This window comes from Heloderma suspectum, chromosome 15, assembly GCF_057233095.1.
Source record: "Heloderma suspectum isolate Gila_16-S chromosome 15, 16-S_ref, whole genome shotgun sequence".
NCBI classification, from domain to species: Eukaryota; Metazoa; Chordata; class Lepidosauria; order Squamata; family Helodermatidae; genus Heloderma; species Heloderma suspectum.
The window spans coordinates 16,205,165-16,257,745 of record NC_139472.1 but is presented as its reverse complement, the minus strand read 5'-3'; the positions used below and the strand labels follow the sequence as shown (position 1 = coordinate 16,257,745).

Genomic DNA, 52,581 nt, shown 5'->3' with positions numbered 1-52,581 from the left:
GGTAGCCGGGTAGAAGAACAGGTAGAAGCACAGATAGCCAGGTAGAAGCTAGGTAGAAGCACAGGTAGCCAGGTAGAAGCACAGGTAGCCAAGTAGAAGCCAGGTAGAGGCACAGGTAGAAGCACAGGTAGCCAGGTAGAAGCTAGGTAGAAGCAGAGGTAGCCACGTAGAAGCCAGGTAGAGGCACAGGTAGAAGCACAGGTAGCCAGGTAGAAGCACAGATAGAAGCACAGGTAGCCGGGTAGAAGCACAGGTAGAGGCACAGGTAGAAGCACAGGTAGCCAGGTAGAAGCCAGGTAGAGGCACAGGTAGAAGCACAGGTAGCCAGGTAGAAGCACAGATAGAGGCACAGGTAGCCAAGTAGAAGCACAGGTAGAGGCACAGGTAGAAGCACAGATAGAAGCACAGGTAGCCAGGTAGAAGCCAGGTAGAGGCACAGGTAGAAGCACAGATAGAAGCACAGGTAGCCAGGTAGAAGCCAGGTAGAGGCACAGGTAGCCAAGTAGAACCCAGGTAGAGGCACAGGTAGCCAGGTAGAAACACAGGTAGAAGCACAGATAGCCAGGTAGAAGCACAGGTAGAGGCACAGGTAGCCAGGTAGAAGCACAGGTAGAGGCACAGGTAGCCAGGTAGAAGCCAGGTAGAGGCACAGGTAGCCAGGTAGAAGCCAGGTAGAGGCACAGGTAGAAGCACAGGTAGCCAGGTAGAAGCCAGGTAGAGGCACAGGTAGCCAAGTAGAAGCACAGGTAGAGGCACAGGTAGAAGCATAGATAGAAGCACAGGTAGCCAGATAGAAGCCAGGTAGAGGCACAGGTAGAATCACAGATAGAAGCACAGGTAGCCAGGTAGAAGCCAGGTAGAGGCACAGGTAGCCAAGTAGAACCCAGGTAGAGGCACAGGTAGCCAGGTAGAAGCACAGGTAGAAGCACATTTAGCCAGGTAGAAGCACAGGTAGCCAGGTAGAAGCTAGGTAGAATCACAGGTAGCCAGGTAAAAGCATAGGTAGAAGCACAGGTAGCCAGGTAAAAGCACAGGTAGCCAGGTAGAAGCTAGGTAGAAGCACAGGTAGCCAGGTAGAAGCACAGGTAGCCAAGTAGAAGCACAGGTAGAAGCACAGGTAGCCAGGTAGAAGCCAGGTAGCCAGGTAGAAGCCAGGTAGAGGCAGAGGTAGAAGCACAGGTAGCCAGGTAGAGGCACAGGTAGAAGCACAGGTAGCCAGGTAGAAGCACAGGTAGAAGCACAGGTAGCCAGGTAGAAGCCAGGTAGAGGCACAGGTAGCCAGGTAGAAGCCAGGTAGAGGCACAGGTAGAAGCACAGGTAGCCAGGTAGAAGCCAGGTAGAGGCACAGGTAGAAGCACAGGTAGCCAGGTAGAAGCACAGCAGGTAGGGGGATGTTTACTGCAGCCTCCCCCAACCTGGCACCCTCCAGATGTGCTGGGGGATGCTGGGAATTGCCATCCAAAACATCTGGAGGGCACAGGGTTGGGAGAAGGCCGGTTTGCTGAATGGGCCACGTCTCCCTGAGAGGGTCAACCTGCTGATTTTGCTATGGAGGTGTCCTGCAGCCCGCTTTTCACGGAGAAGTTGCCTCCAAAGGAACGGAGCCGGGGGGCAGCCTTGGGCACTGGGCCAGTCGCAGCGGGCAGCGGAGGGGCCGGGAACGCCCAGCGGGACTTCGGGACCACCGCTGCTCTCCCCCAGCCCATCTCTGCCCTCAGCTCGCGAAGCGGGTCTGGGAGTAGCGGGCCTGCCGCTCATCGGCCGCACGCTGCCGCTCCAACGGGAGAGGGGCTCCCCCGGGTTGCAAAGTTACAAAGTGCTTGAATTACAGCTGTGCAGGCCCGGCGGTGGCATGCGGCGAGTCCGGGCTTGCAAGCTGGAGGAGCGAGTGAGCCTCTCTCTCTCTCTCTCTCTGGGAGTTGTGTGTTTTGTGGATGGGAAGCCGGGGGCGGGCGGGGGCAGCCCAGGCAGCCACTGACGGACCCAGAAGGGCGATCTTATTCCTCCCCCCGACACTTTAGCTGTCCATCAGGCTCAATGGGGGTATAAAACCTGCCCGGAGTGCGAAAGAGCCGCGGAAGGCAGATAAGGGAGCGTCCCGGAAGGGCCGGCCGGCCAGAGGCCGCTCGAAACGCCGGGCAGGACCCGTTCCCTTGGAGGGGGGAATCCGGAGCGAGAGAGCAGAGGCGAAGGGGGCTCCCCCCTCCCTCTCTGCGCAAGCCCGGGGGGGAGAGAGCGAGAGCGAAGTCTGCAGATCTTTATGTATAGAAGGGGGAGGGACCTGCGTCGCTTTTGCTTTTTTCCCCCTTCTCCTTCTCCCCCCCCCCCCCAAAGCTCCTTCCCAAAGTCTCCCTTTCCGCGAGCGATTTCCCGAACTCCCCAGAAGAGAGCCGCGAGCTGTCTGGAACGAGCGGCCGGCTTCCCCTGCAGACCTGCCTCCGGGGCTCCCGGCGTGACTCCGGTTTTGGCGTAGGAGGACGAGGAGAAGCAGAAGCAAAGAAAGGCGGCGGGGGAAGCCCTCTGCAGACCGGGTCGGGGAACGCTCCGGATTTGAATCTTCGGGCTGGTCTGCAAACTTCTTTGCTGCCTGCAGCTGGTCGGGGCGCCTTTTTGCTTCTTCTCCAAATGGTGACTTCTCTTTTTCTCTTGGCACCTTCCAGATTCGGAGCTCTCTCTTTCAAGCCAGTTCCCAACCACCTTTAACTGTATATTATTATTATTATTATTATTATTATTATTATTATTATTATTATTATTATTATTATTATTATTGACACACAAACAGGCGAGGAGAAACCGGAGGAGCGTCTTTCGCCTCCCGCGGCACTTTGCGCAGGCTTGCTCCACTCGACTCTTTTTTGCGCGGGGTGCGCGTGCAGAGGCGGTGTCCGCAGAGGATTCGAACCCCCTTTCGGGGGGAAGACACCCCTTCCTTCTGTCTTCTCAAGGGGCGAACCGCGATCCATTGTGCTTCTTCTCCCGGGCGGAAGAGGATGGTCTGGAAATGGCTGGGCGCTTTGCTGCTTTTCCTGGTCCAAATGTTCTGCTCGGTGGTGAAGGCGCTCGTGTGCACGGTGCTGCCCGCCAGACTCCGGGACTTGGCCGGAGACAGCGTGCTGATCACCGGAGGGGGCAGAGGCATCGGACGCCACCTGGCCATGGAGTTTGCTAAACGGGGGTCTCGAAAGGTGAGCTCTCCGGGATGGATTGGAACTGGGGGGGCGGGAGTCTGTAGAGAAAAGACTGGGAAGTCCGGTGGGGGGGTCACACCTGAAATTGTCATCTAGCTGCCTTCCCCTCTCTTTCTTTCTCTCTCTCTCTCTCTCTCACACACACTCTCTCTCTCTCTCTCTCTCTCACACACACACATACACTCACTCACTCACACTCTCCTACCCCTACCCTTGCAGCAGGGCAAACCAACTCCGTTGAGCTGGTGACTGGAGCATCATCGGGGCTGAAAGCCGACGTACCGTCCGGGAAGTCCCCGGTTCGAATGTCGCCCCTGCCTGGTCATGAGCTCGCTCTCTCGGTGGCCTTTAAGCAACTCTCTGCCTCCCATCTGCAATAAGGGAGAGGGGGAGGCAATACTGTCCGACCTTTCAGGGTTGTCGTAAGGAGATCTGCTAGATCGTGCGCGTGAAGCGATGGAACTCCATGGCCCGATTGTCAGCGGAGGCTGGTGGCTTCGATTTCGGTGGGGCTGTGATTCCGTTCTGGGTTTCGGGCAGAACTCTAAAGGAGCGATCCAAAGTGCTGGACCCGTTTGGGGGGTAGGGTTCAGCACCTCGGAGAGCTCCTTCAGAGTCCTGGCTGGTTGTGATAGACATCCAGGATGGAAGCACAGCCCCACCGAAATCGGAGCACCAGCCTTCACTGCTCCGAGCTCCATCGGCTTGATTCCTTCCCCCCCCCCCCTTCCCTAGAGGGGACTTAAGCCTGCCCATACTTGTGCAAAAGAACTGGAGGCAACTGCATCTTTCTGAACGAGGCGTTCATCTTGCGTGTATCATACATACATATATATATATATATATATATATACACACACACACACCCCGTATGCAAATGAAAAGGGAGCAATTATCACACCCAGGGAGGGGTTGATCTCCAACGCCCTGATTGAACGGAGTGACACCTGACCGGTTATTGGAAGGCATTCAGCCCTTGATGGGCGAGTGAATTGGCTTTAAACTGAGAGGCGCTCCAGCCTGCAAAGCTACCTGGTGATATATCTTCCTTCCTGTGGACCTAAAAACCTCATCCCAGCCCCTTCCCAATCCAGACAGCTCCTGTCTATTCTGGGGAGCTGTTCTTTCTGGGGAACGATGAAAAGATAGCCTGCAGGCACAGAGATGGGGTAGTATCCAATCTTTGTCCCACCTAGAGTAGACCCATTGAAATGAATGGGACTTAAGTTAGTCATGACTCCCTTCTGGTTCTGTTGGATGCTGTGGGATTCAATTCGGGCCTGTCCCCTGTCAGAATGGACGGTGCAGAGACCCAGAAGAGAGGAAGGAGTCCCCTGTTGGGTCATACCAAAGGTCATTTAAGGTGCGATCCTATGCATGTTTAGACAGAAGAAAGGCCTGTGACTCCCAGCATTCCCCAGCCAGCATGGCTAGCTGGGGCATGCTGGGAGTTGCAGGCCTTTCTTCTGTCTAAACATGCATAGGATTGCACCCTTAGTCTGGTTCTCCCACAGTGGCCAGCTACCATAGGAAAGCACACAAGCAGGGGTGAAGTCAACCGTCTCCCCCACCCACACTGTTGTTCCCAAGTAACTGGTATTTGGAGATAGACTGGCTTTGAGCATGGAGGTTCTACTTACTCATCATGACTTGCAGCCATCAATAACCATATCCTCCATCAATCCATCTAATTCCCCCTTTAAAGGCATCTATGCCTGTGTGCATTGCCACATCTTGCATTAAATTATGCATTATTACATGAAGGACTGCAGAAGGGCTAGCTGAGTCCATTTCTACCTCCCGGGGTCTGCAGGGCTGGTTCATTTCTGCCCAAGCTGAGACCCTCTCAAAAGATTTGCTTTCTGCTAAGGGTGCTTCCACGCCAAGGGGTCCTAGCGCTAACCGTCAGAAGGTACTGTGCAGCCCTTCTGCCTTTTCTTCCTTAATGGGTTTTCCACTGTATGAGAAAAGACCGAAGAAGGGGTGAGAAAACACAGAGTTACAAGCAGATGACCGCTCAGTCTGGAACCCCCATAAAATCCCATGAATGAGGCAGAGGGATTGCACCTTAAAAGCTTTGTCTGGAAGCACCCTAACTCTGCCCACTAGTCCATGCAGCTATTCTAGCTGGCAGCTGGTCTTTCCCAGCCAAGTTACCCAAGACCCTTTAAGGAGCAAAGGCAGGGATTTACTTGTGCTGCAAAAGAGAAGCGAAGGCAGGGGTTTACTTCTGTTGCAAAAGACCCTTTAAGGAGCGAAGGCAGGGGTTTACTTGTGCTGCAGGGATTTACTTGTGCTGCAGAATGAGCTGCATTTGGGAAGTGTATTTCAAAAAAACTGAATGGGAGGCCATTCGGCAGGGGAACAGGGCAGAGTCCTTAGATTTTGATTGGTGGCAAAGGTTCCAAAGAGGAGGAGCCTGCAGGGGTGTGTGTAAGTGTAGCTGTGAGGAAATCTTTCCACGCCTTCAGATGACAGAGAGATGCCGCCCGGTGCCATGATGTACAGAGCACGATTCTTGTCTCAACTTGTACAAAAATAAGGTGTGCGTGCTTGAACGGTGATCTGCGTGCAATTTCCTGACAACCTGGAGCAGCTTTACCTGCTAGATACTATTTTATTCTTTGTTATCAGTATTCATGCACAGTGTCCAGGGGGACTTGCAGGATAGAATCAAATTCAGTTACTGTCAAACAGAGAAACAATAATATAAAAATATAATGCAGCATAAAAACCCAAGTGTGGTGGGTTTATTAGGGAGCAAAGCACACATAATACCTGCACCACTTTTTGTGGGTGTCTTTCACTTCCAGTCTTGCCTGTTACATTTATATCCTACCTTTCTTCCAAGGAGTTCAGGGGGGCATACAGGGTGTCCCCCCTCTTTTATCTTCACAACCCTGCGAGAGGTTGTTGTTGTTGTTCAGTCGTTCAGTCGTGTCCGACTCTTCGTGACCCCATGGACCATAGCACGCCACGCCTTCCTGTCCTGCGCTCTCTCCCGGAGCGTGCTGAAGTCCATACTCATTGCATCGGTGATGCTATCCAGCCATCTCATCCTCTGCCGTCCCCTTCTCCTTTTGCCTTCAATCTTTCCCAGCATCAGGGTCTTTTCCAGTGAGTTTTAGATTAGGCTAAAAGATATAGCTGTGGGCTCCAAGTCACCTGGTGAGTTTCATGGCTGAGTGGAGATTTGAACCCAGGTCTTCCCAGTCCTAGCATGACACTAACCACTTCACCTTTGGACAGATAGGTCTTTGTTAGTTTCATACGTATTCATTCATAAGTCTAGTCCATCCTATTTCTACATCAATCGGCAATTTAAACACACACACACACACACGAAAGTTCACATTATTTTTAAACTTACCTTTTCACAAAATACTTGTTTTTGCATGCATTTTATGCTAAAATGCTCATTTCTGAACACTTTTTAGTGTGTGTATGGGCGCGTGCATTTTGGTATGTTTTTTGAGCCAAATCTATATAGCAACATTCAGAGAACGAAAAAAAAAAAAATGGCAACTTCATATTAGTCCATTAAAAGTGTGAATCAGGTCAGCTTGCTAAAAAATAAGGAATGAAAAAAATCCTGGAACATCCCTACTTATAGTTGGGAAGGTGTTGGGTGTTCCAATTGATGAGTCTTTATGCTTACCCTATGTGCCAACCATGTGCTTTCATTATGTGTTTTAATACTTCATTTCTTCTTGACCTATTCTGTTCAAGGGCGCAGAGTCAAGACCAAGGGTAACATTCCAGGTTTTCTCATGGGAAAGTCTGTGCCTTAATAACTAGTATCTTGTAGTGCTTAGAGGTGAGAGCTCTGGGATGGGAAGTTGCAGTTCAAATTCCATCTCGTTTGTGATTTTTTTAAAAAAAAAATTATGTTACACATATATAAGCTACCTTTAAAAATACAAATTTTCTTAAGGCCGCATACAAAAATGATGATAAAAATCAACTTAAACCCATATCAACATTAAAAATTACAAAACAGACAGCAAGAACATTTTAAAAAACAAAGCAGTAAAAAGGCAATAAAGTAGTTTCAGTATAATCAGCCAATTTAGCATGAAGTCTAGAAACAGAACAATGAGGGGAACATAATAAAACCCTAACGTACCCCCTAAATTAAAAGCAGTCTGAAACAGAATGCAGCAAAATGAGGAAGCAGAATGGGCCATCTCTGTTGATATTATATGTGGGCTTTTGAATGCTCCTCTTACTTGAAAAAATAAATACATCCTTGCACCTAGAAAGCTAGCACCTCAGGAAGGAAGCTTCTAGTGCTGTGGTGACAGATGGCATCGCTTTACGCTGTAGCTGCACAATCACATTTTTGAATGATATCTATGTTTAAAAACTCCCTGAAAATAGAGGGATTGTTCTAGAAACTCTCTCATGCACCATTGATCTGTTTGCACAGGGAGACATTTTTCTGGGAGCATGGAGAAGCATGCAAACCCTGAAGAAAAAGGCTCCTTCGATTTGAAGGGGTGCAGTCATTTCTCCCAGCTCGCTCTCACTCATTTCCCTGCATGTGTAAATCAGGCCCGAGTGACTCACTGATCTGTGTTAGTTATTTCAGCATAGAAACAGGTTGGCAGTCAATTCTGGGTCGATGCATCTGGCATTAAAAGCCCGAATTGCTAGAACTCTGTGGGCTAGTGAGAAGCTGAGAGCCAATATCCCCCTCCCCTTTCAGTTTTAAAATATGTCTTCATTGTAGCACCAACATGATTGCCACCCAGAAGGGGGTCTCTGAAGGTGACCTGAGGATATCTATGGGAGGAGATGGTCCTTCCGGTAACCTGGCCCCAAGCCATTTGGGGCTTTAAAAGTTAATACCACCACTTTCTTTAAACTGGGCCCAGAAACGGACTGGAAGTCCATGCAACGCCATGCTGATTTTTGGTTTAGATCCTTTCTGCTCCACACAACTACTTCACGTTCAAACACCTTGCAACTTATAGAATAATGGAATATTAGAGTTTAGAGGTACCCTAGAGGTCGCGGTGGCTTAGTGGTTAAGACGCTGAACTGCAGACCGGAAGGTCGGCAGGTCAGCAGTTCGAGACCCGAGTGCCGCGTGACGGAGTGAGCTCCCGTCTTCAGTCCCAGCTCCTGCCAACCTAGCAGCTCGAAAGCAAGAAATTGCAAGTAGATAAATAGGTACCGCCTCAGCGGGAAAGGTGACAGCGTTCCGTGCACCTCGGTGTTCAGTCATGCCAGCCACATGACCACGGAAGCGTCCTCGGACAGTGCTGGCTCTTCGGCTTAGAAAAAGGGATGAGCACCGCACCCTAGAGTCGGACACAACTGGTTGGGGACACCTTTACCTTTTTACCTTTTTAGAGGTCATCTACTCAGCCGCCTGTTCAGTGTAGAACCTTGCAACAACAGCATCCTTGACAGTTGGCAGTCTAGCCTCTATTTCAATACTTCCAATGAAGGACACCGACAGTCTCCCAAGCCAATCTATTCCAGTGTCAAATAGCTCTTACTGTTAAGGATATTCCTTTTTAATGTTCAGCCGAAATCTGTTTCCCTGCTATTTCTTCTCATTGGTTTTGGTCCCGCCTTCTGGACAGGACTAGAACCAATGCACAAGCACGCAAGTCTCCTTCTGTATGACACTCCTTCAGATATTTGAAGACCACTATCACGTCTCCTCTTAATCTTCTCTTCTCTGGGCTAAATATGCCCAGCTCTTTCAACTGCTCCTCATAGGACTTGGCTTGCAGACTCTTCACCATCCAGGTTGCCCGCTCTGGGCATTCTCCACTTTGTCGATGTCCTTCTTAAAATATAGCACCCAGAACTGGACCTGGTCCTCCAGATGCACTCTGACATCTGTGGGATAGAACGATTACTTCCTGTGATCTGGACAGCAGATGTGTCTGTTTGTGTGTTTGTGTGCAAGATGATGCAGTCACACTCTGTTTTTGCATTCAACAGTGAGATGATGGTGACAATTGTGTCTATGAATCACAAAGTCCCCGGTTTAAGTCTTGCTTCTCCGCTATGTGGCCTGGGGCAGGTCACAGGGCTCATCCACCCCCTCCCATTTGGGATAGGCGAATCCCCCCCCAATGTCCAGGCCAGGGGGGGGGCATCCACCATGGGGCAATTCGGGCCATTTGGGGCCCCGTGGATTTCTCTGGAGCCCTGCCGTGCCTGCGGAGTTGGTAGAGCGACCCTCCAGTTTTCTAAAAGATGCGATATTCTAATGGCGGCTGCCGTTAGCCTATCACGGGACAATTACAGGTGTAAATGGTGATTTTGCACCATTTGCAGCCGTAAAGCACTGACTTTTACATAAACTGCAGCTGTTTACAGCTGTATTTGTGTAAAAGTCGGCGCTTTACGGCTGTAAATGGCACACAATACGCCATTTATGGCTGTCAATTTCCTGCAATACGATAGCGACAGGCGGCATTAGCGTGCCGTGCTTTTTAGAAGGCTGGAGAGCAGCCCCGTGGGAACTGTTGCGGACATGAACGTGAGTGTGGCCGGTCTGCTGAAGACTCCAGAGGTCATACTCCTTGGAATCCGGCCTCATTTGAGTCTGTGGTGGATTTCTCCAGGGTATCTATTCCCATTTGCAGCACAGGAATAATTATACTCTTTATAAAGAGCTATATGGGAAGATGGGATGGGACTTTAGATAAATAGCTTTTAAATATTGGGTTTTTTTTAATTGGTCAGGCAAAGATCAGGTTTTCTACACAGAAAAGTTCTGCAGCTTGAGTCTTCCTTCTCTGTCTTCCTTCACAACCCCAGAATTGTGAGGGCTGGCTGTCAGAAAGTCCCTCTGCATATCCTCAGAGAATTTTCTAGCATTTCATTCAATGAAGCTGATGGGCTGTAGAATTGGGGCAGACAAAAGAAGTCCTGCTTCATGCAAGGCATAATTAAATGTATGGCATTCGCCACCACAAGATGTGGTGATGGGCCTGGTGGGATGAGACAGGTTAATGGGGACAGCATCTCATAGAATCATAGGGTTGGAAGGGGCCTACAAGGCCATCGGGTCCAACCCCCTGCTTAAAGCAGGAATCTGAGTCAAAGCATCCCTGACAGATGGCTGCCCAGCCCCATAGAACTGTAGAATCCTAGAAGAGTAGGGTTGGAAGGGGCCTATAAGACCATCGAGTCCAACCCCCTGCTCAATGCATGTTATGTAGAGGGTTCATTAAAGGTTTTAGACATGACATTCAGACATGCAGCTGGATATTTGAATCATAGAATTGTAGGGTTGGATGGGGCCTACAAGACCATCGAGTCCAACCCCCTGCTCAGTGCAGGAGTCCAAGACAAAGCATCCCTGACAGGTGGCTGTCCAGCTTCATCTTGAATGCCTCCTGTGTGGGAGAGCCCACTACATCCCTAGGTAATGGGTTCCATTGTCATTTTGCTCCAACAGTCAGGAAGTTTTTCCTGATGTTCAGCTGGAATCTGGCTTTCTGTCACTTGAGCCCATGATTCTGTGTCCTGCCCTCTGGGCTAATTGAGAAGAGATTCTGGCCTTCCTCCCTGTGACAACCTTTCAAGGACTTGAAGAGCGCTATCTTATCTCCCCTCCATCTTCTCTTCTCAAGGCTAAAGATGCCCAGTTCTTCCAGTCTCTCCTCAAAGGGCTGTATCTCTATGAAAGGCTGTTGGCCACGATAGCTCAGGGGTGGGCAATTGCTGCCGGTCCAAGGGCCTCCATGGAACCAACCAGGGGCCAGACCAGTCCTTTCCACTGGCAGAATTGTTGCTGTTGTGCTGCCGACTTTGCCGCTGAAATCAGGCAGCAGCAAAAAAGCAGTGATTTTCCCCTAACAAAGACACGTGAGGGAGTGTAGTCCTTGTTGGAAAGCAGAATCATGCTTCCAGGAGCACCTTGATGCCCAGCATGGTGCATGCACCCTGCGCACCTTGTTTTAAAAGGATCTCACTGCTTGTTCTGCCACTATCATGGCAAATTCAGCAGGGATAGCTGTTTTCAACAGGAAAACAGCTGGGGGGTGCAGGCAGCCATGGGTGACATGTTGCCTACTCCTGTGACAGCCGTCTACTTCTGAACGCCAGTTGCTGACGGGCTATTGCCTTCGAGTCCTGTTTGTTGGGCTTCCCAGTGGCAACTGGCTGGCCACTGTGAGACGCAAGCTGCTGGGCTGGTTGAACCCTCGGTCCTGATCCAACAGGGCTCTTCTTTATATTCTTGGAGCTGAGCCCCGTTATGTGAAACAGGATTGAGGTCTGATCTTGGTTCGTCTTAAGCCCCATATCAGTGGCAAGGTGGGCTTTGTTCATCCCTTCTCTTTACTAGCAGGATCATGGCATCAGATAATCTGGCTAGCAGCAGGATTGATGGGTCATGTTGTATATAGTGTCAGGCAAGGATGATGCTACCTTTGAGACATGGACTTCCAATCCATGGATGATCTGGCCAAACGAATTATTCTTCATGGGTATGGTCCAAGGCCAGTTGCTCACCTTCTTTCTTGACCTCCCCTCTGGAAACCATGGTGTATTAGTCTATTGCAGCACAAACAATGAATAGTGCATTCTGGCATAAGCTTTCATGCACTGTAATCCACTTCATCAGATGCTTGATGAATTTATCAAGCATTTATCAAGTGTTATCAGGAATTTCGTGTCTGTCTGTCTGTCTATCTATACATACACACACACACACAGAGAGAGAGAGAGAGAGAGAGAGAGAGAGAGAGTACATGGAGGTCAGGACTTAGGAGGAAATTAAATGCAGAAAGTACTGACAGTGACAACTGTATTATTAAATGCAGGAACTACTGACAGTGACAACAGCATTATTATCAGTAGTCATTCACCAAACAGTGGCTGTTGATAACACAAACATCCTGGTAAGCCAATTAACACAGTGTGATTACATTTAACTTGTCATAGTTAGCTGCCTTATGTATATTTCTGTATATTTATTCATTGAATTCACCAAGGAGTCATCTGGGCAACGCAGAGACATAATTTTAAAAATTCCAAAGATAACAAAATCACCGTTGCAATAGGACAATTAAAAGAAAGAAAGAAAGTTATAAGACAGCTATAAAATCAAAATCTAAATCTGTCTTCCCTAACCTACTCCTCTCTAGAAATGCTAGACTACAACTCCTGTCATGCCCAGGACATGCAGGCTGGGGTGGTGGGTGCTGTAGTCCAAGACATCTGGAAGGTCTGGGGTTTTACACAGACTGGCAACAGCTCTCTGGGGTCTCAGGCAAGAATCTTTCCCAGCCCACCCTAGAGATGTCAGAGGTTGGTCTTTATACACTACCACTGAGCTACAGCCAGTCATGTCAACATCCCTGCTTTCATAGCCGTTGCTCTACTTTCTAAGCTTAGCCAGTCCCAGTACATACAGCCTGCCTCACAGGTTCTTCATCCTCCTCCTTCTCTGCATAGACATGTCCAGACCTCATGGGAAGCAACTGAAGGTGTTGTGAAACTTTCTCAGCACCCAGCTGGCTCTGATCCTTCCTTTCACTGTTCACGTTGTGGACATTTCGGTGCTTCCTTGTCAACATTTGCTCCCTTGTCAGCCTCATCGCTTCTCAAACTGAATTTCACTTCCCTTGTGGCTCTCGTTGGTTGGTTGCCACCTGTTTCATGTGGGTTTCACAAAGAGCTTTCTCTTCCACAATGATTATGTAACTCCAGTAATTTTGCTTAACTGCTTTGAGTTGGCAGCTGCTCCTTTTGCTGATTCATGACCTTAAGGACAAGCAGAAACGTTGATCTTGTAGGCAAGACCTGGAAGAGAGCCAGGCAGATTGAACCAAATAAATACAGGGTGTGAGAGACGTACGGAGGCCAAGGTGGAAAATAGATGTATGCATGGGCCATAGCAGGCTTTCAATTGGAGTAGTGGCCCTTCAAGACAAAATCTTCTTGGGAGACTGTGCTGCACCTCTAAAGCCATACAGACTCCCAACATTTCAGAATGCTTTCTGACTTCATTATATAGGCACGCAAAATGCAAATGAATTGCCCATTTGCATCCACTTACTTTCTCTGCATAATGTATTCTGCATTCAAACAGGCTACATTTCCCAATAATTTTCCGCAAGGGCTGTACGGCAATTGGGGATTAGGAGTTATGGTGCTGGTAGTCATGGGGGGTGGGGCAGAGGAGGTTAGGTTCAGGATTAACCTAAGGAGCCTCATCAGTAGGGATGTATGGATTGTGTAAAAATCCATTTGTGTTTCGTAGATTGTCAGGCGCCTTTCACTCTGTCATCCGCCCATTGCCGGAATCGGATCTTTCCATTTCCAAATCTGCACAAATTTGCATTCGTGCAAATTCACATTCGCACAGTTTTGCAGATGCAAAAATGCACAAATTCCCCCCAAATGTGCGTTTTCACGCTTTAGCCTAAGAGAGAAATGTACATTTTTGGCCAAGTTTTTTTATTATTATTTTTGCGTATTTTTCCACAACGTAATTTTGGGAAAGTTAGAAAACCAGTCCACAAGTCCATGGAATCCACCCAACAGGGGAAATGCTGGTCTTCAGCAGAATCCATGGGTTGGATTCATGAAAAGCCGAACTCATTTGGTTCCGCTGCAGATTTCTCCGACATCCCTACTGATCAGTGTAAGAGGGGGTGCACCAGAAGGCACTTTGGCCAGGGACCCCCTCAGATCTGAAGCCAATCCTGGGTGGATCTCCAAGTGTTGAGTGGGTGTGGCTTCTGTGATGAGGTCCCAGGTTCACTTTCCAGGTAGGGCTGGCTAAGACCTCCATCTGAAATCTTGGAGAGTTTCTGCCAGTCAATACAAACAATACTGAAGTAAGCAGACCAATCATCTGACTCAAAGTAGCTGCCTTATACTGTTTCCTAGAGAGAGACTCAGCCCCAGCCTGCATTTCTAAGCATAGCAGAAGAAGATATACATATTTGTATTCATCCTTTATGACACATAGATAAGTGCTGTGGAGAGCAGAGGGTGGATTGTTTATTTTGCATTGAACATAAATGGAGGGAGAAAAGAAAGAAGAAAGAGGGGAATTGGGTCTGGGCAGCTGCCAAGGCCCAGTACCCTGCAGATGGCCTACAGCAGACCCAAGTTGCTCGACCAGTCCCCCATTTCTTGATACCTGGCAGTGGTAGAATGAATGGAGTGAAACATAGACTCTACTCTTTAAGCTCCAGGAATACTCATCACCCCAGGTCAGAAAACAGGAGCCCATCCTAGATCCTCCTGCAATGATGTCCCAGACATCTAGCTAGGAATGTCGGAGAAATCTGCAATGGGACTAAATAAGTTTAGATTTTCATGAATCCAGCCTGCACATTCCGCAATGGACTGGCTTTTCCCCTGCTGGGCAGATTCCGTGGACTTGCAGATTGTTTTTCTATCTTTCCTGAATTTTGTGCAAATTTCATCATAGAAAAATATGTAAAATAAACCAGCCAAAAATGTGCATTTCCCCGATAGGCTAAAGCATGAACATGCGTATTTGGGGGGAATTCGTGCATTTTCGTACGTGCAAAGTTGCGCAAATTTGGAAACAAAAAAAATCCGATTCCATCAATCGGTGGACAGCAAAAAGCATCTGACAAGCCACGAAACACAAACAGAATGGATTTTACACCATCCGTATATCCCTACATCTAGTCCAGTTTCCCATTTCCCCACGTGGAGGAACAACTCCCCCATGCTCACCTATCTCTGTCGGAGTCCTGATTTTCATTTTTTGGAGAGCAAGGGAGAAAGATGACCATGTTTGGAAGGGGACAAAGTGGAAAGGAACAGCAATGGGGAAGGAGAGAAAGCAGAGACGGGGGGGAAGGGAGACACGACTTCTCTTAGGCATTTGGCAGCACATGATGGGTTTTCAGCCAGTCCTGGATCTGTCTTTGGTTATGATATGACTGACTGTTCAAAGTTGTTTTTAATTATGTGTTGTCTTTGTGTATATTGTCTGCGTGCTTGTATGTAAATGGCTTTTAAACTTCAAATATTGTATTTTAATGTTTTAATCTCTGTAAACAGCACAGAGATCTTTGGCTATAGGACGGTATAGCAATGTAATAAACAATATTAGTAATAATGATGATGACAACGACTAGGGGGCCTTGCCCACTGCCCAGTGCCTGGGGTGGGCACAAATTAAGAGCCAAAGCATTAGACCTGATGCTAAATGCATTGTTGGCGATCATTTATTTATTATTCATTTATTGCACTTATATCCCACCTTTTTTCCTCTTGCAAGGAACCCAAGGCGGCTTACATTATCCTCTCCATTTTATCCTCACAACAACAACCCTGCGAGGTAGGTTGGGCTGAGAGTCTGTGACTGGCCCAAAGTCACCCAGTGAGCTTCCACGGCCGAGTGGGGATTAGAACCTAGATCTCCTGGCTCCCAGTCCAACACTCCAGCCACTACACCACGCTGGCTCTCTCATGCTATGTTTTTGGTTTTTTTTTAAAAAAAGCACCATATCCATCTCCATTTCCCTTTATCAAATGAGTCAAGTGAGGCTGTGCAGGTGCTAAACGATGCTTGGATCCAGAAATGGGCTGGATGAGGGCCAATAAACTGAAGCTGAGTCCTCACCAGATGAAGGCACTGTGGTTAGATGGTCCCCATGTCCAGTGAGTGTTCAATCTCCAGTCAGTGGGACCCAAATGGCTAAGGGACCATACCAGCCGGCCCATTCTTTAAGATCGGGATGGGGCTGCAGTCCCCCTTTAAGAAGCAGCTTTGCAACTTGAGGGTGCTCCTTGATCCAGCTTTGTCTCTGGAGGCCTGGGTGGCATGGAGTACCTTTTACCAGCTTCAACTGGCTCACCTGCTGCCATTCCTGGACATGGATAGTCTGGCCACAATGATCCATGCTGCAGTAACCTCCCGGTGGGATTACTGTAACACTGCCTTCCCCAGCCTGGTGTCCTCCAGGTGTCTTGGACTGCAGCTCCCATAATTCCCATGGCCATGCTGGCTGGGACTTGTGGGAGTTACAGTCCAACACATCTGTAGGGCACCAGGTTGGTGAAAGCTGCTGTAATGCATGATACATGGGGCTGCCCTTGAAGACTGCTAGGTAGCTTCCATTAGTGCGGAAACCGGCTGCCAGAATTCTAACTGGTACAGCCAGGTAAGTTCATATCACACCAATTTTAAAAGAACCATATGGGTTACCTATGTGCTTATGGACCCAGTTGAAGGTGCGGGTACTTAAAGCCCTTAATTGCTTTGCCTCAAAATACCTGACGGAGTGCCTCTTCCAATGGCACCCTACCTTAAAAACTTCCCCAGAGGTCCTTCTCGGAGTACCTTCCACAGGGGAGGTATGTTACGTATCTACCAAGGAGAGGGCCTTTTCAGTGGTGGCGCCAGACTTTGGAACACCCTCCCAAAAGAAGTGCATTTGGCTATGACATTACAGCCTTTTCAGCACCAGCTTAAGACTTTAAAAAAAAAAAATTGCCAAGGCATCTCAGGTTGCTTCTGCCTTAGCTTTATTTTTATAGCTTTTTCTGCCTCTTGGTTTTTTGTTTTTTTTTTAACTGTATCAATTAATTTAATTCATACCTTTGTACACCACCCTGGAATCCATTTGGATGAAGGGTGGCTTAGAAATATTTTAAATAAATAGCTAGCAGGTGCGGAGTGTGTGATTTTTGTTGGGATTACAGTGGGGAGGCTGCTGTAAATCACTGCTCCGCCCCCCCCCCGCCCCCCCGTTCCTGTTCATTAGTCTTAGAAGCAAAAGCTCCATTGGATCTTAGGGAGGTTAAGAAGCCGCAGGAGTTCAGGAACACCAGCTTTCTGTGCGATGACTCAAAGAGAGATCAAATGTGGGCCATTAGCATTTGGGATAAAGCCGAGTGGGCTGCCTCAGCCCCCTTTTCTGCACCAAAGATCAGGACATGGTCACACACAGCCAGGCCCTGCTGAAGCCACCGTTTGATAATGCTGACGCCACTGACGCCAGCAGGAAAGGGTCAAACTCGTGGGGTTTGACCTTTGTCCCAGCAGGAATTAAATGGATTCTAATTAATAGACTTGACAATAGAAGGCTACCTTGGTGGAGTTTAAATTGCCTGTGTTGTCTTTTTTCTTTTCTTTTCTTTTCTTTTTGATTTGGCCATAAATTATACCTAATTAACTTGGGGTCCTCTGTAGCTGCCCTTTTGAGCCTGCCCCCTCCTTGAGTACATCTCGTTGCGTTGTCTTCCTGCAAAACTAAAATACTACCCAGCGTATTTATAACCAGAGATCTGCTGGGAGAGGGTTTGATTTGGGGCTGTTTGAAAAGAACACGTAGCCCGTGAAGGACAGACTAGTCGCGAGAAAAAGAGGCTGAGAAAATCTCTCTCCCTTGCTCATACACGCTCTGTCAGTGTTAATCCGCTTTGCTGAAGTTTGGTGTTATAACTCATGGGACCACCTGTGGTCCCTGGAGGGCTAAAATTATTTTTTATGTGGTGTGCAGCCAACAGTGTGTGTGTGTGTGTCCGTGAACAGGAATGTGCAAAATGTGTTTGTACGTGTGTGTTTAATTTTCCGTGTCTAAAGTGTGGTAGAGCTGAGGGATATGTCAAACCTGCCTTTTTAAAGAATAGTAACATTTTAGCTTGTCAGGCTGCTTCAGCTTTAACCTATTAAATGTTACAATATCCCTGTAAACTAGACCAGGATCGGTATCCCCCTGGGGGGGGGGGGTGAGAGAGAGGTGGGGTGAAATAGTGGCTTCCCCTAAAGCCACCTACAGAATTCAAAGGTAATATTTGAACTCAGGACCTCTCAGCATGCCTATGCTACAGAGTGCGAGAACTTGTTCCCATTGCTCCGTAGAGGGGTTGAAAATTAATCAAGCCATGTGCTTGGTATTGCTGCTGCCTGCATATGGCACGACCAGATCGCGACGCGATCTGGATTTGGGTAGGTGGATCTGTACGAGAGCGGTAGGTAGACGGTCCAGCCCTTTTGCCCAGGACTTGGAGAGCAAAACTCTTCCAGAGAACGCCACCATTCTCTGGAACCTTAAGAACAGAAGAAGAGCTATGCTGGATCAGACCTAGTCCAGCATTCTGTTAAGAACTCAAGACGAGCCTTGCTGGATCAGACCAAGGTCCATCCAGTCCAGCATTCTGTTCACACATTCTGAACACATTCTGTTGTTTGTGAGAAGCTGTCGACGGGAAACCACAAGCAGGACAGGAGGGCAACAGCACCCTCTGGTCCATGTTCCCCAGAAAATGGTGTACAGAGGCATCCTGGAGTTAACATAGAGCCATCAGGACTAGTAGGCATTGACGCTGGCCTTCTCCACACATTCAACAAAACAAGCTGGTACTGCGATTGTAGTATTCCAGCTTTCAGGTGAGAGAGATGGAAGTTGAAGACCAGAACACCAGGAAAAGAGGGTGTGCTCTCAGTCAGCTTACTGCTATACTTATGTCCCCACACACACACACACACACACAAGCATGAGTGCGCACTGGTAGTCTGAAGTAATACATTCCACTCTTGCTTGCTGGAACTCAGCCACTTCATCCTGCCCATGCACGTTCAGTAGACGTGACTGGGTGGAAGTGGAAGGCAAGTCCTTGTGAGAAGCGCACACGCACACTCCTCCTCTCACCGAATTCTCCTCCTCTCTGACACATTTGACACCTGAAAGTCTGGTTGACAGAGGCCGAGAGGACGTTTGCGTCAGTACAGGAGGCCTGGCATCAAAGCCGTCTTGCTCGGTTCCTGTGTGTGTGCGTGTTCCTGTGTGAGCTCACGCGGGCGAGTGGAGAGAATTGGCACCTCTCGCCTCTTTTGTGGCTCAGGGTTCAGCAGCCGGTCAGCCAGCCCCCCCCCCCATGACATCACGACAATTGTTGTTTGACTAGCCGCCACAACGTTTTCTTTTTCTTTCTGTGAACTCCGTGTTTCTGCAGCACCGGGCACTCCAGTCAGAAGTCTGCAGTGATGCCTTGTTCTGAATTCCATGCGCAAGTTCTCCTCTGGCCAGTTTCTTTGCCACCTCCTTCTTTCCCTTGAGGTTGGTTATGCCACTGGTTTAATAGTGACCCACTTGGTCAACTTCCAAAGGCCCATAAAGCTGGACGTTTTTCACAATGCAGCACCAGCCACACAGGTGTGGCTAGACCCGTCCTTGTAAAAGTATGGTAGGAAACAGGCCAGATTCAAGAAGGGGCAATAAGGGGCAATTAGGGGTTCATGGGTGCAGGGCAGAGCCAGCAGCTGTGGCTGTGGCTCCACCAACACCCGCTGGGTGGTACTTATGGCATGCGTTGTGGATGGGGCATGACTGCTTACATGTTGATGTGGGGGAGCTATACATAAAGCCATTGGTCTCCAGGGGATGTTCTGAAGGCGCATAATGCAGCAGCCTTGCTGAAGCTGCGCAGTTCTGGGTGTGGTGTAGTGGAGGGGGAACATGGAGGTGTGCAGTTCCTAGACTTTTTCCAATCAGGTTTCGTGGCATCATCCCCTGGAGTAACCGGAGTAATTTGTGCTGGCGACTGAATGAGGTGATAACAAGGCTTTCGAGTTTTACTATTTGTGGCAGCAGAGAGGAATGGGGGAAATAATCAAGCAGCTATTAACCATGCTGGCTGGGGATGATGGAAGTTGTAGCCCAATGCATCTAGAGAGCTTTGGCTATTGGGTGGTATAGAAATGAAATGAAAAAATACATACATACATACATCTAGAGAGCACCACGTTGGGGAAAGTTGCTCTAGAGCTGCTCAGGAAAGAATGAATCCCTGAAGAGTGACAACAGAATTCTCATCACTCAAATTTTAACAAGCCATCCCCCCAAGGCAAAAAGGGGGCAATAATTCCCCAGGACCAGGTGTGAATAAGGATTGTCCTCGGTAAATTGGGATGATTCGGAGCATATGGGTGCAAGTTCTCTTTAGGATGTCTAAATATTTTTGTGTGGAGGAGAAATGCTGGGCTTTTTTTTTTAATAGCCTTTTGGAGCTGGAAAGACTGAGGAAATCTGCATATATTTGGCTATACTATTTCAAGGCATCTATGGAGGATGTCAAGGAGCTATACAAGGCACTTGTTTACAAGTCCCTTTCTCTTTCCTCTGGGAGGATATATCCGCTCATACATCCAGACACCATTGCTGAGATTTTGCCAGGCAATAGCCATCTACTTTTGGCCCTGTTCTGCAGCCACAGGGAGAACAGGCAATAACCATCTACTTTTGGCCCTCTGTTCTGCAGCCACAGGGAGAACAGGCAATAACCATCTACTTTTGGCCCTCTGTTCTGCAGCCACAGGGAGAACAGGCAATAACCATCTACTTTTGGCCCTCTGTTCTGCAGCCACAGTGAGAACAGGCAATAACTATCTATCTACTTTTGGCCCTCTGTTCTGCAGCCACAGGGAGTAGAAACATAAAATAAAAAGCAGCAGCAACGAGCTGAGGTAGAACATCCAGCTAATCTCAGTTGCTTTCCATACTTTGTGGCTCTGGTGCCAATGGTGCAAATGGCCATTTCTGTGGAATCCAAACTTGGAAATCTGTGAATGGGGGAGAGAGAATAGTATCTGCCCTAAGAGAACATGGAATGTAAGTTTGAAGTGGCGGGAGGGGTCTTAAAATTCCTGCATGCCAGCAAGGAAGACACGGCTGGGTTTGGGGCCCATGAAATGGGTCAGAGAACTGGGAATACATCCTTCTTCAAAGTTCCTGGAAGCTGCAGATCGTGGGTATCTGTGGGGGAGGGGGAAGTTGCCCTCCCTCTCCAATGAGCTATAATCTCCAGATTCCTAGCTTCCATTTTTTAAATGAACTCTCTAGCCCTTGTAGAACCACCCAATACAAGAGATAGGGCGACGTTTGCACATCATGCTAAGCCACCCTCATGGGTGGCTTGTCTGTTACTCCGACAGATGATTGCCCGGTCAGAGGCTTCCCGTGACTTGTTTCTCCCTCAGTCCCTCTCACTTCTCCAGTCCACTGCTGCTGGCATGCATTCCAGAGGCCTTTGCAGCAAAAATCCTTGTTTCCTCGTTCCCTATGTCAGCGCCCTTTCTGCAATTGGTCCATGGGGGCTGCCACCTGACAAAGCAAACTCCTCCCCCTCCCACATCACATCCCAAAAAGGAAATAATTTTCTGAACCCTTGTGAACATGGGAACATTTGTAAGCTCTTTTTTCCGGGCTCTTCCACTCTTCCGCAAGAGCGAAAGACCACCTGTCCACTACTTAGCCAACCTTCCCCTTATCCCCCTTCTTGTCAGTGTCCTCCACTTTAGCATTTCCATGATACTGAAGCAAGAGCACCTGTGAGAAGGCGTTCACACGCTTTCAAGATTTTATTTTCCCTGCCATGAAATTTGTGCAAATGTTGCCTCTGTTCTACAGCTCTGCCATGATGTTTGTGTAATTTTTGCATTCCTGCTCATTGCTCTTATAAATCTGACCACTAGCAATGGAGAAAGCCTACTGCTGCCATTCTGTCTCATCCCTTCTCAGCCTCAGGATATTTTTTTCTAGGCATCATGGAGAAAGGACACCAGAGAGCGTCCTGAACATATTCAGAAGTTGTTGTTTTTTTTAATTTTCAATCCTGCGCAAATGCGCAGTGGCAAATGCCCAGTGCTAGGACAGAAGGCAGGATGACATTTACGAGGACACTGACATTTGGTTTCAAGCACAAAGTGTAACTTGAAGCAGCCTTTAAACAGAAAGGTGATCACTAGCAAGGGAACTGCTGAGGTGGAGGACACTGACAAGGGGTGGAGTTGGGGGTTGACAGAAGGTGCTCCGTTTTACTGCCGTGCCATGAGATTTATGCAAATTTCTGCTGTGTTTAGCCCAGCAGAGCCATATCCCCGTATTGTTAATGTCCTGGTTGATTTCATCCTCCACTTTCGGCTTTCCCCTGCTTCTTCTTTGTCACTTCCCTCCAGTGCTACCTGCCACTGCCCTTCTCCCCCATCCCCTGTCAGTACCCTCAGCCCCCTGTTCCAAATCTTTAAATTTGTGCAAATTTCCCGTAGGTATGTATGTATGTATGTATGTATATATGCTAGGACTGGTTAGCGGCAAAAGGAAACCTGGCCACCAAAGAACAAGATGGCTAGATACCATCAAAATTGATACCAACCAGAGCATGGAACAGCTCAAAGAAATAGTACAAGATCGGGATACGTGGAGAGAGATGATCCATAGAATCGCCAAAAGTCAGACACAACTAAATGGATAATATCATCATATATATATATATATATATATATATATATATATATATATATATTTATTTAAAAGAATGCTTAGAAGGTGGCTAGCCGGGGAGGAACAAGCAGTGCACCCACACCAGCAGTAATTACACCTACCCGTCCCCTTCAGCCACCTTCTTTTCCCCCACCTTCAGAGAGATTTGTGCCAATCTAAGTTTTGTTTGTTTGTTTGTTTTTTAAGGCTGAGAGAAATTTGCTGAAATTCACTGAAGCACAGTAACCCCAGCAGTAATTGCTCCAAAAAGGAGACATGATAGGGCTGGAGGAGGGGGGAGCCAATAACTCCTATTCGCCAACTTCATCGGGGAAGTGTTGGCAGGGGGGGGGAGAACACCGATAAGTGTCAGCTCAAGGCATAATAGCGAGAGGATAACATTGACAAATGGGAGTTATTGCCCCCCCACACACACTTTGGTGCGCCTTTTCGGAGCAATTACTTCACTCGCTTTTTTTTTTCTTTTTTCGGTGCTTCTGAATTGCGCAAATGGGCCCGTAGTTCCTCTTAGTATAATTTTCCCCCCAGCCCTTCACAAGTGTGTAGGGGAGCGTCTGTGCAGCCTCGCCTTGTTAATTTCCTAGTATATTACCTACTCTGCTTCAGCACTTCACTTGACAGCTGTAACATACAAGGAAACTGACAAGGTGAGACTACACAAGGCTGGCTGGCGAATCTGCAGGCTTGTGAAAGGCCGGGAAATAATAATGATGATAATAAATTATAATAAGAAAATAAAAATTAAGAATAAAAGAATAATAAAAAATTAAGAACCCATTTGTGTACTTCCAAAGCACCAAATAGATCTATAGATCTATTGATCTATCGATCTATCATCTATCATCTTTAAAAGGTGGCAACCCAGTTATTATCCTTCCAAAGTGCCATTTCAGCATTGGTGGAGAGGCAGACATCACTGGCGAGGGAGGAGGGAGGTGGCCCTGGCAAGATCGTGAGGCTTTTTCTCCTCTCTAGCCAGGCAGCTCTGTAGCCGCTTGGGACAAACCACGCTGCCGGGTTCCGACGGCACAAGCCACCCTGAGAACAAGTCACCTTCAACCACCCCACTACAAGCCATGGGTTTTCAGGGTGGCTTATGCATGGTTAATAAACCCTGCTGAATCATCCAGGCTCCGTCTTATCATGTCATCGTAAGACACGCTGATGGCAACAAAGCTCACAGCCCACCATGGCTCATCGTGTCGTGCGAACCCAGTCAACATGTGCAGACACTATTCTGCCTATTTCTTTTGTGAGAAACTGCTCTGCTCCTGCCTCTCGGAGTGTTTAGCCAACGAATGAAGTCACAGCAATGCTTGACACTTGCGCTATCTGGAGAAGAAACTTCCTGGTTCATTTTAAGCTATGGGGAGTGGGGGCTATCTGCCCTGGTGGGAAGAGATTGCTGCCCCATAAAAAAGCAGTTTGGAGATCTGGGACTTCAAAGTAGCTGTGGCTGGGTAAGCAGTAGTGCGTCTACCGAACCACAACAGGTAACAGCAAAGACAGGAGGTCATGATCTCTCAAACTCAGGTCTTTTTTCTTTTCTTGCTTTTTTTTTTTTTTTTTTACAAATGATCCACTACAAATGATCCCTGCCCAAGTCTGTAAACACTGTAAAAATTACCTGGCCAATGCATGCAGATGAAGTCTGCAATTACAATGCCCACATTGCTGGAGGAAGGGCTGTGGCTGAGAAATGGCGGGTTACACCAGCCTTGCAAAACTGGGCTGTTTTGTGCATAACATTTTGCTGAGGGAGAATTAGAGTTGCGTATGGCAGCCCTGCAGTGTAGTCCAGTCCAGTGTTGTTACTTCGTGTCCTGGTTTGCTGGGATTTTTGAGGGGAATGCGGGGCGGGAGAGGGGAGAAGGTTATGAAGTTGATGGTAGCAGCAGGGCAATTGATTAAGGGCTGCGGGAGGGGTTTGATGTATGTGTATATAGCTTTAAGAGAACCTGCTTTGAAGCTGAGGCAATATGCCACTCAGGTCCCCAGAAGTTAGCATTTCCTTATGTATTGGAGTAATAAAGAACCCTGTTCTGAAGGGACCTAAGCCTCTTGTCGTTGCCTGGAGAGCAAAGTCTAGGGGTGGGTTGCAAGCTGAGCAGGTAAGCCTACCCTGCCATATTAGCCACGCCCAGGGGTCATTACAGGGGTGAAGGAAGACATAGAAAGAAGTGAAGGTTTGAGCCACAGGTGAGAAAATCTGGTATACAGGTTTCTCAGAGGCCAGGTCTACCTGTCTCAGGGCACCTGATACCCAGGCTTTCTCATTGCTCAGACACCAGATCTACCAGAAAGGGCAGACCTATCCTCTGCCAGTGTCAGCGCTTTTTGAAAAAGTGCAGCCAAATACAATGCCCAGTGTTCGCGGGGGGAAAAAATGTGCAGTTCCAAAAGAAGACTGATGCAGTTCCAAATTCTATCCTGCAAAGGTCAGAACATGCTAGCTAGTGTAAAAAGTGGTGATGACCATGTGAAAAGTAAAGTGAGTAGTCCAGGCTCCTTCAGAGGCCCACATCCTGATCAAGCATAAGCACTTCTTCATCCCCCACAAAAGACAGTCCCCACAGAACCCACTGCTGCTCTCCGCGGAGTGTTCACCGATGTTTCCAAGATGAAAGAAATATTTCTAGAACATGGCAATCCCTGGTAAGCCATATGAAGTTGTCAATGGTGGCAATGCTAGAAGATATGACGTCCTTAAGGCTGCTGTGCTGCATGCGTTCATCTGGTTCATTGTTGTTTATATCCCTCACTCGAGAAGCTCGGTTTTGTTGGAATTTATTATGCCTCTTGTGTGAAACCTGACTATAGCTCTCTCCTGCATTAGTGCTGTCAAATTCCTGGGATTTTCTGCCCCTCTGTGTAGGCTTCTAAATGTCACGGAACATGATTGTGAGCAACAAAGCATGCACACAAGAAAAAAACGTACATGTTTGTAGCAGCGTGCGCTACCCGCTACATGTGTGAATTACAGCCACATACATGACATACCACCATGCAGCTTTGTTCCTCATCCACTAGAAAATTCCTGTGGATGCCGGCACTCCAAACAAGGTCTTCCCTGGTCACCCTGTCTCAAATGCCTTAACCCCATGCTCAGTACGCATTGTCTCATTAATCCATACAACAAGCCTATACGGTAGGCCAGACCTGTTATCTCCAAGTTTGCAGGTGGGAGAACGAACTGAAAAGGCGCAAGCTGAAATGGGCTCATTCTCTCGGGCTGTAACCCTATACATCAGGACCTCTTTTAGCCCAGGGCCCCAATTCTGTTTCAGAGTAGCTCTTGGGGTCTGCATGCAACAGAGGTGGGTTTCTGCACACCTGCTGTACAAATTTACCTGGGAGTAAGTCTCATTGAACGTTATGAGATAGCATTCCCCAACCTGGTGCCCTCCAGAAGTTTTGGACTGCAACTCCCATTATCCTTGACTATGGGCCATGCTGGATGGGGTGATGGGAGTTGTAGTTCAACACATCGAGGTGGGCTTTGCAGTTTTGGAATAGAACATCAGGTTGGGGAAACGGCGATAGGATTTGCTTCTGGCTGACAGGCGTAGTCAGATTGTACTGTTAGTTACTATACGACGTTTGCTCCGTTGGCGTGAACCTTTTACAGTGTCGAATGTGCCCTGCTTTCTCTCTCTCTCTCTCTCTCTCTCTCACCCCCCATTCTCCCCTCTGAGATTAAGAATCCAATGGAAGGAACTCCTCTGTCCTTCTCGAAATGCAGCTCTGTATCTTTCCATTCTGTGTTGACACCTCCTGGAGTTTGCTTTCCAATTTCCATTATCTTAACGTTCACAGATTTGCCTCTGGCCCAACTGTGTTTACCAGGCTTTCTAAAAGGTGTCATTAGGAGGCCACTTACTGTTAAACTCCTAGCATCAAAAGGTTCTCTGCCCTCCTTTTCTCTCCTTGAGGATTGTCAGCCTTTATCACATCTTGCTTGCAAGAAGGGTGCCAAATATCCCTTTTGCAAATGCTCATCTGTCCCGACTAGAATTATCCTTTTTAAAAAAAGAAGGAGGCTGGATCATGGAATAGAACTGTAGTTCAGTGGTAAAGCACATGCTTTGTGAGTAGGGATGTATGGATTGTGTAAAATCCGTTCCATCTATGTTTCATGGGTTGTCAGGCACCTTTTGTTCCATTGTCCACCCATGGATGGAAATTGGGGGAGGGGGGGTTTCCAAATTTGTGCAAATTTGTCCATGTAAAAATGTTCAAATTCCCCCCGAATGTGCATTCTCACGCTTTAGCCTATGGGGGAAACGTGCATTTTTGGGCTTTAAAAAAAGTGTATTTTTCTATGACGAAATTTGCGCAAAATTTGGGAAAGTTAGAAAACTGATCCGAAAGTCTATGGAACCCACCTGACAGGGGGAAAACTGGTCTGCTTTCTTTTTAATCCATGGGTTGGGTTCCTGAAAATCCAAACTTATTTGGCTCCATTGCAGATTTTTCCAACATCCCTATTTGTGAGGTTTAGAGATTGTGATGTTTAGGAACTTAGGAAGGTGCCTTGTACTGAGTCAATCCATCCAGCTCAGTATTATCTCCTACAATGAGTGGCAGTGGCTCTCCAGGGTATATCGGGCAAAGGCCTTTCTCAGGCCTACCTGGACATGCCATGGGTTGACCCTTGGACCTTCCACATGCAAAGCTTGGAATGCTGTAAAGCTAAATCGTTCTCTTGGGTTTTTTGAGGCATTGCACTTCAGGAACAGAATTTAAGAGCATGTTCTCCAGGCAATCTTCCATAGATGGATGTGGTTGTAATATATTACACTCTTATTTGAGAGTCCACAGGTATTGTTAAGCGATGGAAGATCAACTGATAGAAGAAGAAGGAGAAGTCCTGTAGCTCAGTGGCAGAGCGTGTGCTTTGCACGCAGAAGGATCCAGGTTCAATCTCCAGTATTTGCAAGTAGCTTCTGCCACTCAGCACTTGGTGCAAGCCAGCTTCTAGTGGGTGAGCCAACACTAAGAAGAACTGAGATAGGGTCTTTTTGGCAGTGGCATCCATGTTGTGGAATTCTCTGCCATGGGAGCTTCATCTGAGTTCTTCCCTTTTAGGTAGTAGGCCAAAACGCTGCTTTTTAAATGTGGGGTATTTATTTATTTATTTATTTATTAAATTTATTAATTGCCCATCTGGCTGGTCACCCAGCCACTCTGGGCGATGTACAACAATAAAACAATTAAAACAATAACATTCTACATTAAAAACATCATATTTTTAAAAATTACCCTAACCCACCCCAAATGCCTGCCTGAACAACCACGTTTTTAATGTGTGGCGGAAGCTCATTAAAGAGGGGGCATGGCGGAGTTCCCTAGGAGGGAGTTCCACAGAGTGGGGGCCACCACAGAGGAGGCCCTCTCCCTTGTCCTCACCAGTCTAGCTGTCCTGGCTGATGGGACAGAGAGAAGGCCATCCGAGGCTGATCTTGTTAAGTGGCCTGTCTGGTGTTGCTGGAGGCGCTCCTTAAGATAGGCGTTGACATGGCATGTGTGCTGAACCTTCTTTTCTGGTTCTTTCTGTTCCGATATTACCCACAGACTAGGTTCGCACAATCACCAGGTTGCGGCGTATGCTAGGTGAATTTTGAATATTCAAGCCATGACTGCTATTTGGCATGTTGTCCGAACTCGGCAAGGGTGGGTTGTTGCTGTGGTTAATAAACCACCCAGAACCCATGGTCTGTTTTAGGGTTGTGAGTGGCTTGTTAACCACACCAACAACCCACCCTCACCAGGTTCGAATGACACAAGCCGCAGTCACAGCTTGGCTATTCAAAATGGCTGCCTGCATGCGCGAGACAGCCTTGACCATGCAAACCAGCCGTTGTTTAGTTTGTTTACATGGAGGTCTTTGGGTGGATCTAAAGGTGCCCCTTCATTCACGGAAGAGTTCTTCTGTGAACACAAGGGCCTTTGATGTAGTGGAGGGTTCTGCTAATGGAAGAGCAAGAGTCCATGTTTGCCTGTTCCCTCTTCCCCCCTGCAGCCTCCCACATTGTCTGAGAAAGCCTCCTGAGCCCTTTGGAGCAGGTGGGGGGGGGGGCTCAAGGGACTGCAGAGGGAATAGACAAAAATTACCTCCCCTCCTCTCTGATAGCAGATGCTGATGGTGTCAGCTGCATTCATGGGACCTTTGGATCTGTTAGGGCCACAGCATTTCAGTTAATTAATTGGTTCAGTTGATTTTTTTTTTAACTCTTTGAAACAACAAAAAGGTGCCCACGACAAATTGGGCAGCTTATTTTTAAACATATATGTAATACGATTACAGAAATGGCAGATGACAAGCCCTATCTTAAACGATGGCATCGGATGACGTGGGCTGTAGGCCCTGAAAGCTTATTATACTGTATAATACATTTGTTAGTCTTTAAGATGGAAGAAGACTCATTGTGGTTTTTATCTTAAAAGAGGCACACACGCCCTTTTTTCCCTCCCAAACAAGACGGGGGGGTCTCTTCTAAGATGACCGCCTGCCCTGACGCATGCCACATCTAAAAGCAAAGCAAATGTTTATAGCTTCAGAACTTTTATGTCTACCCATATGCAAGGTTAACCGATTGATTAATCAGCTAGAACTGATCAACTGAGATCTCTTTCCTTGGGTAATAACAGAGGAGGTGTAGGGAAATCTATTTGAAATCTATTTGTTCCATATTTTTTTCACTTTCGGGGAGACTTCTGGGCTGAGGTTCTCTTGGACCTGCTGTAAGTAGCACCTCAATGGACAGATTTGGGGAGCAAATCTGGTGACTAGTGAGAATATACGGAGAGAAATCCGGACTATGTGGGTAATGCATACTTCCTGAGGCAGTATCCATCGGCTAGGGACACACAGTACATGTTTACACAAGGGTAACTGACTGAGCAAATGCAAACAGCGATGGGAACAAAGTAACGTTTATGTTTGCCCCATGGAGGAGAGAGACTAGTCTGGAAGAGGTCAAATTTTTCCCTTTTTTATTTGCCTGCACCTAGGATTCTGAAGGAGAGATGTTATAAAAATGCTATAATCGTACCAAGGGGGAAGGGCATTCAATTACTGTTTTTGTTTCACAGATTCGGATCTTGGTACAGTACGAGGGTGGTAGGGGAACATAAGAAGAGCCCTGCTGGATCAGACCAAGGGTCCATCTAGTCCAGCATTCTGTTCACACAGTGGCCAACCAGCTGCCCACGGGAAACCCACAATCAGAACCTAAATGAAATTGGTGTACATAGGCCTACTGCCTCAAGGGGAATGTCCAGTTTTGGCTAATACTCCAGCCAGACTCATCATTTTAAGCTGTGGTTCCTCAGCCAACCTGTCCTCCCTTCCGAGGCGGGACATCCTTTGCCGCTAACCACAGCCACCACTAATGGGCTCAAGTTACAGGAAGCCAGATTCTGGCTGAACATCAGGAAAAACTTCCTGACTGTTAGAGCAATACAACAATGGAACCCATGACCTAGGGAGGTGGTGGGCTCTCCCACACTGGAGGCATTCAAGAGGAGGCTGGACAGCCATCTGTCGGGGATGCTCTGACTTGGATTCCGGCATTGAGCAGGGGGTTGGACTCGATGGCCTTGTAGGCCCTTCCAACCCTACTATTCTATGATTCTATGATTCACAGCCAAGGCATAAAACAATCCCACCTGGCTGCCAACCATTGATGTCACCCAGAGGTAACAGTAGGGCAAGTAGCGTCTGTGAGCCTTCCTTAACTTTATTTTAACTGGAGTGGTCTTCTGGTCAGTAACTTTATGAAGAGAAGAGTGTGTCTGTTGCAAGAGGAAAGGAGGGAGGATGGCAGCAAAAAAGAGCTAAAATGGAGTGTGTGTGTGTGGGAGAGAGAGAGAGAGAGAGAGAGAGAGAGCTGGATGGGTTCCAGGATGAGAAGTTATCCCATCCCAGACACAAATTAGGTTTCCCAACCTTTGCCTCCAAATCCCCACAAAAACACCCTACAGACACATGCGTTATTTTCTAAACACTTCTGGATGGCTCACTCTATAGTCTCCAATGGGTCACAGCACAAGTTGGTTTTGCATAGCACAATAATGTTGGGTTTTGTTGCTGCCTTCCCCATGCTAGACTCCCTTCTCCCCTACCCCCACTATAAGACCACTCCAGTTAAAATAAAGTAAAATATGGTAACATGCAATAAAATATAATTGTTCAAATATGTAGCAGCAGCTAATACAATGAAACCATTTCAGTTCAAAGCCAGAGAAAAAAAGAGGTATGTTTTTAAAGCCCTCCAATAAGTAGCCGCTGAGGGAAGCAGGCTAATATCTCTTGGGAAGGAATTCCAGAGTGCAGGGGCCACCATAGGGAAGTCCCTCTCTCTAGTGCAGGAGCAGGCAAGCTTTTGGGGCCATGGGTATATTTGGCAATTTGAGAAACTGTCCTGGGCAGTGGGCATCAACACAAAATGGCTGCTATTGGGAGGCATGGCAAAGGACAAGTAACCTGCCTAAAAGAATGAGTACAAGGCACAGATGGGATCTGAGCCCCAGCACACTAAATAAATCCTTTGAACTGATGGTTTAGAGCACCAACAGAAACCTATTTCACATCAGTCCCAGCTGCTGGTTAAAAAAAAGAAGTGTTAATTTTTGTAAGTGGAAGGATTAGCCAAGAAAAGTGTCCAGGGTGCATTGATTGGTTGCCCACCTCTACTCTAGTGCCTTCCAACCTTACTGATCTTAGTGGTGTCCAGTGAGTAAGGCCTGAAAAGACACAGGCAGTTGCATATGTTTGCAGGCAGTCCTTCAAGTAACATACACCCAAAATGTTGAGAGCTTTAAAAGGTCATCCCCAGCACTTTAGTTGGTCCCAGAAACCAGATCTATTTTGTTTTTCACTAGAACCATGAGATCTAGCAGCTGGAGTCTGGTGCAGAAGACATACGCTTAGAATTAAAGAATTCTGAGCCCAGGAACTTGTTTTGAGTCCTTCCACACAAAAACCCACCCCTGGTTACCCCACATTTTCTGCATTTCAGCAATATAGGGGGAATTCATTCATATCGCTAAACAACCGGTTGTCAGAAATCCTTGCTGACCTACTGCAAATTACCCAAAGGCCAACCACTATATTCAGATCTACCTTCTGCCCTCTCCTGCTCCGGAGACTTGAAGCAAGAATGACATAAAACTATGAACAGCCCCTTTCCCCCATAATTATAAATAACAGTCTTTTTTAGATTATCCTTTGGGGACGAACCGAGAAGTACTTGAAGGAAACCACAGAAGAGATCCGGGCGATGGGAACAGAGTGCCATTATTTCATCTGCGACGTGGGGAATCGGGAAGAGGTCTACCGGCAGGCCAAAGCTATCCGTGAAAAGGTGTGTTGGTGTTCATTTCTGTGGGTAGAAGGTACAGACCTGGCAGCTGAAAACCATCAGCATCAGCAACCATCTGGCTTAGGTTGAGAGCCTAGAGAGCAGGGGCGGGCAGAAAGTAGATCTCCAGATGTTTGGGACCAACTCCCAGCATTCCTAACCATTGGCCATGCTGGCAGGGGCTTCTGGGAGTTGAAGTCCGAAACATCTGGAGAGCTACCTTCTGCCCACCCCTGCTGTATAGGAGCCAGAGGCATAACGCTTCCGGTTCTCATCCAGGCCCTGATCCAGGTGCTTACACGGGCTTCCCGCTCTTCCCAAGTAGTACTCTTGTCAGCAGCCTAATGTTCTGTCTGGCTCACTGTCTCTTCTGCTCCATCAAGGTGAATTGGGGTCAGGGCGGGGTCCAGTTGGAAGCACAGGCACAGATGTGGAGGCATCCAGTACTGAAATGGTGGGCTTCTCAGGATTGCTAGCAGTGCTGGGATTCTGATGTTTGGGCATAGATGGCATGCAGTGCCATTCATTTCCATGGAAGGGAAGACCATGGCTCAGTGATAGAACATCTGCTCTGACTTGGATTCCTGCACTGAGCAGGGGGTTGGACTCGATGGCCTTGTAGGCCCCTTCCAACCCTACTATTCTATGATTCTATGCTTTGCATGCAAAAGGACCAAGGCTCAATCCCAGACAGTGAAGATTTGAAGCCTACAGAGGCAAGGAAAAGAAAAAGATCAGGCCTAGAGGCCTGGAGGGGGGGGGGTGGAAGAAGGGGGTATCCCTGAGAGAAGTAGTTTCATTTCCCTGGTTGGTTTCATTTGTCTGGTTGGTTTCATTTTCCCCAGTTAAGTTTCATTTATTCAGGTTTGAAGCAGTACTTTCAGTTTTGGGAGAGGAGGGTATGAAGGGAGAGAGAGCCAAGGGGAGGGGGAGACCAGGGGGAGAAAGACCAGAGAGAGAGAGAGCAGGAAGGAGCAGCCTGGAGAAGTCTAAATGCAGCTAGGGTGGAGGAACATGCTTTTTTGCAGCCTTTATATTCTCTTAATGCCTTTTGTATCACTCAGCTCTGTTCTGTAAACACCTTTCCTTGCAATTTGCTTGCTTTAATTTACCAGTAAACTATTGTGGTTAACACCTAAGTGTCTGAAGTGCCAAGCACCCCACGTCTATAGCCTAAACCCCACGTTATTGGAAAGGGGAGGTTTAAAAGAAAGAAGGTGGGATTCTTAAGGAGGCAAGAGATCCTTAAGGAGTTGCTCAGGGGGTCCAGGTCATATGGGGAACTCTGACATGGACATTTCCAAGTAGGCCTGAGAAAGACTTCTGTCTGAAACCCTGGAGAGCGGCTGCCGGTCAGGGTAGACAATGCTGGGCTACTAGAAGGACTAGTGGTCTGCGTCCTTATAAGGCAGTTTCGTACGTTCACCGTGGGGAACGTTTTGCTGGACTAGATGGACCAGAGGTCTGATCCAGCAGGACTCTTCTTATGACTGGGCACTCCCCCCCCCCCGTTTTTCCCCCCTTCTAGGTGGGAGATATCACTATCCTAGTGAACAACGCGGCCGTCGTTCATGGCAAGCGCCTGATGGATAGCGACGATGACGCCCTGCTGAAATCGCAGCACATCAACACGCTGGGGCAATTCTGGGTATGAAACCCTCCCGTCTCCTGTGTGCTCAGACTTGGAAGTGATGGGGATGGATTGCGGCCAGCAAGGACTTGGCTGCTCTGAGGCCTTGCTGAGCAGTTGCTCGGTAAGATCAGCCTGTCATGAAAGCAGCCAGGAAAAAAATAATGCAAAGAGCAGACAGAGGGAGGAGGAGAGCAAGTTCACAGCCACCCTCCGACTGCCTTCGATCATCTCTATTAGACCCGGAGCAAATGCTTTTGCATTTGACGCTCTCTTTTACAGCCTGTTTGTGACTTCTTAATATTTAACACATCGTTAGTTATAAAAATTAGAGATATCCAGACTTTGCGAAATCCGTCCCACGCCGTTTTGTGAATTGTGGGGTGTCGTTCATTCTGTTCACAGACAGGCTCGATTCCCCCCCCCCTGTTATTTATTTTATTTATTGCATTTACATCCCGCCTTTTTTCCACTTGCAAGGAACCCAAGGCGGCTTACGTTCTCCTCCTCCTCTCCGTTTTATCCTCACAACAACAACCCTGTGAGATAGGTTGGGCTGAGAGTCTGTGACTGGCCCAAAGTCACCCAATGAGCTTCCATAGCTGAGTGGTGACTAGAACCCAGATCTCCCGGCTCCTAGTCCAACACTCTCGCCACTATGCCACACTGGTGGTTATGGTGCTTTATAGGGCTGAAGAGTTCAGGTCTCTGTCCTTAGCACCTTATATCATAGAATCATAGGGTTGGAAGGGGCCTACAATCCCATCGAGTCCAACCCCCTGGTCACTGCAGGAAGCCTGATTCCCAGGCAGTCTCCCATCCAAGTACTAACCAGGAGTGACCCTACTTAGCTTCCGATATCAGATGCCGAGATAGGTTGGGCTGAGAGTCTGTGACTGGCCCAAAGTCACCCAGTGAGCTTCCATGGCTGAGTGGGGACTAGAACCCAGATCTCCCGGCTCCCAGTCCAGCACTCTCACCACTACACCACACTGGCTCTCTCTGGCACTCTCACTGGTTATGAGGGAAAATGTGCAAATAATTCAGTAAGAGGGTTCACAACGTAATTTACGTTGATATGTAACATTTAGCATATTGCCCCGATTCCATGCAACTTGTCCCTGTGTATATTTTCCAAGATGGTGTATGTCTCAGCAGAAACCTGCCCATTTTCCTGTGAATAAATTTGCGTAAATTTGGGGAGAGTTAAAAAAAAAAAAAAAAAGATCCGGAAGTCCACGGACCCCTCACGGCTTGAGAAGGTTGATCTGCGTTGGATTCCACAGGTTGGATTCTTAGAAGTCGAACTCATTTTGGTCCATCTTGAATTTCTCCAGCGTCCCTAATAAAAACACAGATTGCCCTTGTGAGTAAACTAATACCCTGCATAATAGCCTCCATTATGTGCACCATTTAAAATATCTTCATCTCTGAATAAGGTCAGTCCAGGTCAGGATCTCTCCTCTGCAGTTCCTGGCCAAGCACATAGTTTCCCTCACTCCTTCTATTTATTTATTTATTTATTTATTTATTTCATTTCATTTCTATACCGCCCAATAGCCGAAGCTCTCTGGGCGGTTTACAAAAACTAAAACCAAACAACACACAATAAAACAATTTAAAATATATAGAACATTAAAACCACAATATAACAATACAACCACAATAAAACCTAGCAGCAGTACAGGAGTTTAAAATACAGATTTAAAACAGCAAAGATAAAAATTTAGAAAGCTAAAAAGCCTGGGAAAATAAAAAGGTCTTCACCTGGCGCCGAAAGGAGTACAATGTAGGCGCCAGGCGAACCTCACTAGGTTTTTATCTGTTTCCACTTCTAAAGTGGAGAGAGGCTGGATTCTTCCTTCCCTGTATAAAACAAGCAACTTTTAAAGAAGCAAGAATGTTCATGGAGGCAGTGTTAGCGTGGCAGTATTTCCACTGGATTGAACACACAATTCAGTGGGGTTGCAGCTATAAATGGAGAGAAATGAGCTTGACGTACTGATCAGAGTAGACTTCCCCACCCTGGGGCTATGGTGGATGGTGATGGGAATTGTGTATAACCACATCTGTGTCAGGCTGGGGAATGCTGACTTAAGAGTGTTAGAAAAGGACCAGGGATATTCTGATTCAAATCCCTGCTCAGCCATGAAGCGCTGACGGGGTGACCTCGGCTCAGTCGCTGCCTCTTGGCATTGAGCCTGCCCTACCTCACAGGCTTGTTGAGAGGATAAAATGGGGAGCAGGAAGAACCATGAACGCCACCATGAGTTCCTTGGAAGAAAGATGGGATATGAATATAATAAATGCACCGTGGAACTTCTGCCCTATTGATACTGAGCCAGAATCCTCACCTTTGCCACCTGTTTCCAGACCACATAATTTGGTGGTGCTATGGGTTCAAACCTGGGTGGAGTATCAGGCAAACTTGATTCCAGGTGAGTCCAGGGAGTGTTTAACATATCTCTGCATGAAGGGGTGGTCCCTGCTGCCCTTAATGAGGCAGTGGCATGACCACTCCAGAAAAAACCCTCCCTGGACCTGGAAGTTTCTTACGACTACCACCCGGTGGCAAATACTCCCTTTTGTGTAGGTATGGCGGAGAAATCAGCAATGGAACCAAATGAGTTCAGCTTTTCATGAATCCAACCCGTGGGATTCACAACGGACCAGCTTCTCCCCTGCCTGGCAGCTTCAGCAGACTTGCGCACCAGTTTTTCTAACTTCCCTGAATTTTGTGCAAATTAGAGAAATGCACAAAATAAAAAAAAAAACCGGCCAAAAATGTCCGTTTCCCCCATAGGCTAAAGCACGAAACTGTGCATTTGGGGGGAATTTGTACGTTTTGGCACTTGCGGATTTGCGCAGATACGGATTTGCACAAATTTGGAAACAGATAAAAACCGATTCCGCCTCTGGGTGGACAATGGAATGAAGGCACCTGACAATCCATGAAACACAGATGGAATGGTTTTTTCACAATCCATACATCCCTACTTTCAGGGCAAGGTGTTCAGGGGGGCAGTGGTGACTCAATTATAAGCATTCTTGGAGGATACTGATTTTCTAGACCCCATTACAGTTTGGGATGCAGCTTGGTTATAGGATGAAATCTGCATTGGTCACCTTAGTGGGCAATCTTTATCAGGAGAGGGACAGAGGGAGTGTGACTCTGTTACTCTTACCTGATATCTCTGCAACTTTTGAATCCATTGATCATGGCATCTCCTGGATCGCCACTGGGGACCATGGGCCCTCTTTTATGGTGGTTCCACTCCTGTCTACAGGGCAGGTTCCAGAGAATAGCATTGGGGGGCTGTATGTTGGCCCTCTGGCATTCTTGCTGTGGGGAGCCTCAAGGTACAATGCTATTTAATATCTGCACGGAGCTGCTGGGTGCAGTCATTGGGGGATTTGAGGGTAAGGTGCCATCAGTATGCTGATGACACCCAGCTCTATTTCTCCATGATGTCTGCATTGGGAGAAGTTGTGCTAAATGGGTGCTTGAACACAGTGGCTGGCTGGATGAGGGCCAATAAACGAAGCTGAATTCTGAACGGCCTCATGACGTCTTCTTCATGATGGCTTTAATTGAAGTGTGGGAAGCTGAGGAGGCTACAGGCTACCACAGAGATTATTGTACAATGAATTGTACACTCCACCTCATAAGAGCCAGTGTAGTGTAGTGGTGAGAGTGACGGACTGGGAGCCGGGAGATCCGGGTTCTAGTCCCCACTTGGCCATGGAAGCTCACTGGGTGACTTTGGGCCAGTCACAGACTCTCAGCCCAACCTACCTCACAGGGTTGTTGTTGTGAGGATACAACGGTGAGGAGGAGGAGGATAATGTAAGCTGCCTTGAGTTCCTTGCGAGAGGGAGAAAGGCGGGGTATAAATGCAATAAATAAATAAATAAATAAGTAAGTAAGTAAGTAAGTAAGTAAAGCAAGCACAAGAACCCCAAACCCAACCCATGAGAATTTCTCTGAAATTTCTTCTCCTTTGAATTTCTTTCCCAAAGCAATATCTTTTCCATCAAATTGAATGAGAATGGTAAAAAAAAAAAAAAATGTGGGAGAAATTTTTGGCACAGCACTATTGCTACGGGAATCTCAAACATGACAGGACCAGGAGTGCAAAGATCAACATGACCTTTCCTTTTAACAAGGGCTTCTCCAAAACTTGCTTTAAATGTAGAAAGAAGTTTCTTCCTGCTTCCCTTTCCAATTCTGCTCGGGTTCTGGACTGCTTAGGACAGCACTGGGTCAGTAGCTTTCAGTTCCTTCAGCCAGCCCTCTCAAAAAGTTTGTGCAGTCCTATGTGCTGATAGCAAACTCATTCCCTGAGTGCTGTTGTTTATATAGACAAAGGAACACCATCCATGCGCAACTGGGAAATATCCACAGGCTGGGGGAAACCTGGGGAAAAAACTGGAGGGAGGAATCCAATGAGAACTGATCACACTTAGTGGGCACAGAATGCTGGCTGACCTGTGTGTGTGTGCGTGTGTGTGTGTGTGTGACACACACACAGAGAGAGAGAGAGAGAGAGACGAGGGCAGGATAGAATGGAGGACATTTTGTTGTGGCTTCTACTTGCATCTCCATAAAATTCAGGTGTTTTGTCCTTCAGACCACGAAGGCCTTCCTGCCTCGGATGCTGGAACTTCAGAAGGGCCATATTGTTTGTCTCAACTCTGTCTTGGCTTTATCCGCCATTCCTGGGGCCATCGATTATTGTACTTCCAAAGCCTCCTCCTTTGCTTTCATGGAGAGTTTGACACTGGGCCTGCTGGACTGTCCCGGGGTGAATGCAACCACTGTCCTGCCCTTCCACACGAGCACGGAGATGTTTCAAGGCATGCGAATCAGGTGAGTGCAAATCGCGGGTGATTAGTCCCATCATGCTATTTACTCCGTTGGTGTATTGTCTGTTCTTATATTGTTTTATATTCTTAACTGCTATTTGGCATTGTGTGTTGGGATTATTGTTTCTGATCTATGTGTCTAGCTGCTCAGAATCTGTCAGTAGAGATGTCCGATGGAAATAAGAATATGTTTATTATTGAATAAGGCCAAGGAGGGCATTGAATGTACGAGCACGGAGTATGTGCTGGATCCAGGAGCAGAGAAGAAGCCAATGGCAAGACTGAAAGAGAAGGATCTGAGAAAAGGGGATGGTTGTAATGGCAGAGTTCTATCGTTTTGTTTTTTATGGTTTGAATGGTTGTGAACTGCCCAGAGAGCCTTGGCTGTTGGGCAATATATAAATGTAATAATAGATAAAATAAATAAAAATAAACGGAGGTGAAGGGGCCGAGGGAGAATAATCAGAAATAGAAGATAGAGTTGTGTGCAAATGGCCTCTTGAAACTCTCCACACGATTTGTGGGCAGAGAAATTAGGGGACGATTTCACTGAATTTATCAAGGGAAAGGAGCAATTCCCCTGCAGTTCCTTGCTCACCATTAGCAGGGACAGGAGCACAACTTCTTTCATTCTTTTTTTCCCCGGCTCCTCCTCCTTTCACTGTGTTGGAAGCTTGGCCACTGTTTTGCAACCTCCACAATGCCCCAGATCTGGGATAATTGTTCAGGGACATCGTGTGGTTGTGTGAATAGTACCCGCGCAAGGACACAGTGGAGAACGTTTGGACAAAATTCTGCCAAGTGGCCGTCTTTTTCTAGAGGAGCTAAGAAAAGTGTGTGTGTGGGGGGGAAATGGCAGACGTTTTCTCAGAATACTGTCTTGGGAGACATTTTGGCTTGGCTCTACTTATAAGGCTGTGTCTGCTTTTCAGGTTCCCCAACCTTTTCCCTCCACTAAAGCCAGAGACGGTGGCCCGGAGGACAGTAGAAGCTGTTCAACAGAACCAAGCTTTCCTCCTCCTCCCATGGACAATGCATGTCCTGATCATCTTGAAAAGGTCAGTACCCAGTTCCTACTACAACTCTTTGACATTGAATAGGCAGGGTGGCCTGCAGCCTTTTGTTGTGTCAATCCAACAGAGGTAGGCCACTATCCCTTTTTTATAGAGGAACTGAAGCTTTCAGAATATGACTTGCTCAAGTCCAGCCGTTGTCCAAATCCAACGAACGCTGATGTGCCCGATGAAGTTTTCTGTATTCAGTTCTATGGATGGAGTGGCTTTGTGTACACAAGAGGGTGAATGAGAAATGAGACTTGTGAGATATTGGGGAGGCAACAGTCCATGAGGAGGAGCAAGGAATGGGTGAAATGGAGAAGCTGCCCTTCCCTGCGGCTACCAACACCCCCGACACCCTCTCTCTGGTTTCCGAGTACAAGATACCTCAGCTTGTGCTTCTCTGTGCACCACAAAAGCTTGACACTTGTTCCCTTTTTGTAGAATGAATGAATGATGTGTACAGCAGACACCATGGTGAGACAGCTGGTTTGGGCATTGTTTTACAAAAAACAAAAGAAATAGTAACATCTACATAATAGTAACAGAGCCAGTGTGGTGTAGTGGCAAGAGTGTTGGACTAGGAGCTGGGAGATCCGGGTTCTAGTCCCCACTCGGCCGTGGAAGCTCACTGGGTGACTTTGGGCCAGTCACAGACTCTCAGCCCAACCCACCTCGCAGGGTTGTTGTTGTGAGGATAAAATGGAGAGGAGGATGATAATGTAAGCCGCCTTGGGTTCCTTGCAAGAGGAAAAAAGGTGGGGTATAAATGCAATAAATAAATGAATAAATAAATCTGTGTGGAAATCATCTGGGCCGAACATCTCTCTTCAGCCCATCCAGGCTTCGTGGCCTTGCCAAAACCCACATTGCGCTTGTCTGCCCATCCCAGTCATGACAAAGGAGGCAGAATGTGGCGGGCACCTTTTGGGAGTTGCCTTCTGCTTGTTTCTGCCCAGGGATGGGTGGGGGGGTAGAATGCCCTCTGTGTGAAATCGCCGGAAATGTCATGCCACGAAAAGCCACATTCTGCAGCCTGCATAAAGTAATGCAAAATGTGAGCCGATTTGCATTTAATTTAGCAAATTCATTCTCTTTCTCCTTTTTGCAAGGAGGGGCAATACAGGGCAAGGAAGCTTCACCCCTATCATTAATTCACTGGGCTGTGAGACTTTTCACCCTGACGTCCCAGCACTTCTTTGCAGCCATTTTTTTTTTTTTTTGTTGGTAGAAAGGCAGGGCACAAATAAAATCAAACAAAATAAAACCAAGACTTGCCTTTGGAGAATTAGAAAGCTGCTTTGTCCTGAAGGCCAAACTAGATATGATTGGAAATATGGTTTTGCATTTCATATGCAGAGTTTGTTTGTTTGTTTGTTTGTTTGTTTAAATGCAAATAGCCTCAGCTGATAGGGTCTGATAAATACTGGGTTCATAGAAAGAATGGAGGGGGTATTTAACCCTTTCCTCCCCTGCTGAAGTCTTGAGGAAAATCTCTTTTCAGTCCCAAAGCTCGCGTTTGCTTTGAGGGGGGATTAGGACCTCACATTGGCACTGATTATGGACCGAAGTAAAGGTACTCTTCAGAAGAGGGATTTTGCTCAGGACCACGGCAGGGAAAGAAAGGATTCCCTTCCCCATCCCGATGGGAAGCCAATGACTGAAGCTGGGGCCATCTGCATGTAGCCCCTGCCCGGATTCACATTCCTAAGAAGCTGGACTTTGCATCCAGCAGTGTACCTGGACAGAGAGGTAGCTTGGCCACAGTGGCACAGGCATTAGTAACCTCAAGACTGGGTTACTGCAGTGTGTTGTCTGTGGGGCTGCCCTCCAGAAGCTGAAGCTAGGGCAGAACGCAGCAGCTCGGCTGTGGTCGGGAGCTGCCCCTTCCCTGCATGCAACTCCTTTGCTGAGGAAACTGCACCAGCTGCCTATTCACTACCAGGCCAGGTTAAGGTTTTGGTACTCGTGGACAAAGCCCTAAACGACTTGGGACCAGGATACGGGAGAGAGCGCCTTCTCCTTTACAAATGTGCCCAGTGACTGAGGTCATCAGAGGGCGTGCTCCTGGTGGCTCCACATGGACCCATGGCCTACTTGAAGCCTACCCGGTGAAGAGCCTTCAGTGTGGTGGCCCCCTTCCTGTGGAACTCCCTGCCTCTGGAGGTCAGGCAGGCAGCTACACTGGGTTGTTTTCGGTGCATCCTGAAAACAGCTCTTTCCCAGGAAGCCTTGCTTGGTTAACCAGCTTTGGTTTTATTGGCACTCTTTTTTAAAAGAATAATTTTAATATCATGTTTTGATTATTCTTCGATTTTGTTCATTTTATCTCTTGTTGTTCAGCACTCCAGAATCTGTTTAGATGTGGAGCGGTATACACATGTTGCAAATAAATAATGTAATAATTTAATAATTAATAATTAATGATTTAATAATTATTAATAATTTAATAATTTAAATATTGTGTTTTCATTGTTCTTTAATTTAATTTAATTTAATAATTAATAATAATTAATAATTTAATAATATTATTATCATGTTTTGATTGTTCTTCTCTTCAGTTCAGTTTTTTCTCTTGTTGTTCACCGCTCCAGAATAGATGTGGAGCGGTATACACATGTTGTAAATAAATAATTAAATAAGAAATCAATAATTGAATAATTAATGATAATGATTTAATAATCAATAATTAATAATTTTAATATCATGTTTTCATTGTTCATTAATTTAATTTAATAGTTATCAATAATTAATAATTAATAATTTTTATATCATGTTTTGATTGTTCTTCTCTTCGGTTCAGTTTTTTCTCTTGTTGTTCACCGCTCCAGAATAGATGTGGAGCGGTATACACAAGTTGTAAATAAATAATTAAATAAGAAATCAATAATTGAATAATTAATGATTTAATAATCGATAATTAATAATTTTAATATCATGTTTTCATTGTTCATTAATTTAATTTAATAGTTATCAATAATTAATAATTAATAATTTTTATATCATGTTTTGATTGTTCTTCTCTTTGGTTCATTTTTTCTCTTGTTGTTCGCCGCTCCAGAATAGATGTGGAGCGGTATACACATGTTGTAAGTAAATAAATAAATAAATAAATAAATAGCCTTCTGCACAGAAACCACACAGCCCTGAAGTTTGGCTGCATCCATGCTCTCTGTCCCACGGTTATCGAGTTCCTCCTCAAGTCTGCATCAGATGGAACGCTGGGCCAATTCTGCCTGTTTCGTTTTCTCTGCAGCATCCTCCCTCAGGCAGCTCTTGAAGAAATCCACAAGTTTGCCGGAAGCTACACCTGCATGAAGACTTTCAAAGGGCGCACCTAGGCAGCACATGGCCCTCACACCGAACAGGCACTGGCCCCACAAGCGCAGCGGCGGGCGGGCGGGCCATCACCATGTGCTTGTTCTCACTTGCTGCAGCAACGTGGTCAAGAGCGGTAGCGATGCGGCCTTTTGCAAAAGCATGGGATAGCCCGCTTGTGGCGAGGACGAGCAACGGGGGACACTTGGGGCCACCACGCGTTTCCGTTTGTGACTTCGTTTTTAAGGGGCTTGAGGCCTAGCTGTTTCCAGGCCTCTAAAGCTGGGGATATCCAACTGCACTTCCACTGGTTAAGCAGGAACTGCAAATGAATTCCGGGGGTTTTCACCCATCAGTCCTCTCTTTTCCCCCCTTCTTTTTTAATGTGTAACACTTGGGAGGTTCGCCAGCCTTAGGTGATCGTTGAGAGTTTGCTTTTCATCGCTACCTTTGGAGATGTCATGTTTTTCTAGCTGAGAAAGCATCACCGCTCTTTAGTTTCTACGTCACAGAGAAAGGGTGCAAGACGTTCCTTTTGGGGGGACTCCCTGCAGGAGGCCTTGTCTGACACCCCCCCACACACACACACACACAGATGGAAGAGATGGAAGGGGCTTACAACCATGGGGTAGTTGAATGTGTAATATCCAGCAACATCTTGGGTGTATTCTACAGGTACAATGTCAGTTCACGCAGGGGAAGAGGGTCCATCTAGAATCATGTGGAGAGAGACAAACAGCATCAGGTGCTGCTGTTGTAAGGGGTTATTCATATAGGATTGGATACAGATCTAGTCATGCTTTGAGTAGCTCCACTGAAATCAATGGTTCTACTCTAAGTATGACTAAAACTGGATAAAACCTTCAGGGAGGAGAGTGTATCTTATGTCTACACTGTACGGACACAATAAAACATCACTTCTTATTGAACATCCTGTCTCGAACAGAGGACAGTCCAATCTCTCTGGGTGTTCACAAGCACTGCATAAAAGTCTTTCAAACGTGGCATTCCCACGTTCTTTGTTTACAGCATGAGGTAGTCTAAGATATATTGCCTCTGAACATGGCGGGACTATTCTTGGCTATTAGGCTTAACAGACGTAACCGTAATGTGTGCTCTGTACATATAAGGATCCATACCTTTCATGGAGAAGCAAATTAAACAAAACCATCTGAGGATATCCCAGAGTTCTTCTAGATAGGCAGTTGGTGTTCTCTTGATGGTGAACAGAGACATTGTGGGAAGAATCAAAGGAGGCTTTTCCCCTGTTCCAGGTCACATGGACAAAGTCTTCAAGTGTCTTCCGAGAAGAGCCCAGCTTTTTGCTCCAAACGTCTTTTAATTCCTCAAAACGAGCACAATACCAGCTGGTAATGCATATATAAAAGGTCTGATGAATTGCAGTAAGTATCTGCGTGTGGACTTCGCAAGTTTTATAACTGCCTATTCAAAAAGCAGCTCAAAAGTGTACAGGAAAGAGTCTGGTGAGAGAAGCTGTCTCAACCCTGACATTGTGTTTAGAATCTGACAAGTGGGACTTGCAACAAACTAATGTCATCTGGAATGGTCCTCTTCAAGTTTCCAGCCAGCCATATCCTCTTCTAAAATGCTGTATTCCATTTCCCCTTCCCAACAGTTTTCTATGGCCACTAAGCATAACCACTTGCCTTCAGGCATTTTGGGATGTTGTTTTGGCTTTCCCCCTTAGGTTTTTTCCCTAAAGATGTTTTGTACTTCTACAAACCACGTTTGCTGATACCTCCCTCTGGTTTCTCAGTGGCTTAGTTTGGGCTATATAAGCATCATAACGGCACCTCATTTTGGCAGTGTGGAGTATTCCTATTTAGCGATGTAAAATTTCTGGACATTTTGAAGCCATGGATGTTGCAACTGGTTCTTTCCCATCACGGAACGTCTGTGTTTAGCCGCCATTTTAAATTCCCGCAATGCGCCCAATCTACCTTTGCTCCAGGGAAATTAAATTGGCAGCCAAACCCAGCTGCTCAGCACTGATCTGAGCCCTAGAAAAGAAGTGTAATGGGGATGATGGGGTTGGGACCTGAAGGTCCCATGAGGAGGCCACCTTGCTGAAGCTAAGTAGGTCTGGGGCTGGTCAGTGCTTGGAAGGGAGACCACCTGGGAACTACAAGTAGCTACCTTGAGTTCCACGATGGAAGAAAAGTGGGATATAAAAGTAATAAATAAATAAACATCTTGGATGTGTTCTAGGAGCACATTGTCAGTTCCTAGAGTGAGGTGCGTCTAAATAAGCATGTGTCCAACTTTACAGAGGGTGGGACTGCCCTCTGTTTGAAGGGCAGTCCCATCCAAGTCCAAGATCAAGAACACTGAGATGGGAGAGCAGCAGTGTCCTTGAAATTGTCTTCAGCAGTTAGCACCCGGACAGCTGACTCTGCATCCACACAGGTCACAGTTTCCTCCTCTATGGCCTACTGTATTCCTATGTAAGTGATAGTCGTTATTTCTAAAATGGTTCCTCTATGTCTGCATTAGCCCCTGCAGATTTTATGCAAAATGGTGTCCTCTTTTCTCCTCTTTTTTAGTGACGCGTTTCCCCTTTTTTGACAAAGCGTTAAGTAAAGACCCCACATCCGTTGGGCCTGGCGAGAGACCGGGCTGAATGAGGCCCACACCTGAGAACAGATGTCACACATAATCCTCTGCAACAAACCCAGGTTCTGTTGCAGGGATTTGTTGGCAGATCAATCAGTGGGGAGAGATTGCCCTGAAAATAAACCATCGGAAAGGATAGGAAAGGAAAAACCCATGAATTAAATGGCTTAAAACCAAAATCCTCCACTGGAATGCGTGCTCAGATGGGTTCACTGGATATTCTTGACACACTTGGTATGCTTCTGGCCTTCCACTTACTTTCATTTTGTTTCATTCTACTCCCCAAGCCATCCCCCTGCTCTCTCCACCATCTCCCCTCACCCCTACCCACAGAGCTCTTTTAAATTGCCAAAAGAAAAATACAAAAAAGAACTTTATATTCTTCCAGCTCTTGTTTAATGCCACCATCTTGTAGCCAGATGTCAGCCACAAAGTCTGGAACAAATCTAAGCCATGGGGTCTTATACTGATTACCTTATTGGAGAAAGAGGTGAGATGAAATAGCGAGATTGGGAGACGGGGGCTGGCGGAGAAGCTAACAGTGATCCGGTCCAGGTTTTATCCAGTGGTGCTTCGTTGCATGCTGAAACAGGAAGAATTCCAGGTTGGAGGGTGATTGTCTCCAAGCTGTAAGAAGAGTATGGCTTCAGGATGGAGGGCTCTTGGATTTGTGCTTTTGATGGGCAGTAACAATCAGCCCCACCCACAGTGAGGTGGAGCGGCCACGTAGATGAGGAAGGTAAGTGTAAAGGTGTCCCCAACCAGTCGTGTCCGACTCTAGGGTGTGGTGCTCATCTCCATTTCTAAGCCGAAGAGCCAGCACTGTCCGAAGACGCTTCCGTGGTCATGTGGCCGGCATGACTGAACACCGAGGTGCACGGAACGCTGTTACTTTTCCCGCCGAGGTGGTACCTATTTATCTACTTGCAATTTCTTGCTTTCAAACTGCTAGGTTGGCAGGAGCTGGGACTGAAGACGGGAGCTCACTCGGTCACGCAGCACTCGGGTCTCGAACTGCTGTCCTGCCAGCCTTCCGGTCTGCAGTTCAGCGTCTTAACCACTAAGCCACCGCGGCCTCTTAGATGAGGAAGACCCAGGTATAAATTGCCACAAACCTTACTGCAGCCTGCCCCAACTTTGTGCCTTCCTGATGTGTTGGACTGCAATGCCATAATCCCCAACTTGCATGGCTGAGCTGAGCAAGGCTGCCTTATGGGCTGATTCTAGGCACTGTCTCGGCCTACTCTACCTCAAAGGGTTGCTCTGAGGGTAAAATGGGGAGGAGCCATGAACACTACCTTGAGCTTCCTGGCTGGAGGAAGAGAGAGGGTCAAGATGTGAGGAACTATTTAAAAGTGCCGGACTGAACCGTGCGGACTGAACCGTGCGTGAGAGAGATGCTGTCACTTTCCCTTGGCCCCCACCTTCCTCCTGCATATGCACAAGAAGAGAGGCTTCAGTCTCACGCTTTTCATTCACTATCAACAGGTTCGTTACAGATGCAAATCCCCAAAGACTCCCCAGCTACAAAGAAATAACAGCAGGGGATCCAAATGGGAGCTACGATGGATGTTGCCCGGTCTGAACAGGGACTTGCTGGCTAGAATAATGTAGGGAGGGAACCCCCTTCCTTCCAGTGTTGCTCCCCTACGTCGACGCTCACGCATTGCCAACCAGGTTGACCGTCTGAGCCCACCTCTAACTTTTTCCGCTTTGATCTGTGCCGCAGTCTAGCATCCCTCAGGTCACGCCCCACGCTCTCCTCCTCCTCCTGGATTCTCTTGGAGGGCAGGAGGGGCTTCAGGCCCAGCCATCTGGGTGCTAGCCTCCTGAGAAGCACGGCTAACCATATCTGAACTGGCTGGGGAAGCTGCCTCCCCCGGTTCTGGCTGTTCCCCTTCTGAATCTGAACTGTGAGCTATCTCCATACGCTCAGAATCAATCCTGACAGATATTTTCTACTACTTCCCCTCGACCTTCCCTCCCGACACACCGCAAAAAGATACCAGAATGGGTTTACATAATTTTACAGACCTACTATGGTCACAAATGTATCTCGGGTGGCAGCCAGCCTCAGAGTAGTAGCCCTCTGGGGTTTCAGAAGGGTTTTTCCCCAGCCCTACCGTGAGATGCTGGGGACTGAACCTAGGAGCTTCTTCAGGCAAAGCAAATGCTCCACCACTGAGCACCTAACGAACAAAGGAAGCTGCCTTATAGCCAATATTGTCTACACCTGGGGCGGGGGGCAACATGGAGCCCACAGGCACCTCTGTACCTGCAAGGACAGGCTGAGGCAAGCTATTTCCCCCCTCTGCAAATGAATGTAGTGATATCTCCATTCACTTGTATCGGGAGGAAAAAGACTGCCCTTAAAAACAAACAACAACAAAAACACAGCTGGAGGGGGGTAAAGACACCCCCCCCACACACACACAAAGGAACCTTGGAGCAACAGGATCCTTGGTGGGGGATAGGTTTGTCCCCCACTCCAACCAATTTTCAGGAGAGCAGCATCTCCTCACCCCATGCAAATGAATGAAGAAATTGCTCCACTCATTCGCATGGGGAGAGAGAGAGAGAGAGAGAGCAAGCAAGCATCCCTGGCTTAGAGACTGGGCTGAGCACATAAAAGGAAGGATCTGTATACGCTGGAATACAGGTGTGTGCAGTGGGATACCGTAATTGCATCTGCATTGTAGATCCGGTATTGAGCAGAGGGTTGACTAGATGACCTCGAAGTTCCCTCCCAGCTCTATGATTCTAAGCATGGAAAATAAACATTGAAACACACATGTGCTATGGAAGTTTTTCCTAATGTGGCTCAGTACTGTGAGAGAACGCAGACCTCAACGTAAGTTCTTCGATCCCCTGTTACGGCATTCACATCTATGGCCTCCCCTCACTCCAGTATGCACTGCAATTTCTGCATTAGCCACTAGGAATAGATGATGGTCCAGGCTGCTTTGCCTCTGGTCTTGCCGACTGGGAAACAAAAGCTCTAGTGGCCAGCTTGGCGGGGAGGGGGGGAGGCTGAGGGAGACCCCCTCGGTACTGAACGAAGAAAATACAGTGATGCACTAAGAACGACACCAGAAGAGCTCCTGTTAGATCAGACCAAAGAAGTCTTGTCTAGTCCAGGACTTTGGCCACTGTGGGAAACAATCCGTTGCCTCCCAGAAATCCTATTTTCCTTTCCAGCAACTGTTATATAGAACAGTACGCTGCTTTGGGGCATAGCTGGATTAATCTATTTCCAGCTAATGTTCCATTTTGCAGATGTTCCATCCTGTGTCCGTTCTGTCTCCTCTTTGCATTAATCTCTGATTTTGAAAGATCTCTGTGAAAATTCATAACTAAATACGTATTTAAATAAGTAGTTTTGAACGTTTTCTTGCAACATCTGCATGCATGTTTCTAGAATTATTTTATCCTTAATACACATTTTTCAATGCACTCCGGTACGTTCTTGAGCCGAGAACCGCATCATGAAATTTGGAGAAGTGCAAAATCGGAAGGATAATCACATCCCGATTTTAAATAAGCTCCATGAAAATTCATAACTAAATATGCATTTAAATAAGTGTTTTTGAACATTTTCTCACAATGTCTGCATGCACGCACATTTCTAAACTTATTTTATCCGTAATACACTGTTCGCCCAGAAGGTGAGGTCTTCGGTGCTAAGACATCGCTTTCTCCAAGAAGGGTGGTGGTAGCTGGCAGAAGGCCTCCAACCCCTGCAAGGAGCTCTCACAGAATCACACAGAATCATAGAATCGTAGGGTTGGAAGGGGCCTACAAGGCCATCAAGTCCAACCCCCTGCTCAGTGCAGGAATCCAAGTCAGAGCATCCCTGACAGATGGCTGTCCAGCCTCGTCTTGAACGCCTCCAGTGTGGGGGAGCCCACTGCCTCTCTAGGGAATTGGCTCCATTGTTGTATTGCTCTAACAGTCAGGAAATTTTTCCTGATGTTTCAGTTTCTCTACAAGAAAGAACAGAAGCAAGTCAAAAAGTGACTGCCCCACACACAAATATTTCAGGACATTATCCCCTGCCTACCCCAAACAGCTGAAACGGACAACCCATTTCTCTGCTCCCCAGATAGGGCACAGAAACAAATAGTCCTTGCGGTTCAGCCCTGGCTTAACGCCAGTTCAGAAGGAGTCTCAGCAGCACGCAAAATGGCCGGTCATGTATGGTGGTGCTTTGGAGTCCATCTGCGTGCATTTACCTCCACCAGCAGCACCAAGATTTAATGGCTGGAGATCTTGGTGGGAGAGCTGAACCTTCAAACAGAGCTCTAGCAATCGACGCTAACCAAGTTTCTTTTAACAAGTCATCCCAAAAGGGCAAAGAAGAGTGACAAAACAGGGAGGAATGTCAGAATTTAGAGAGCGTTCCGGCTAAATGGAGAGAGCTGGTGCATAGGCTTCTGGTGGATTGCTGGGCTGGCTTGGCACAGAAATGCTTGCTTCAAGCTTTCAGCAAAGCACCTGCTTGCCTTTCTTCCACCACAGACAGTTTGTGCTGTGATTTGTATTTCTTTCTTTATTTTTGCTGAGCTTGCTCTGAGAAAGTAAGCTACTCCATTGGAATTCTCTTCTGGTTTTTAAATCTGCACAATCTGTGTGTGTGTGTGTGTGTGTGTAAGACAGATAGATTAACAACAGAGTATTCAAAAATATATATTTAAGCTAAACATTTCAGCTTCCGCCTGAACAGTAGCTCCACTGTTAAATGGATATCAGGAGTGGCAGTTCAGAATGCCTGGAGATGAAAGTTCCCTAGGAGGAAAAACAGAGGTATGATTGGTATAATGCTTACAAATTGTCCTCCAGATTAAGGCCATTGGGACGAAGAATTCTCAGTCTATACATCCAGAAAAGCTCCCTTTTGTCAAGCAAGTCATTGTCTTTCTTTGGTCTATTGGAAGCAACTGCAAATCCAAGAGACTATGTGAAGGTGAGTTGAAATGTCTTGCAACAGGCTGCTCCAGTTTGTGGTGGTGGTGATGAGAATCGCAGATTTGTGGTTATATGAAAGACAATAAATATTGGAAGGAAAACGCAGGCGTGTTACTGTGCTTTTCTTCAGAGATGCTGTGGTAATCATGTCACCTCTTGGCAAGATCAGAGGAAAGAAAAGCCCTGAAACTATAGCAGCCGCCAAGCTAAAGGTTTTCTTGGTCGTCGGCTGGTGATGCGAAAGCCCCTGCATTCTTAAGGAGTCTGTAAATCTTGCAAGTGTTTCATATAGGCTCCTTGTCATGGGGCCATTATGTTTTATAACCTTTCTATTTCAAGTGGAACAATGACTGCAAATTCCTTCGAAATGTCATAATACATTCCACATGCTAGCAATTCCAAACATATACCCAAGATCAACATCATTTACTCAGATATGCAGCCCTCAATATCCAGAGCAACAAGCAAGGTCACAACATATCCTTGTGTAGTTCGGTCTCACCAAAATGCTGTGAATTTGAACACTGATGGTCAATTTTGACCACGCTGGCTTCGAAATGGAGGCTGAATGGCAGCTACTTTACGGAGGCTAATCCGTAGAAGATTTGGGCCTCAATCCAGCTAAACTTAGTCCTAGCTTATTAAACTGTGCCTGTTTTTTTCTGCTCTTGGTCTGATCGCATTTTAATTGGTTTGACTATATTTTAATTGATTTTATTGCTTTGGGGGCCCTTCTTAGGGCTCCATCTTTAAAGGTCCAGACTAGAAAATAATTCCTGAAGCCGCTCTTTAATGATTTCCTGGCTAGACCGTATATCAGCAGCTGTAAGCACCGAAGGGTCGAAGCGAAATTTCATCTGAATTAATTCACAGCTATTTATCCAACCGTTTTTGGAGGCTAAACGTATCTGTTCTGCTACACATTGTTTCACCAGTTCATTTACCAAGCCTTTCAGTTTTACAAAATAAAAGGAGAATGAAGTATAATATCAGCTTTAGGTCTGCTTCTGCTGGAATATAAATTGCGGGAGTGCCGGGCAATAGGCCCAGTAGGATCGACATGAATTTATCCTGTATCGACTTCAGAAGATCTGGTTCTAAGGTGCCCCAAATCTCAGCCCCAAATGTCATGTGAGGATTGGAATAACCTTTGCAACTAGGACTCTTAAGTCCAGTACAACTAGATTTCCACCTTTAACTCTGGTCAATTTTACAAGTGAGTGCATAGTTGCTCGAGCTTTTAATATACTGGGCAGCCAATGACTATGCCATGCTAGCTGTGGAATGCTGGGAGTTGTAGGCCTTTTCTCTATCTAAACATGCATAGGATTGTGCCCTAAATTTATTAGTCTGTTCAAGTTGGTGCTGTCCAGTATGCATTTGTGTTTTGGGGAGCGACTACCGAAAACCACTGCTTTGGTCTTAGAATAATTCACATACAGGTGTTCCTTGGTGCATACATCCCCTCAAACACTTTTAAGGAATTATTTGCTAGTGTGGACTTTGAAGCAATTGGGGCATCTAGATTATCTAATAGCTTTCCGATTCTAAAAATCTAGCATGGAGAAGAGAAATATTTATCCAAGCTTACTTCACCCTTCCTCCCTGAGGCTTTTATAGTTCTGCATTTTCAGACAATGAAAACCAACTTTTCGGAAGGGTGAGTGATACAAGGAACTCCCCAGAGAACAATGCTTCTGTATCTGTGGATACCAGATGGTTGAGGATACCATACATTATATGTTATACTGAAATTATATGATACCCAAGGGAAAAATACCTGAAAAAAGTTTAGAGCCAGTAGTCACTTATAGTGATATGGATAAAATCAGATATTTGCTGTCTAGCACAGTTAAGTCTGTTATGTTTAATACAGCCAAATTTGCAGTGGAAACCTCCAAACTCATGCAAACCTATGAGGCTAATTTTTTGATCTAAAGACTTTGCCTCTTCTGTATGATCTATGTGTTGTAAATGTTTGATTTGTTTGGCTGTACATTTCCTGTTTGGCAATAGGCTGTAACCGGCTGCCTAATAAACTTGATTTGGATTTGGAAATTAGTTTATGGCCTCTTTCTCAAAGCAGCAAATATGATTGGGATGCTACGAAGCACTTTTTGTGTGTGATGGAAAGAGTGGGAAAGACAGCGTTAAAGATATGGCAATGTTCCCCCAATCCTCGAGAAATGTTCCTTGCGCGGTCGACATTCTTTCGTCTCTTCTCAAAATTCCGGCAAACTGTTCCTTGCCTTGAGCAAGAACTATGAACTTGGCCTAGAATTTCTTGGTAAGTCTAGGGTG

At 46.8% G+C, this 52,581-nt stretch overlaps 1 protein-coding gene across 1 annotated transcript; it reads left to right on the top strand.

Annotated features, from left to right (window-relative positions):
• Window positions 1–2,778: 2,778 nt before the first annotated feature.
• Window positions 2,779–52,334, top strand: DHRS3 (dehydrogenase/reductase 3). The gene is made up of 6 exons (XM_084822338.1): window positions 2,779–3,188; window positions 31,672–31,815; window positions 33,341–33,460; window positions 38,074–38,312; window positions 39,241–39,366; window positions 42,620–52,334. Exons 1-6 carry the CDS (start codon window positions 2,994–2,996, stop codon window positions 42,702–42,704), a joined length of 909 nt encoding a protein of 302 aa, XP_084678464.1. The 5' UTR covers window positions 2,779–2,993; the 3' UTR covers window positions 42,705–52,334.
• Window positions 52,335–52,581: the final 247 nt, after the last annotated feature.

Coding starts and splice junctions, on each gene's coding strand:
- DHRS3 (XM_084822338.1), top strand. CDS start 2,994: ATGGTCTGGAAATGGCTGGGCGCTTTGCTGCTTTTCCTGGTCCAAATG. Junction 3,189..31,671: donor CTAAACGGGGGTCTCGAAAG/GTGAGCTCTCCG, acceptor AGTCTTTTTTAG/ATTATCCTTTGGGGACGAAC. Junction 31,816..33,340: donor CCAAAGCTATCCGTGAAAAG/GTGTGTTGGTGT, acceptor CCCCCCTTCTAG/GTGGGAGATATCACTATCCT.